The sequence below is a fragment of the Strix uralensis genome, chromosome 9, assembly GCF_047716275.1.
Source record: "Strix uralensis isolate ZFMK-TIS-50842 chromosome 9, bStrUra1, whole genome shotgun sequence".
Taxonomy (NCBI): domain Eukaryota; kingdom Metazoa; phylum Chordata; class Aves; order Strigiformes; family Strigidae; genus Strix; species Strix uralensis.
Window position 1 is genome coordinate 23,667,557 of NC_133980.1, and position 72,089 is coordinate 23,739,645.

General features: G+C 37.2%; 2 protein-coding genes across 7 annotated transcripts; both read left to right on the forward strand.

The window, feature by feature from the left end:
• Positions 1 to 12,304: 12,304 nt before the first annotated feature.
• NMNAT3 (nicotinamide nucleotide adenylyltransferase 3) lies at positions 12,305 to 42,642 on the forward strand. Of its 6 annotated transcripts, XM_074877728.1 has the most exons (7): positions 12,673 to 12,797; positions 16,793 to 16,906; positions 21,848 to 21,965; positions 23,607 to 23,743; positions 33,063 to 33,246; positions 37,399 to 37,508; positions 41,859 to 42,642. In XM_074877728.1, the coding sequence occupies exons 4-7, from the start codon at positions 23,635 to 23,637 to the stop codon at positions 42,266 to 42,268; spliced, it is 813 nt and encodes a 270-aa protein (XP_074733829.1). In that variant the 5' UTR covers positions 12,673 to 12,797; positions 16,793 to 16,906; positions 21,848 to 21,965; positions 23,607 to 23,634; the 3' UTR covers positions 42,269 to 42,642. The 6 variants fall into 6 exon arrangements, with proteins under 6 accessions (XP_074733830.1, XP_074733833.1, XP_074733828.1 ...); XM_074877727.1 differs by lacking the exon at positions 16,793 to 16,906 and having other exon boundaries at positions 12,668 to 12,797; XM_074877729.1 differs by lacking the exons at positions 12,673 to 12,797; positions 16,793 to 16,906; positions 21,848 to 21,965 and adding an exon at positions 12,305 to 12,375.
• Positions 42,643 to 42,903: 261 nt separating this feature from the next.
• Positions 42,904 to 60,199, forward strand: RBP1 (retinol binding protein 1). The gene is made up of 4 exons (XM_074877733.1): positions 42,904 to 43,913; positions 44,518 to 44,696; positions 56,571 to 56,672; positions 59,932 to 60,199. The coding sequence occupies exons 1-4, from the start codon at positions 43,841 to 43,843 to the stop codon at positions 59,983 to 59,985; spliced, it is 408 nt and encodes a 135-aa protein (XP_074733834.1). The 5' UTR covers positions 42,904 to 43,840; the 3' UTR covers positions 59,986 to 60,199.
• Positions 60,200 to 72,089: the final 11,890 nt, after the last annotated feature.

The window sequence follows — 72,089 nt, forward strand, 5'->3', positions numbered from 1 at the left end:
TCCCAAACATCTGAGCTACCTCCGGACTTAATGAATTTGTGAGTGGATCTGTACTTTTTCTTTCAGAGGACATGGTAGAATATCCATGAGAAAGCTTTTGGAACAGTATCTCCCTCCTGAATGGCTTTTAATGTAAGAGACAATCATTACCTGAAGTACAACTAGGCAGATGCAGACTTATTCTGAGGTTTATATCCACTGCTTACAAAAATATGAGCAAAAAAGTCTCATTGACATAAAGGAGCCCCTTCATAACGAGATAGTTTCATATTCCAGACAGTTCTCACCGAATTCTGATCACATTATTAATCAAAAAGGCCCCATAGCTAACAAAATATCCTCTTCTTTGGGAAGAACAAAACAATACTGAAAGGTCAATAGAAGTAACAGCATGAATCATAATAGCAGGCAATTACATCTGCTGTGGTATCAACAAGGTGCTCAAAAAATAGCATCAGAAGTTGCTTGATCAATGACTGGAGCAGAAGGATAAATGAGCTCATCAGTGAAAGCCTAGCTGACTGACAGCTATAGCAAATTCCGTGACTACAGGTGCTTGAAATTCATTACTATTAATGGCAGGTTCCCACTTGGAGGCCTCAGTTACAGAATCCCCAGTGGAATAAATGGCTAGTGACAAAGATATTTCTTCTCAGAGCTTTGTCAGAACATTGATGCGCTGGGGGTCAGGATTTAATGGCGCGTTATATGTTGAGGATTTGGACTGGTAATTTTAACCACACTCATTTGCTAAGTTTTTGTTAAAAACTTTTGTTTAAAGTCTACTCCATTTGAGTTAACTTCAAGAAGTTATCACAAGATATCATGCTATTTCAGATAGCTGTTTGAAACAGTTAAGCATGACTGCTAAGTATTTCATATCATGAACAGAAACATGATACACCATCTTCTACACAACAATGGCACATTCTCTCTGTGTTTTACTGCAGTAAAAGCTCCCACCTGCATTATCCACTCGGAGATGCATTTAAATATCACATACAGAAATGGAGAAATGTTATCCCACCTCTTTTGCAAACTTTCCTTCTGTTCTTACATATCAAGTAACTCAGCTAAGAATTTTTTGTACATAACCATATAAATTATTCTGGTCTTGAGTGTCTTTCACAAAACAATCCTGCAGTGAAGGTCAGCATGTTTATGGAATACGCTAATGGATTACAGATTGCAGAATGAAGAACTAATTTTTGCTTTCAAATTCTAGCAGAAATTTCTGGAAGAAAAGGTATCTCAGAAAGCAATGTATGGACAGTCTCCACTTCTGAACTTCTGCCTCTGAATTCCTCTACTTTCATACAGATAAACTAACTCTAACTTGTAATCTCATTAGCCAAGAAATTCTTGCAATATCTTACAGTTATGCAATTTCTTCTTTTTTCTTTTTGTTGGATATACCAACTTACACATAAAGACCTCCACCATACATTTCCTGTTTAATATACACAAAATGTCAGTAATAACTGAATATCATCTCACATACTGTCCAGGTCTTTTTTGAAAATTAACTAACAGCAACCTGGTGAAGCTCACTAAGGAGGATTTTTGTAATTTTTATTGAAGCATGCAAATAACTATAATCACTTGTACTGAAAAAAATGTTGGTAGAAAGTATTTTTGAAAGCCACAGATCAGAAAATAAATTTTTTTTATAAACCATGAAAATATATATAGTAATATCTCAATTAACTGTACCCATAATTACATTCAATACAACCAAGAATAAAGTTCTACTAAACCCCACTTGAGGTGATACAACCAGCCCGACACACCTCTTTGTTGATTTAAATGGTGCCTTTAAACATACTGCAATAAATCTGCGGCTTGCCTAATGTTAATCAAAAATATGTACTAGACCAGTGATCCAATGCATTAATCATGGCATATAATTGCAGTGAAATAATAAACAGCCACAGCCTGAATAATGTTTATTGTTTGTTGGCAATGTCAACTGTTAACAGTCAATTGTCAAACTTTTTTTTCCTGAATAAAATCTTTACTATAGATTTAGGTGAATGAACAATATTTAAAATCTCATGCAGGTGACATTCATGAGATTCTTCTCATCATTCAGCAATAATTTACTCACTTTTTTTCTTCATTTTATTCAACCAAATTGCTACAAGAAGAGTTGCCAGGACATTTACGTTGTAACATTTACCTTCATGTGTGGTTCTCAAAAATGTTATTTCTCCACAGAATGGAACACTAAAAATTGGATATAGTATTTCTTGAGGGCAATAAAAATCATGTTGATTACTGCTATTTTTCTAGGTTTGTACATATAACAAGATGCTAAAATTAGCTCCTTGGGAGGGTAAATGAAGTAAAGTCCATTCATTGTACAGCAGAAGCAATAATTTATTTTAATCCCATGTTAATATAATTCTGCCTGGATTTTTTAGAAATAAACTGATTCTGTTCCATTCTGGTGCAAATTATGCACCCTAGGCACGTTCTGAGCATGCCTTGATAACCACAGATTCCATTTTGTGTTTAATAATTGACTATTCAATAGAGCATTGATGCATTTTTGTCTGGAACTAATTCACCTTTGTCTGTGTATCAGCATGAATGTACAGTGAATTACAGATATGGTCTTCAAATGTAAAGGCCATATGCTTTATTCATCTCAGGTTTTTTTAAACTACATATTCATGACAGGCACTGCTTGGAAATTAATATCCTAACTTGTATATGCTAGTATATATACGAAATGATTTATTACAGCAATAATTCATTGAAAAGCACCTTGAACCTTTATCTGGAAAACAGCACCTTCTGTAACAGGTCTGACCTCAAAAAAGGAATTATTCATTGTTGTATTTGCAGAGATGTGTGTGACATGTTGTATTAACAAATAAAAACAATGGTTAGAGTATTTAAAACGCCAAGTTAAAAAAAAGCCACAGACTATTGCTATTACTCATACATACGAATACCTCTGTGGCAGAAAAGCCAGCATAAGAAAGTCCCCACTGTTCCATGCGAACCTGTTACCCCATCACTGCCAGCTCAGAAAAAAAAAAAAAAAGTTTGTAACAAAGTGCTTATTCACAAATATGTTCCATCTCACTAAAAAAAATAAGCATCTCCATCACCTCTGTTCTTACTGAGCAATCCTAACCAACATCAATCAGCCTTGATGGTTTTGAGCACAAACTTACTGATTTAGGCCACACAACCCAACTCAATTCAGTCAGTATTAGCAGAGAGTGAAAAATAAGGCCGAAGAAAACAATCTATTAAATTTTCTACAAATTACATTTAATCTCAAGGAGAAAGAGCAGTAATTCTTCTCCATTGGGAAAAATTATCTTTTAGCTGTACAGTAACCAAGCTACTTTTTCATCTTTGGAAGCTGTATGTCTAAAGGTGAAGTTGGTCTACAGTATGATAGTCAAGCCAGCACCTATAAAAGCAATAAATTCGCATAAAAACTATTCACGCCGCTTTGCCATAGCTGCACTATCGGCCCAATGGCACTTTGGGACTTCTTCCAACTATAACCAATGCCTAATGCTTCAGCAGTAAAACAGCAATGCCCCGAAGTAAGGTATCAAGTTACTTTTATTCTGATTTGTAAAATCATAAGTGTTAACATATTAGCCAGTTACCCAGTTCTTGTAAGACCCCCCCCTTCCCCTGTACACAGTGATAGCTCAGTGATATCCTATGGATGATTAGGGACTATAGGAAGTCTTACTGATTTAATTTACTTATTCCAAATTTGCTTGTCTTCACTATCACCTTGGGTTGCTTCTGGTCACCGGGGTAAAGAAAGATTAAGAACTAATTAGTGAACCCTTCATAGTTTTGATTGCATCAGTCAAATCTGGTGAAAGCTTGCTTCTGTATAATAATTCTATCTGTTACACTACAACATGTACATACTGACATAAATCATGTTATAATATATGGTAAACAAATAATAATTTAGCATATTAAGGTATTTCAGTTACAGAATGTACTATTGCTTTATCATTATGATTAACAAGTGTTTATTCTCAGATAACTGCAGAGTATACTACCATTTCAAACATCTCTTGGCAAGCTTACCTTAATTCTTGCTGTCTTCCCAGACATCCATCCCAATTCTTTTTTTTTTTTAACATCAAAGTGTTCACTCCAAACCATAACAAACTTTCTTCCCTTACTCTGCAGTTATTTATTTTCCCTCAGAGGGTTTAAGGAATGCTTTAGACTACAAAGTACCCCTTATTTTGCAAGATGACAAAGAGTACTGCAAACGTTTTTATCCACCAATATGCAGCTGTACCTTGAGAGGCATTTCATTAAACTGGATCACAGTTTTGCCAAAGCTGTGATAGAAGCCACTATGATGATTACTCTCCCAAGTTCCTATCGAAGTGCACTGTTTCAAAAGCCCCATTCAAAGGGCTGTACCATCACAGCAATAATTCACACTTACAAGTTCAAGGTATACCCAACCAGATACATTTGTTAAATTCTATTTTAGGGCTACCTACAGATCTTGTGTATTCTATTGAATAAACGACCTTTCACTACTGCTATCAAACCAACAAAACAAACCTCCTACATTCTGTTAAATAAATGCTGTTTGTCACCCACCTGTGGTTGCTGATGAGTAAGGTAATTCCTTCACTTATATGGAAGGGATTTAAAGTCTTGTCAGGTGTAAAGCTATTGGCTCAGCTGTAGCAGTGGGGTCGCTGCAAGTACCCCATTATCTTTTAGGTCAGGATCCTGTGTAGATTAAAAAAACCCCACTGAAAAGTCCTGACCCAGGATTTTTAGGAATTTATATTCATTGACTTCTAACACATTTGCAGTGTCTAAATTCCATTTCCCTGAGGGCTGCTGGTTTGCCTATGCAGCTATCCAAGCGTTAAACAGCTTCATTCTTGATTGGATGCTTGTCTGTGATTGTGTCTCATCTGTTACTGGTGGAGCCCTCAACAGGAAAAGTCAATTTAGCAATTTTCTGAAGCAAACAATAACTTACAAGATGTGGACTCAATTCACAGTCCGGTTAAAGTGTTGCAAAACTCCCCAATGATTTTTCTAGATGTTTAATGTGGTCCTGTTGCACTTAAGAATATTTCTACTCTTTCACATCTTTCTTTGTTAATAATACCCTTGAGAAGTACCATTGATTCCCAGTGATTTATTTTACTTCATGTTTATTTAACAAGATACGCTCTTTACCTATTTATGTGGTGTGACAGCCCTGGTATGTTGCACTTTCACACCTATATTTCTGTTTTGGTTGGGACTGTGATTACAGATGCATGAGCAAAAAAGACACTGAACATTAAGATCTGAATTACAGAACCTGGTTTTCCTTGATTTTTCTTCAGGACAACTAATATTCATTTAGAACACAGAAAGCTGGGTTTGTACATAACAGTTAAGTTGTCACTGCATTTAGCAAAATGTATCTAGGGAAAACGATAAACGGGAAAATGCTTTCAATTGAAGACTTTGGGAGATAATGCAGGTTCTGCATTAGCTGGAAAATTACTGACATTTCATTGCATGAGGGATGCTGTTTTCTAAGTGGATACTTCACCTTTTAAAGGGCTTATTACAAGGTTGGCTATATGCTGTACCATTACACACAGATTTTGTCTTTCATCAACAAAATGACAAGCAACAACACAGTTCTAGCTCTAGAGACATTTCAGCTGCTGATGGCTTCTAAGTAGTGAAAATAAACCAGCAGTTTCTCATTCCTGAGTTATTTTATGCTCTTCGTAGTTTGGCTCTCTTGGTTCTCTGTATGCAGCCTAAATAACTTGTCAAATGCCCGACTTAGGACTAAAATGAAAATGCACTCCAAAATACGTGGAAAAGGGAGATCAAAACATTCATATCTTTAATGAAAAATAGACCAAGTCCTACTTATCATAGTTTTCTGTCTCTTTTTTAATATGCATATATTGTCAATTTTTAGCACATCATAGTCAGCTACTCTATTTTGCAATAATAACTAACAATGACAGTTACGGAAGATTTTATGGCTCTCCTGAAGGAAAGAATCTTGACACAGCAGTAATGAAAAGAAAAAAAAAACACCTTAGGTCTGCTTTTCACAGAGCTTCATATAAAATATTCTCTGCAAGGGTTTATTTCACCAGTGATCTCTGCAGGAAGAGCAGAGCTACATATAAGTCAGGCACTGCCGTCAGATTCTGATTTGCCTGTGTACGGACAAGCCAATTAGTGACTAGCAATAAGTCATCAGGTGCAATTGAAAGGAATATGCAATCTGGCTTTCCCTTTCTCAAGGGGCACTTATCTTCTCATCTATTGCAGCCATAACTTGAAACTCCTCTGTAGTTGCCATCTGGCACGTAAGTGTGGATCTGGGCCTAAATGAGAAACAATAAAGATGGATGAAAGCCTTGATGCTTTGCACTGCTCAATACTGCTTTGTAAAAGATCCTTTATATTAAATTATACTGAAATCAAGATTTTGAGCATTATATTTATGCTTCATCATATCATTTTAAAGTTTATATAAAACAGATTGAATAATCTTCTAGCCAAGTCATTAAAAACTAGACTGGTGGGGGCTGAGAGAGAAAGAAATTCCCTAGCTGACAAAGATAACAGAAACCAAGAAGGAGAACTATGTTAAAAAGTGGGTAAAATATGATATTTACATCACATTTAATTTTTATATTTTAAAGTACAATATTGCATGTTTTTAAAAAGTGTACAAATATGAACAAAAATTTAATTATTCTTTTTTTTCATTAAAACCATATTGTGCATCAATAGTCCTTGAGGATGGCAGTACCAGCTACACAGGAAAGGCAAGCATCTGACTGACATTAAGGAGCTGCAGCTGGCCATAACGTTTTCCACTGCCTTGTGAAATTATACGGCTTTCTAAAAGCATGAGTACCATCACCATGTGGGCACAGAGGGAATTCTCTTGTGGGAGGAGTGACACTGCAATGCTTCCTCAAAACACAAAACCCACACTACTGACCGCTTGTTTGTCCATAAAAATCCTGGTGTACTAACCCTAAAATCAGTTATGAGCAGGTAAAAACTCCCTCAATTTCCTTCTGACACCAGTAGGAGAGGAGAAGAAAAGGAGATCACATGGGGAGAAAAACCTGTAACTATAGTTTGCTCTCAGAAAATAGCAACCAACTCGAGCGTTTCAGCAAACTTGTGTGGCTATGGCAGCAGGAATCGAAGCCTGGATTACCTCCATTACTTAAGAGTGGGGAAATGATGAGCCTTTACAGCAGATAAGCAATAATGAAATCCACATATTATACCCATTTTTCTAGGTTACACAACTTCTGTGTTATGGAGAAGCTATTTTAAAAATTACAGAGCTCCCCAAGAGATGAGAGCTCTCTTTCACAACAAACCTTCAAGGTTTTGAAATTAGTCTTTGTTCTGCATTGAAAGAACACAAAATCCTCTCAGTATCTTTGTAGAATGGAATTGTGTCAGGTACCCAATTTTATGAAAACCCATATGCTTTCCAGTATTAGACTTGTTTTCTTTTCTCTCTGCCCTATCTGTGCAAAAGATCAGTGAGTACTATGCAGTCTAAACTTTATCAGAATAAATATGCCACCATGATACATTTCAATTTTGACTAGTGCTATATTTTAACTAAAAGTAATTTAATTATAATTATTCCAATCATTACAGGACTGTTCTCTTCACTTTAAACAGAATCTTAATGCCCAAAGCTTTGTTCATCTCACATATATCAGTGTAAAGTTAGAAAGGTTCTGTTCAGGCTATGAAGGCAAAGAGGTAAGTTACTGTCATCTATCAGTATAGAAGCAAATGTTTCTTTTCAATCCAATTTCATTCTTGGCAAACAGTTTACACTTTTCTCACCACACTCTTTTCACTACTGTGGTTTCTGCTCTAGAGACTCCGCTGACTTGGCCCTCCCCGCGTACTGCTCTGCTCACAGGAGTGCTCCTACCGCCTTTCCCTCGCGAGGCCACTGCCCCACTCAGCACAGGGACGCACCAACACACAGAGATCCAGCAAGTGCCAATACTGAATCGCATCACTGAGAGAAGTTTTAACTCTGCTGGTTTGTCCATTTACTACAGTGGGGACATTAGCACTTTGCTGTGCAGTAACTTTGCTGTACAGAAACATGAAAGTACCCGTATTTTTTGTCTTGGCCCATTCTGAATTAGAACAGAGCCATACCAGGAAAACAGGAATGGTTTCCTTTCAATAACAGTATTACTCCCACTTTCAGTTTAGCAGAACTATTACATCTCAAACTTTCAATGATGTAGAGGCTTTAGGTACAGGAAAGCTGACACTCGACAAAAATGATGCCGTGGTTTCCAGTACAGAATAAAATAAAATACATGCAGGTAAAATTCTGTAGGTTACAGAGGAAGAATACAGTAGGATGCTAACATCCATCAACAGATACCCCAAAGAGTTTAAGAATTAAAAGCAAGGTGCCAAATACTTTTATAAAATCCACTTGAAAGAAACATTGCCAAGTTTCTTACATTAAAAATTGATTTTTAAATGATCTTACAAAAATTCTCTAACTGTATATAAGTTGTTGTTCTTACTTCCAGATACAACCCTGCACAATTTTTTGTCACTAAATTACCAAACATAACCGTAATGCTGAGATTTTATCAACCAGTAATACCATTGTGCTGGAAAGGTAATATGGAACGTTATCTGAAACATTGTGCAAACCAAATGAGCTATTTTAACTTCACTGAAATTCAAAACACAAGTAAGTAAAATCAACTACCAAAAGAAAAAGACAAAACAAATGGAAGACAATACCTACCAAGATATAATTGATATATATTGACAGAATTTTACAAACAGTGGAGAATTAAGGAAAAAAAAGATAATAATGCATGGGTGACAGACTCTTTAATAAAAGAGAAAGAAAAAATGAACCAAACATCCCATTCTGTTCACCTGTGACAAAAAACTGCTTTGATCATCACAGGGTCCAAAACAAGCAAGAAATTTTTATTTGTCTGCCTTTCAGTGTATTTTATCTTCTAGATAAGTCTTCCTTGCAGCCAAGTTAAAAAGCTTTATGATTGCTACTTGAGCCCTTTTAATTTGGTTTTTTTTCCTTAGCTTTCAAATAAAGCTTTTTATTCTGCCCTGTCTCTACCTCTACTCATTTATCTTCTGCAGCTTCAGAGGAACATAGCACACTGGAGCCTGCTTTGTTTTGTTTCTGCACTGCATTTTAGCCTTTTGATTTCTACCACTTGCCTCAGTAATAATGGATTTGCTAATGTTTGCCTTTAATTCTCATAGCAATCAAGTAACTGAATGATTTTCATTTGCAGGAAGTTAATATTTTCTTCTCCACCCGTATTTGTAATATTTGATTTAATGTTCAAACTAACCGTAACTGCAGCGTTTATGTAATTTAAAAATAAAAGCTTGTGTATTTACTTCATAGATTAAGCTGAGTGAATGATTGCTTCGTTGTCCAAGCCAAGACTTCAAGCTAATGCCTTCCAATTCTGTTATGGAGGGTACAGGTTAATGAACACTTCCTTCATGTTTGTCTTCTCCACCTCCTCCCAACAGAATTTTTCAGATCTGAACTACACATCAGTAAAGGCCAGATGCCAAGAACTAAAAGATTACGCCAACTTGCAGTGCTACCGTTTTGGCAGATTTTACAATTACAAGGCCTAATTCTACAGCCTTGATGTGCATAACTTATGTAAGATGCAGGGAGCTGTGTGTCTCAAGAACTGCCGCAAATGCTAAATTTTCATACAGCTTCCGATTCATAGCATCTGGAACAACTTTGGCTTGGAATTTATACTTGTAATTTTATACCTTGACATGGGTATTCTAACTTATGTTTTACTTAACAGTAATAGAAGAGTAACAGAATAGTATTGTTGCTCCAAACTCCTACTGGAACTAGTCCAGAATTGAAACCCATGAAAATAAGACTACTGCAATAAAGAGCAGAGGCTAGTCCAGTGATTGCCATTCTCTTTAGGTAATTGTCAGAATGTTACATGATTTTGTAGTGGTAACTTTGTCTTAATTTAATTGCTGGAAGACAGGTTTTAATTAGTTCATCTTTCATAATCATCTAGGAACTTTCCATGGTCGTTTGTTCTCCCCTTTGTAGTACAGCATCTTGGTGCTTCAGCTCTTGAACACTTTCTTGTCCGATACTCATTTCTTCCCATATCATCTCTTTTACATCACTGTACTTCAGATACAATTTACAATTTCATCCACTTCAAGAGGGCTCACTGGAGAACAGTTTAGTATCAGACCTACTGCTCCGTTTGTTTACCATTAGCAAATTATTCTAGATACAACTCAGTTCAAAAAGCATTTTATTTATTAAACAGTTTCTTAAAAACTCTAATTTGAAATTGAAAGCTTATATTTAAAGGCAAAAAGCAATAAATGCTTATTACTACAACTATGATTCAGTTTACAACAAAAATGGTGAACAACAGAACCTTGGCTAGCATAGAACAGTTCCCCTGGAGATTATTGGAGCCACATCAATTTGTGCCAACTCCAATGTTCACCCTTAGTTTCCAAGCTTGATGCACAAGATTTAATCTCTGAAATGGTCTTCTTTTTTGTAAATGAAGCACATTTTTCCTTTTATAGGGAATCTTATTTATTCCCAAAACACATAGTAATTTAAAATCTACAAATAAGAGGTTTTAATTCTAGCTACTCCATTTCAGAATAAGCTTTATATGTTTAGTAAACCTGGTCAGCAAAAATAAATAATCCATTACGCATTAGGATGTCAGCTTCATAAAGTTTTTTGAAATGGACTTTTCTCTAAGGGAGTTGGGGGAATTATTGTTTCTGTAACGTTGTAGATCTCTTAAGGAAGATTACTCATACGTACACATTAGTTAATTTCAAAACTGCCTATCTGGCTTTTCACCATTATCTAATCCCATAGAATTTTAAAACTTGAGCACCTATAGTCTAGGTTGCTTATATGTAAGGAATTGTTTGTGTAGTCTTTTTGTCCAATATTTTTCCTGTATTAAATGATGAAAAAAATCACTCCACCACTAACAACAGTATTTCCCTAACATCTTAAATTATAAATTGTATTCTAAAATACAACTTCATGGGAACAGGGTGGGACCAGAGAAGAGCAAGGAAATGTCATGGAGAAATACATAGCCACACAGAGGCAAACAACAATTTCAGCACTGCCCACACTGCCACCTTTATCATCCTGAAGTATCAGCTGCAGGGATCATCTGGTTGTGTGAGAAATTTAGCATTAGGAAGACCCAAAATCACATCTATACATGCTTAAAAGCAAAAGTCATGATACGTTATACACTTACCTTGATATTTTCTTTTTTTTTAAGCTTGTGCTTTGTTTTGGGAGTCTAATTTATGATTTCAGAGTTATGCCTGAAAAGTATATATACCCTGCTCCCTGTCACAAGCCTAAGACCTAAATGCTGGAACCATCCCTTGGCCAGCCTTCGGCAAGGCCAACCAAAGGTCTGAAGCACAGCTAGTGGTCTCTCACATAGCAGTGAAGTTTTATCATTTGCATGTGTATTTCACACAGTAAAGGCGAAAAATACAATCCACGGTCCTTTTATTTTTTTACCACAATGTTAGACAAGAGGAATAGTTGTGCTTCCATTTAACATTATAAAAACCAGGAGATTTTGGGTAGATTCTACAACTAACCGGTCACATTCTGACATTTCAAGAAACTGAATTTTACATGCCTAAGAATTAAAGAGAATAAGCAAATCACTTAACTCTCTGGACTTCACTTTTTGCTAGAATGTACTTAACGTTTTATGACATTTGTGTATTTTGCAAAATGAGTTCAATAGCTGATGGAAAAGAAGGTGACTCTACAAGGCTATTCATCAGAGAAAGCCGAGCTTCGTTATTCCAAGCCTCTGAGAAAGCCACAAGAACTCACCAACTCTTTTCGGCGGCAAATGGCTCTCGCCACCCTGAAAGCGCAACCCTGCAGCCGCAGAGCCCATCCTTAACAACAGAAATAACAGCAGGAAGCCAAAACTTTGGAACGTCACCTCAGGCAAATAAAGGAGCTCAACCGCCACCTTCCCTGCTCTCTGACAAGAGGAGGGCGCCTGACAGCGCTTGCCAAAGGGCAAGTGGCGATGCCCCAGGCGCGGCGCTGGCCGGAGCGGGTGGCGGTGCGGAGCCAGCCCGAGGGCGAGCGGCACTGGAGCGGGCAAGGGGGAGGCAGAGGCAGCAGCCGCCGCGGCAGCGCCGCCCCCGCCTGTCCTGCACTGCCGCAGCGGGCCCGGCAGAGGCCGACCCGACCCGACTCGACCCTGGCCGCCCCAGCCCCGGCGCCCCACGGCCGCGGTGAGGAAGGAGGGACGGGACAGGAGGGAGGGTGGGGGCGGCGGGAAGGAGGCACGGGGCCGCGCGTCCCTGCGGGGAGGCCGGGGGAGGCCTCCGGTAACCGCCTGCGCTCGGGCCTCGGCCCTCCGCAGGCAGCTGGGGCTCCCCGCAAGGGCCTGGGCCTGGGCCTGGGCCTGAGCCTGAGCCTGGGTCTGCCAGCGCCCCGCAGGGCGAGTGCCGGCCGCGGGCGGCTGTGCCTGGCCCGGGTACCCGGAGGAGGGGGCGAGCGGCTCCGGGGGCGGGGGTGTTTCCTCACAGCCCGGGGCGGAGCCGGGGAGTTCCTGTCAGGTTGAGCCTGTTTGTGCCCGGAGCGCTGTGAGAAGACGTGTAGGCCTTTCAGCTCAGGGGCTGAAGTCTGGTGTACTCTCTACGTCAAATACACGGTAAACCTATCTCCAGGACTATATATATATATATATATATTTAAAATAATAAATTAAAGCTTCCCCCCCCCCCCCCCCCCCCCAGAACACCTACTCAAGTGCCAGTGAGATTTAAAGAAGATGAGAGGATATATGGGGGTTTTATTGGGTTTTTTTAATCTGTCTGGCTTTCATTGTGTAACTTACTCATCCTTCTCCTCTACCTCACTTTAAGAGGTTGTTTACCCCCTTGTGCAACAGCTGTTGTTTGGTTTTATAAATGATCCCTGATGTTTGTTTTCATTAAGCTTTGTAGCAATACAATATACCAGAGTAGTTCCTTTTTCAGGCATTATTATTTGCTACTTAAGTCTAGTTACATTGTGTGATTCTAGCAGTAAATTAGCTTCATGCCTTTAACTTCAGAAATGCAAATTTTAGAATTTAGTGTAGGTATGATAAGCTAATTAGTGCTCAGATGATCTAAAAGACCTTTGAGCAGCCCAGAGATATGGGGGGGCACTAAGGACACAATAGGTGACAGTTCTGTCAAAGGGGAAGTTGAGCTGTTTGAGGTCTTGCCTTTTAAAATAGCTTAATGAGACAAATGGGATTCCATTGCAGTGATGATTTCTAAAGTCTTAATTCATAAAATGTTTTAAGTAGCTACTGCTGCATCTGGCATAGCCGATTAAATAGGCTGGGTGAAGCTGTTAACCCCAGCTGTCTGCCCTGTCCCTGGCAGGGCCCTATTGCCCTGAAGGAGGGCTGCCTGAATCTCAAGAGCCAACTTCACAACTGTATTTTTTTCCCCCATATTGTTGGTTTAGTGCAAGGCACCACTCAAAATGCTGTAGAAGCCCCACTACCCACTAAGCATTAGAAGAAACTAAGAAATTAGCCATATAGGCTTACAAAGCATAGTGGAGATCTTCAAAACCATAAGAAATGCCATACTGTGTTGGACTAATGGCCTGTCCAGCCCAGCGATCGGTCTCAGGCAGTGGAGAGAGGAGATGCAATTTAGGGAAACTAACCTGGCCGCTTGCTTCCCCTTGTATTCCCAGCCACAGCTCCTTCCCTAGGGACACTGTACATGCGTGTATCCTCCTAGTGTATTCTTTTGGCATAAAAAAACCCCAATTTTTTGTTGCTTTCACTGACTGCTCCCTAGGTCTAGTATTGCAGGGAAAAGCTTTGCATTCACTTTATCTAATGCCTTCATCATTTTATAACACTCAGCTGTAGCCTCCCCCAAGCTCCTCCCCTCCAAACCATCCCAGACACTTTTTTTGCCTCTCTTGAACAGTGGCAGCTCCATTCACTTGACCCTTTGAACTGCCCTTTCTGAGCTGAGACCAGCACTGCTCACAGTAGTCAAAACATGGGCCTATCCACATTTTCTGTAGTGCTAAAAAAATACTCTGTGTGATGGGCTCAGTACTTTTCCTTGTGATGCCCAGCATTTTATTGGCTTTTTGGCTGCCACCAAAAAACAGAGGAGGTGCAGTCAAAGTTTCTGAAGATGGTATAACTGTATGGTTATTAATGTTTATTTTCATTATTATAAGAACTTAAAAACATTTAGGGTGATAGTTGCAATGTGATTGCAGCTACAATTAGGTACGTAATTTCAGTGTAGTTGTTTCAGAATCTCACTTCTTTTTCTTGGGATAGATACAAATCCCTGTGCAGGTGAGATATTCTTAGAGCAAACAAAACATCTTGGACAATAGGCAGGGCACATGCATTTTTGTATCATTTCCTTGAATTGTTTGGTTGTACAAGATGAAGCAAGTAGAATTCTAAATTAATCATTTAATTAAAATATAAAGATAACAAGCAATGTGAACTCTTGAGCCTAGGAGCCATTTACTTAAACTACCTCATTGCTATGCAAAATCCTCAGTGTTAATAGGCAAATTCATATACTAGTGTAAGAAATGCACATAATGCTTTTCATTTTGATCGCTAAAAAATATAATTGCAAATAGCTTTCTCACTGTCAAGTATGCAACACTTAGGGATACTGGCATGCTACTGAATTGGTGCAGGAGGGCACATGGTTTCAAACAGCAGCTTTATATATTCATTATTAACATCAACTGTTGGGTTGGGTTTGTTGCTTCTGGCAGTAACTAATAGGTTGAATTTTAGAGGAAAATGAGAAGACCTATCATGCACTTAAACTGAGGAGTTCTATATAGTGCGGAAGAATTCCTTCTTGCTTCCTGGAGGTGGTCAGGTAAACCTTGAAGCATAGAAATATAGCCTTAGTCAAGTTTTTCATTTTACCTTAATTCTTTTCTTTGCTAGAAGACCTCTTCCATGTAACTGTAGAGCTAGTGAGATGTTCTTTCCTAGGTACACAAACAGTGTCAGGAGTTAGTTGCTCCTAACATAGGTAGATAGCAAATAGTTATCCCTTTTTTGAAACAGAAAAGTAAGCAGTGGGATTATGGATGTTGATGTTTTAACTTTGGTCTTGCTGGATGTTCTGGAAATCCTGCATTACCCTGTGGTTGCTATATATGGTTATTTTGCATTTCAGTGTTCTTCTGTGTCCAGTAGTACTTTCAGGGGTTTCATTAGTTTGCTACCTTTTAAAACCAGCTGTATAAGAACAGATTTTAGTAACTGAAGATGCCTTCTTTACCACATCGATATCTACCATCTGTGTGCAAACCGTATTTCTGTTACTAGATTTGCATCAGGTTCTGCTAAATGTATTTTGCTAATTATAAAAAAATTGCAGAAGATGTTGATAGGAAAATCACTCTAAATGACTTCTCAAAAGGAACTCTTGAAGTTTTAGTAAGAGTTTGTTTTGACAGACAAGTTGGTGCTTTCACTAAATCAGCAGTTTGCTTAAAAATAGCTCCTCTAGGTTGCAGTTCTGCATGTATTCTCTTTTTCTGGAAATCTGTGGATAACTGACTCATAAATGCAAATAGAAGGATGACTATTGGCTACTTAGTTTATCAACTGTAGAAGACAAAAAAGCTTATTCATTAGTGTGATAAGGACACAAGGAGTAGGAAAGGAGTTGAGTGTTAGATGTTGAGAGATCACTAGGGATTATTGGATAAGTAATTATAAAGATCATACTGCAGTGAATACAAGATGTCAGGATCTGGTTGTATTCTCTTGACCTTGTTGAAATGCTACAAAAAGGTGCAGGGGCTGCTGTTGTGTAATGCATGCTGAGATCCTGCACTGCCCAGCAAACACTGAATGTGTGTAGTTTGCCAAGCTGGTCTTTTTTTACTTATATCCTGCATAGGTCTGGGTTAGTGTAGTATCATCGGCTTTGTAACCAGATGAAACTGCTACAGACCTATGTGTCTAAGCATCGCTGAATGTCTTACGGGCAGTTGGAATGAAATGCCTTTTTTACAAAATGGGGCTTATTCCATGATTTTCCCAGAGAATACAGAGAAGGAATGTAAGAGCGTTCTGCTGTGGTTTGTCTTTATATTTTTACTGTTTAAAGACAACAGATAAATCCGACAATGTCAAAATGTTTAGTAAACACACATATATATGCATGTTAACAGTATGGGAGTTTACTGTTGATGTGCATGAATGGTGGTGGTTTTCATGTTGCTGAGTTGTTGATTATTTTGTAGGATGAGGGTCCAAATTAAGAATATTAAGAAAAAGGTATTTTACAGAATATTACCATGGAAGCATCTCTCTGTCCCACTGTGTAATTCTAGTTATAAACCTGCAAAAACTCACAGGCTTAAAAAATTGTTGTCATTGACTTGAATTCACTGATACTGTTTTGAGTGTGTTGAGAATGCATTTTTTTTTTTTAAGGTTGTGCTAAGGAATTACTCTGTTCAAATTTTTTGCACTTGAAAATCATTTAAGGTGATACCATGTTCATTATTAACTGGAAATTAAATTTTAGCATGTATTTCAAACTGAGTCCTGTGGTCATTTGATTATTTTTATTTTTCATGTTTTGTCCATGTGCACTTTTTTATGGTGAATTTTTTTTTTTTGTTTAGTGCCTTTTGACTGTGGTTTCTTTTTATGAAGCAGAAACAGTGGGGAACGGAAATTAAAACCAGAGAACTAGTTTTTATTTGGAAGAAAAAAAACCATAAAAGGACAAAACAAGTGTAAGTCATGTTTAAGTTGGTTTCAGAGATGTAAATAATGAAGAGGTCTTGTTGGCTTTTCTGTGAACGGGGATTTCCCCACTGATATATCCTGAAATAAAGAAATTGCCGAAGTATCATACTGTGATTTGGAGGATTCTAATCTCAGGAGAGGGAGACAATTCTGCTGAGGCTGCCTTCTCTGTTAGCTGCCAAGGCACTTGGAATTTGGGCCACAGACATATTGCAGTTTTCTGTGAGGTAACTTGTCCGTGAGTAGCTTTGTGCTCACTACCATTGGCTGGGAAAATTGCTGCCTGGACAAAGCTGAAGAAAAAATGGCAAGTACCCCAAAATTAAGCCAATCTTCTATCTTAAGCAAAAGAACCCTATGCATTACTAAAGACAATATTTGTTGTGCTTTGGGCCATTTTCACAGATACATATACAAAAGCCCAGGTGATTTTTATAAGGTTGTAGAAGCTGCTGCTGTAGTGAGGACTGCAGTGAACTTGGAGGTGATTAGATTTGGGGGTGTCTTTGAAGCTGATTCAGAAACTGTTATGGAACTTGCATTTTCTGACTAAAAGTCTGGTGTGGGGATTGGAAGGGGCAACTTCATACTTTTGATGTGCTGAATCTGATGGAAAATCATGTATCCTATCATACACTTTGTTTATGGCTTTCCAATGAAAGTCAAAGAAATGAAGTGCACCTGAGTCACTGGAATTTAACAATAATATGATCCATCATGTGGCCCTGAAAAAGCTATTTTAGAGGATTAGAGTGTCATATTAGGCTATGTGTAATATTTATGTGCACCTTGTAAAATTCTTCTTGGCTGGGGTGAGTAACTTTTTGATAAGCAAATAAAATATCACCCTAGATTATACATTTTTCATTTTTTCTCTCACCCAGATACTTATGTTCATTATTAAAGTGGAAGGTGGGGATATACAGGTAAATATTTGTCACTTGTGGAAGATTGATTTCAGTGATAGCACATGCTGGGAACTTACTGACTGGAGTAACTTTTGTTATCACAATGACTCTCATTAGTAACTGCATGAGAAAATCTGATATCTCGTCATATTTTTAAGGGATATTTGTGTACTGTGGTTTGCTATGATTTGGGTCAGCTGCTAAAATGTACTTTTTATTTTCTGACTTTGAAAATGTGTCTTGCAACCATAACATCTTTAATGTCACCAGGTGTAACTCAGCTGGGCTCAGTGCAGCTACATGAATTTATATGAGGTAATGATGTGGCCCAGTAAAAGAATGGATGTGGGCAGCTTTGAACTTGTTCAAATCTAAATTTCATCTAAATTAGTCTAGATCCACCCTCACAGGAGGAGATAACACTTTTATCCTGTGCTAGGATTCAGTTTATTTCTGCTCTTTGCAGAAATTTTACCTGGAGGGTGAGTCTGCCTCATAGTGTGCACGTATCAGCGTCTTGTCCTCCAGTTTACTAATTTAACAGCTGATGAATCAGACTGCACAGCTCAGCACTCCATTGTGCTTCTGATAATTAATCAGATATGGCTGTAATTACTGACTTTCAGCAGAACTTAACTGTGGTCATCTGTAACGCCATCTATTATTGACATATTGCAGGAATATAGGCAACAGAAAAAGAACTTGCAGGAATTTTATAATGACTTTTCCATCATAAAGTATTTTATATAGCTTAAGTGTGGCCTCCTCATTTGAAGGAATCTATCTGCCCTTTTATGTACCACGCAAAATGCGGTACATATGTGCCACATGATGTACCATACTGTTGCAAGCTTTCTAAACTGCACTCACGTGTAAGGTAAGTGGTGTTTATGAGACACACCTGCTTGGCCAGGGCTGTTGGTACATGTGCCCAGGACAGAGCACACAGACTCAGAAGCACTCACCAGAAGCCATACACAGTTATTGCATGAAATGGGAACACACTGCAACTTGTCTTCTTTGAACCTTATTCTTATATAAAGGGATCTCTTTCATCATTAAAAACAATACTTATAATGTTCCAAAGCAGAAAAACTTCACAGTCTCTGGTCAGAGCTGTGATTTCTCTTGCTTCCGTTATTTATGAATTTTGAAGACAGAAAAGATGACAAAAGATGTGTTATCTTTTAAGATTAGAAGTACAATAAAAGGCAGTGTCTCTCATGTCAGGAGGAAAGCTGAACTAATAGGAGATGTATTTACAGAGCTTACTGACTTTGTGCAAAAATCAAACGCGGTTGTTTCCTTTTAAAACCAGAATTACATTTAAAAAATTAAGTCCATTATTATACTCTTAAAATAAACATACAAATCTTGCTAATACTGCTCAATGATAGTGATGTTAACTGACTTATTCCCAAGGTTTCTGTCAAATGCTTTTAAAATAGTTGAAAGTAGAAGGTGCAATCTTGCTGTAGAAATATCATAGGCAATTATTAAAAATATTAATCATCTCAATCAAAAAATGCTTTCATAGCTCAGTCTGGTATCTGTGTCTCTTGCTTTAACACACTTTTTTCACTGAATATTTTCTTTAGAATTCTGAAATACAGTTGTGTTTTTTTCTCCAGTGGGATTTCAGGTGCTTGGAATTTGATTTCATCCTTTGAGGTGCACACATAGACATGGTACTGATGCAGCAAACACTTGAATAGCAGAGCAAACTCTGCTAAAATCTTGCCATTTTTAAGCAAGGCAGCAGCAAATTACTTCAATCACATGAAGATAGTTCAGAGGTACAGGAGTTATGGCGGGGTGGGAGAGCCTCAGTACAAATGGAACTTTTCAATGATTTTCTGCCCCTTCTCTCAAGAAACTGAGGATTTGAAAGTGGTTTGCCTAGTGAATACCTGATCAATATAAAATGTTACCATACAATTTACTACTTCTGCTTCTTGAATAAGAATTTGGCAGTTGCAGTAAATGAAGAATTGTGGGAGGTTGTCTCTTTTAACACCGACATCTAAAAATTACTGATTAGTACCAACAAGAGAGAGAGACTGTAAAAGAATAAGGTTGGGTTTTTTTCATATAACAAATTTGATTTGTTAACAATACCACTTTATAAACTCAATAAGAGAATGCTTAGAAAATTATATGAAACAAAGTGCCTGTTCTTGCAAGTTTTGGTTGCATTCCTTTTCTGGAGCCTGTGCTTAATGTCTAAATACCCTGGGAAGGTACACAATGCTGTTGGGCAGGACAGAAGAAGTCCTAAAATTCCACGTGCAGAACAATGCATTGTTCTTTGCAATGCATATAGTATGTTTATTAAAATAGGGGTGATACCAGTATTGGAATTTCTTCAAAACAAATACTGCCTGTTTACATCTAGATTTTTCTCTTCCTTTCAGTTCCTGGGTAGGTAGAGTATTTTGATGCAAGAGTGATTGTAAGTACAAAAGTGATTCCTTTATAGAATTAGTCACCCTCAGAGGCTTCTTGAGATGATCATTTAATGATTATGGAGCACTTGCATGTATGTAGCTTATACATAAAAGCAGTAGTTTGTCACAGATGTTATAGGGAGAATTAGGAAGAAGACGTAAAGAAGGTGGTATTTACAGGTCTGGTCACTTCAGTTAAGGTATGTGTGAAGCCAGGTCCAGCCTCTGAAATAGTTGAACATTAGTTCTGATTTCACAGTTATGGAAGTGGAAGCACAGAGATAAGGACCTGAATTCTAGAAGTACTGAATAATTGCCATTTCTGCTGATTGATAACATCATTACATTGCAGCACTCCTAAAAGTTGGGTACCAAGGAAATCCCAGGAGAAAGTTTGCTTTCTTGGTTGCAGCCCTCTTTTAGATGTGACACTCTGTCCTTTCTTCCTGTGCCAAGCTACATGCATCCTGCATTTTTAATTCTCCTTTCCTGTTAGAGATCAAGATACATGTTTGCTTTAATTGGAATTTCTTTTTGCAGCCTTGCAACAAGACTGGATTAACAGTTGAATTATCCATGCACAACTTCTTCCAAAGTACTTCGTATTTTAGCTAGACTTGAGAGCAGGAATAGGAGGAAACACTTCTATGTTTTACGGGGCGCCAGTAATGGAATTGTAGGGACAATTGCTAGGGAACAAATTAATCCCTGATTATTTATTTAACAAAGTACATTACTGATGTTACACTTGGGTGACTTTTTTGCAAACATAGAGCAACTAATAGGTGCAAATTGGTATTACCATATTTAAAATGGTGAAGAAACTACTGCTTTCTTGGTCTGTAGGCCATCTGGCAAGAGAGCTTATTGAAGTATTCAGGACTGGCTTAATGGCTTATTTTTATGGAACACATGAAATAGAAATTTATTCCTCTGGCACAAGGTGCGCACTCAGTAAATGCATGATAACAGCATGGTCACCTACTTGTTTGTAGCTTATATTCAGTTGGTGAAACTAGTTAAGGACAGTCTGCTTCATGCATGTAGGTAGAATGCATATGACTGAACTGAATGTTCACAGCAGCCTGTAACTGTAGGAACACTGGTATGCTGTAGCACTTTAAGGAAGTGTGGCTGCCACTGCATCACATAAGACGAACAGGTGAAGAGGCTTTCTCTTCTGCTTAAAGCTTTGTATTTAAACTTTTCGCCTCTGATTTCTCAAGAGAGCTTAGCTGAAAAATCAGTTATGTCTCTTTTTTTTTTTTTCCTGTTATTTTGGGGGGTGTTCTAATGATTTTAAACCCTTAGTTAATACCAGCCAAGATGGCAACTGAATTGAATAAGTTTAGGATACACTACATCAGGGATAGTAGGAATAAAAACACTGCTGTTTTAATTTTTATTTACATGTATAGACATTTTATATATATGGGGGGTATGGGGGGTGTACATATGTATAAAAACACCTTTTCAAACGCCTCTTTACTACATGTTTACTATTAGTACATTCTTGGTTTGAAATTTTTTTTCTTTTTGTCTTTTTTGTCGTTGGTTTGATTTGGTTTTTCAGTTTCCATGAGCAGTACTGTCTGGTTGTCATTAAGAATTACAGGTTGAAGTCTTTCACTAGTCTCAGAGGTATAAATGAGTAAGAGCTGCAATCAAACCATCCAACACATCTCCTTCAGGTGAGAAATAGAGAAGTCTATAGAATTAAAAGCTTCTTTAAAAAAAAAAAATCACTTTATAACTTTCAAGATGGCGAAGAAAAGAACAGCAAAGGAAATGTAAACTACACATCATCAGAACAGAAGACAACGTATCAGAGCTAGAGCTGCTATTGCTATGTGTAATAGGGGAGAATGGGTCTGTGCTTTTCCCCCTGAACACGCATTTGTTTACGTGAAGTGCTGACTGACACTGCTTGGCAATTGGGTAAAGTTATATGACTGTGTCATTTGTTTTAGGTTGTCATATAAGATTGTATAAGCCTGTTTGCAGGGCTGGATGCTGAACAACATCATTGCAGTTATGATTGCAAAAAGTTCCTACTTCTAGAAAATTCTTAGTCTGGAATTAATTGATTTATCATTTAGAGTTCAGCACTGACTAATCTATGGCAACAGAATTTATCTAGCAAGAAGTTGGGACTATAGGAGAACACTTTGATGTTCTAGTAATGATTTATTTTCCAGCTAATCATAGCTACTGATGTTTTGCTACCTGTTTCAAGGCAAAAAGACCTTTCCTTATACAATGAAGATACATTTACAGAACGGCTGATATTGAACAAAAGAACACTTTGAGTTTGATTTTTCTGAATAAAGAACCTGTAAAGTTTGCATAGTTTTTACATACGAGTTTGTTAGTGTCTACACAGGGATAGTAAATCAGAGGAGAGAGTGCTGTGAAATGTGCTTCCTACAGCTGCTTCAACTGTAGATCATAAAATCATTGCTAACTTTCAATGGCTCTACAGCCAGTGAGTCTTTTCTCCCCCAGTATATCTCCCTTAGTATGATGGGAGATACGAGAAATGAGAAAAGTAAAATGAAAATATTACAAAAGAATCTTTATATGTATATTCAGTACTAGATGCTCAAGGTACAGATAGCATGTATGCTTCAAAGAATTTTCTCTGTAAAAAGTTTGCAAACTACCAACGTCACAAGTGAAGATATTAAAACTTGTTGCCAGGTGCACTGAATGCTGTTAAATGGGACAGTCTTCGGAGTTATAAATCCTCTGTAAGGAACTGACAGAGCTGGCAGCTATAAAACACCAACTTGACATTGCTTCAACCATTATCGTTATATTTTTCTAAGTTAGAAAAGGGGAAAAAAATAAGGGAATATAAGGACTGGGAACAGTGAGAGGTAGGCTCTGAGCTACAGTGCTTTGGTACAGTGCAGATGGAGAACAGGATTTGGCTAAACAGAACACAGAATCCATACCAGATTCAGTCTGTTAACCCAAGACTGACTTCTGAAATTTGGGATGCAAGTGTCTTCTGCAGGAAGACTGTTACACTTGATGGAGAGAGCTGGAGGCCAGGTCACAATATGAATTTCTAGAAATACTTTCTAGCCATCTCTGTATGTGAGGAAACAGAACTTGTTGATGGTCTCCGAATTAATAGCAAAAACACGTGTTTCTGAGCTAGTACTTCCTGTGTGCTGTGATGATACAGAGGACTGATCTTCTGATACTTTATTAGCGTTCCAGGAATGCAAGGGTCTGAAAACAGTGCTCCTTTAGATTGAGGAACAATGGGCAGACTGCTCTTCGCCAAGTTTGTCTTTTAATTATTTTTTAATTTTTTTTTTTAGGGTGGAGTTTTAATGTTCTGGTGTCAGAATGAAGAGCAGGATACCTCTCATTCTTCTAGCCTGTGGCTCCTTTAACCCCATCACAAACATGCATATGCGTTTATTTGAGGTGGCTAGAGATCACCTGCATCAAACAGGTCAGTAAGGTGTGTTAGGACCACGCACACACATGTTTTACTGTGAAAAGGAGGAAAGATTTTTAACACTCACTATAGATAAGCTGTCACTTTACAGCTGGCTTGGTTTTAGTATTGTTTATTGATCATTCAGGATGAAGCTTTCATGACATACTCAGTATAGAAAGTTCTAGTATTACCTTTTCTTTTGACTTGGTACATAAACAAGTATCATAATGACCATTCATGCAAATAAACTGAAAGTTTTATCAACGGTTTTAGGATCATATTCATGGAACAGGCTGAGCCTTGTGAAAGAGTACACTTAACAATTTTGAAACTGAGAAGAAATATTTATGTTCAGATTTGATGCTTTTGTGATACATTGTGTTTTAATATGAAGAAGTGTTACAGTTAGCAGTTTTGACAGCTGGCTGAACCTGGAGAAAAGATGAAACATTAATTATTCATTATCCATCTTCACTAAGAGGTACAAGTTATCTCCCCTAGCAGAATAATTTCCTCATAAAGGAGATCAGAAAAGCAAGATGTCAGCAGGCTAGAAGGTTTCGGCAACAAAGGAGAAAGGTGGGTAACATCAGGAACTTAAAGAAGGATCAGAAAAGCTACTGAGAAGCATTGAACTCTAAGCTTGATCAGCTACTTAATTGCTGAGACTTTTATTTTTTTTCCATCTGGCAGCTAAAATATACACATATGTTTCTGGAAGAGATTGGAAGGAAATGATAGTTTACTGGAACCTGGCAGAGAAGTTCTGAGGGAGGGAGGGAGGGAGGGAGGGAGGAACCTGAACAGAAAATAATAGTAAAAGGAGTTTAGTTGTCAGATTGTGGGGAGGAGAGAGAATCTAGTGACCCACTGATACCACTGTGCAGTAAACGCAGCAACTACATGCTTGCCATACATATACTGTGAGAATACTTTGACTTTAATGAGGAAGAATTACACAACTGGCTCTGAGGACTGCCTCTATGGATCTCTGTTGTAACTGTAAAATGATTTTGTTGTTCCTGCAGAATGAGAAATAAAGGGTTAAAAAGGGATTTGAATTGGCTTTTCTCACTGTAATTTTATAACTGTTTTTACTGCGTGGGTGTGCATGAAGTAGAAAAGCAATGTGAGACCAATTGGTACTTCTGTTTAAGTCATGTTATTGTCCAGTAACTTAATTCTTTACCTTGAAAGAAGGATTGAACTGGGAAATGAATTATGCTTCTTTCTGAATCACAATTCATTGTCTGGTCTGCTCTAGGGTCTGTGTGATAAGACTCCAACCCTTACTCAGAGCAGTTTACCTAAACAAGTCTAGTGAAAATCATATTAAAAATGACATTTTGAAAGGTTGAAATGAAAGTTGTGCATTACATTGCACCTCTCTAACATTAGTGTTTAGTTCTGGATGGGATGTGACTTGAGTTTTGACTTCTTAGTTTAATGTGTGGAGTCTTTCTAGTCAAACTACTTCATGCATTAAAGAAGGGGACTTCATTTGTGTCTGGGTTGCCTACACTGTCATCATTGTGCTTTCTGAATGCTTAACCCAGGATGTGTGGAAACCAAGAATCCTCAGTGAGCCTGTGGAAGCTTTACCAATCCCAAGTAGAGATAGCTTTATTTGAAGTAACTATAAATGTAGATGTGTGTTTTATATGTATGGATACATACAAATCTGGTATATGGTCTTTCATGCTATGGTTCAGACAGAAGGGGTTGGCAACATGCTATAAAAATGATCGATTTTGGATGCCTGTTTTATGGCAGAACCATTCCCACCCAGATCCTGTTTCTGCTTCTGCAGTTAGCCAGGGAAGGAGAGGAAAAATGAGAGCTTATTAGCTAAGAAGAAGCACTAGTTGCAGACTGGGAGCTGATGGTGGGGCTAGACGACAATGGTTATACATGACTAAACCTTGTTTGAAGTGAGGTAGTGGTCTGCCATATTCAAATTGATTCCCTTCTCAGTGAGAACAGTGCACTTCGGAGCTAACGTACACACTGAATGCCTGAAAATGTAACTAGCATGAGTGAAAAAATAACTATCATGAGGGGTGATGTTTCCTACCTGTAAGAATGAATGACTTCTGGTGCTACTTCAGTATTTCTGCTCAATCAGAAATCGGGCAGAAATGAGGAGTTGTACAATAGCTTGGCCGGAGTTGACTTCACAGTCAGGTTTTACTGCTATGAATGACATGACTATCCCTGATGTGCATCCTGACTGACATCTCCAGTAATTTTGTCTGCCAGCTTTTTGCACATCACTTCAGTTTCAGATGCTGTCTAATCTTATTTTTCATACATCCCTATTTTAAGTAGGGAATTTTATTGAGTTTCTAATACTTCAAGCTATATCAGCAGTTTCATTGCCACATGTCAGTTCATCCTTTTTCTGTTAATATCGGTTGACAAATCTTGTTGTGCTGCTTTTTAAATACAACAGACGTAGCTACATGTGACTGAAAAACTCTAATGATTCTCTTTATCTGAATTTTGTGTCTACTCATGTGAATTTGACTGTTTACAGGTCTTCACGCGTAGCTAGAATCTTGTTTTAAAAATGTTTCTTGAAACTTGCACTGACTGTGGTAAATGCCTTTCCAGTCTGTTGATATCTGCTGCCAGATGCTTTTATTTCTCTTTGACTGCATTTCTCATTTGACTGTAAGATCCAAAGAAATAGAATCAACCTATGTAAGATGTTTGAAACTTTGTTTCCCAGGTATTGCCAGTGGAGGATGCTTACATCACCAAGTCTCCAGATAAGACCAAAAGGGATAGAGGGCAAAGGAGGGAAGTATGAAATGCAAGATGTTTCTATCTGTGACAAGACAGGTGCAAGGGAGAGGTGAAGGACAATGAGTTACTATCTTACGAAGACTTGGGAAAATGTGACACAATCAGTGTGTTGTGTCAGATGCAGCACTGGGCAGCAGAGCTGAGAAGTTCAAGGAGTACTTAGCCACTAACCAGCCTTGGGAATTTAGAAGTTTATGTTGTTCAAGGGCTGCATCTGATTAATATGGACTGGTATTTTCAAAAAAGGGATGGGAACAGATTGTAACAGCAGCAAGTCAGCATAAATGCAAAGACTTTGAGTTGTTTTCCTCCAACAGTTCTGATAAGCAGCATTTGAAACCAACACAAAATAACCCTGGTTTGATCCTACTGTTTTGGTAGTGTGTCTAGCAATACAGATACATGATTGGAATAGGATCAGATCATCAGTAGTTACTCACTACCTATACAATATACAATAAATATACATATACAATAAATATTGAGAGACATTAGTTAAAATTAACTGAACTTAAAAATTGAAAATGAAACAATTTTTTTTTTTTTTTACAAGATTTGCAGCAGTGCTTGCTGAAATAGAGCAGTACTTGGTTATTTCTATTAGGCTCTACCCTTGAAAGACACATGAAGAGGAGAGGGATGCATGTGTGGCTTAGCATTCAGAAAGAATTAAAGCTATAGAGTGCACTTTGCGGAGGTGCAAATTTAAGCAGCAAAACCATAAGTCTTAAGATATCTCAAGATATACCACATCCCTAAAGAAAATGCTTTTGTTACATAAAATTCAGTTTTCTGAATACTGTTACCAGTGCATACAGTTCAAGTCCTAGCTTTTTTCTGAATTTAAGGAATGCTTTTCGAAATGGAAGAAGTGTAGGCGTCTTTCTGTTTCACAAGTTTTGTTGTCTTACTCTGAAACCCAGCGGAATAAGGGGTGGGCGTCCCCTGCTTGCAGTGGTATTCGGGTTATGCCCATATATTTGACTTTGGAATCCTAGCCATCTGGTTTGTAGCATCTCTGAAGAGAACCATTGCATTGCAGTCATGTTACATGGCAAAAGTCAGCTTGGATGAGAGCATTTCAGAGTCGGGTGTCCTGTGAGTAGAGCTACAATCCCTTATTATTCACATTTTTGCTCTCAAGATAGCAGTTTTAGCCTTCCTTTCTGGAGGAAATACTCATTTTCATAGCTGTCAAAAAACTGCCTTTCCTTCTTTTTGTCCAAATCAAATGAACTCTATAGAAGTGAAGCTGTATTTGGAGGTCTTGATACAAAATGTTTATTATAGATGTGATGTGTGGAGATCGTTCAGCATTTATTTGAGGACTGATCGTTGTGTACGCTCAGTTACTCAGCTGCTGGAGGAGAGTTCCTGAAGTTGCAGTGTATTTGCGTGGCTGTCTGACTACAGAGGTAAATCTGCACCTTCAGGCCCTGTAGTTCACTCAACCAGGTGGATATGATTTATGTTTGTCTAGGTACTCATATGACATCTGTCACTACAATTTTTGCACACCTCATCTAATTTAGTGAATACATCTTTCAAGCACTCTGAAGCAGTGAAGGTAAAGTCATCCATCCTATGGGAGCTATCCTAAAAGATTGTCCCTTACTGCTTTGATGTATTTTATGTTTATGTTGACTTTCAGTGCAATGATTGCTGAACTGTTTACCCCTTTGATTTTCCTTCTGTTGAATTCCCCTCAGAGAAGGTGACTGAACATGAAGTTAAAAAAGTCTTGCCTATTTTCTGTTCCTTTTTCATGCTTAGGAATCTCTACATACATGTCATGGGAAGGTAAGCATAGGATCTTTTTGATATTTAGTTTGTAAATTGTTTTGAACAACTCAAATTTGGGGATTACTTGTATCTAGTCATATGTGGTGGTTTTGTTTTCATTTTCTTCCCTACATGTCATCTGAACAAAGATGTTAGATACCCCTCACTCCACCCCAGTTAATTATAACCTATAAATAAAATTAACATTTTGGTTTAAATGGAAAAATGAAAAATCCTTGTATTTGTTTTCCTAGCATCAGTAGGCTGAGAGTTCTGAGAGGAGAACTGCTGATTTCTCGTGAGTTCAAGGGAAACCATTACTGTTACTTCAATACAGAATTTTATCATGTGATTTTAATGTATGTGTAGTCACACACAGAAGGCTGATAAAAGAAATTAAATAATCCAGTTCACTAACCATATTCGTAAAAGCAAGTGTACCAGTGGTTATTTCAGTGAAGAAATGAAAACTTACGTTAATGTAAGCTCTTGTTGCATCATAGATGGTTAGAACATGAGATTGTATTGTAACTATTTTCCAACATCATTCACTTCTGATAGGAAGTTTTACATCATTTTGCATTTTGAAATAGCTGCCACTTTCCTCATGAAGGAGGACTGACTCCTCAGCAATCAAAGTGATTTTTGTTATTTATGTATTTGATGTTGCATACATACTATGCAGTAAAATTTAAACTGTTCATCAGCCTCATTTTGTTAAATCTTAGATATGTGCTTAACTTTATGCCCTTACAACAGGCTTAATGAACAAACCAAAACTTTGTAATCCTGTGCCCTGCAATTGTTCACGTTAATGCACTAATATACAGAAGTTAGTCTCTTGTCCAGTGCTAAAATGGAAACTGGGGCAGTATCCAGAAAAAAACCATGAAGGCCAAGGAATTTTCTTTGGCTCATGCTTACAGCCTTTAGACACATAGGACAGAAACCTTAGGCAATGAGTTAAAAACTGTAATTTTTATTAAGGTGTGTGCAGTTTGCAGAGAGGTTTTTTCTGGTGTTTGGTTTTCAGTGTTTTGTGGGGGGTTTTGGGGGGTGTTTGCATTGGTGGGTGTGGTTTTTGGGTTTGTAGGGGTTTTTTTGGTGTTTGGGCTTTGGAGGAATTTTGGTGGTTTTTTCATGTTTGGGGTTTTTTGGTTTGGTGGTTTTGGGGTTGTTTGGGTGTGTTTTTGGGAGCGGGTGTTGGGTTTTGGTGGGTTTTTTCTCCCTGTCGATGACAGCTATATGGTCTTTAAACTAATGTCCATATCCTCAGGAAGGGAAAATTTGCATGTTTGGGTTGGTGTCACATTTAATTGATGTCACCAGTGAGTCTAACTCTGTTTTTTTTCTATTATAAAGTATAAGTTGAGAGCTGAATACTGAATGATAAGGAGTTTCATTGTAACCTAGAGATGAGATTGGCATTCATCCGTAATATTTTTATGTAAGCCTACAGCAGTGAAACTTTTAAAGCTTTGGAGTTTTAACAGGAAGGTACCAAACTGCATGAAAGTAAGTGTGTTGGCTCATCCGCTGGTTTCAGTCATATGAAACCATAAAAATCTTCCACATAGTAAACTTAGCATGAAACATTCATCTTTTGACATGGTCATTGCTTATGACTAACGTACATTGGTACTGTGTGTTTGAAGTGACGTGCCGTAAATCTAAACTTTTATCTAGAAGATACTACTTAGGGTAGTTATTTTGGTATAAGGAATCAGACTCGATAAACGGATGTGCCTAAATCTCAATTGTCACAGAAGCACAGAAGAGGCTTTTGTTTTGTCGGCAGTGTTCAACAGGGAGTAAAGTTTCTAGAAACTCTGTTTATCCTGAAACACTACTGTTCCATAATACCTATTTAATAGCATCTTGGAAAAGCAGTGAAGTAAAGCAGCACTCAGGCGGAAAGCCCTACTGCAGCCTGCTCTGGAGATGACCCAAGGAAGAACAGCGATGGGGTCATTCCTGCTCGCTCGGTAGGATAACACCATAAAGCTGCAGAGCTTCCCAGTCTGTTGTGGATTTTCCTATGACACTGAGAGGAAGAAGAGTAGTGGGCAAGAGTTAAATGTATAGAAGTATTTCTTTTATTTGGTTTTCTGTAGTGGTTATTCCCTTAGGTTTGTGTAGTTTCTAATAGTAAATCAGACTTAATACTAGACTAAATTATATCTTTAAAAGGCCTGCCAAAGCACACATATAATTTTTTATTAAATTGGCATGTGATAAATTTGATTTAGTATTAATAAACTAATTCAGCATTACAATTTGTGTTAGTGTTTGTGACAATTTACAGTGACCTTTATAACAGAACACTAAATACATGTTTGCATTAATAATACTACTTGAGGGACATTTTTTGTTTCATCACTCTTGTTATATTTAGTTTTTTAACCAGTTATATTCTCTAAGAACTGCTTAGGAAAAGTTCATAGCAAGAGGAAATTTTCTGCTGCTTTTGATAGGTATGTTTTGAAAAACAAAGCCATGTAAGGGCCTGGAGAATTTTTACACATACTTAGGACAAGCAACAATAACATACTGATGATGAAAACAAATAACATTCCAAAGAAATAGAATTTGAAGATAATTCTGGATCAAGGAAGGTTTGAAACTACCTGTAATAATTTATGGGACAGAGAAGAGAATTGTAGTGGAAATTAAAAAAAAAAAAAAAAAAAACAAAAACATGGCAGAATTTAATTATTTCTTCTTTGCATGCCTGACAAAATTGAGGGACATATTTGAATAGGTGAAATTAATGAAGTGAATTTGTATAGGTGAAATTACTGAAGAAGACACGAGTTAGAGCCAGTAATAAAATTTTCTCCTATATTTTGAGCGGTAAAGCTTGTATTTTTAGGTGGAAGGTTCTCATGTGCATAGTTCAGGGTTACTCAGTTGTTGTGAATCATCTCAAACAGTTATTGTATTTGACTTTTGGTGCCTTAGGTATTAGCAACCTTGATTTTTCTCTTCCATTTGGTTTCATTTATGCTTTGGAACAAGTTGATGTGGCATCAGAAATTCTTATCTCATCCAATTTGTGCAGTTCTAGGCCAGACTAGAGACTGCAATCTTTATAGCTCACAAGGATATGGCAGAGTTGCAGTCATTCTTGGCTAGCATGTTCTCACACAGTTTTAAGTTTTATATTTAATGTATTCATTTGTAATATAAGGGAACAATTTGTATCTGTAGAAACTGAAAAGAAAGGAACTGAAATGTTGAAAAGAAAATTACTGTGTAAGAAAAACCTTCTAATAAGGGCAACATATTAATGAATTCAAACTGTAATTTCCCTTTAAATGAGAATTTGTTATAGCATTGTATATTATCAAAGTATCAGAGAACAATTGTTGTTCATAAGTCAAGTGAAAATATTTCCAGTTTCAGGTCAAGAGATGGACTTAATTTTATGCATATCTTTGCATGTTTCTGCAAAATTTTATCTTGCTCTGTTGACCATTTTGCCTATAATGAGAATTTTTTGAAACAGCATAGTTTGGACTGACATTTTAACAGGAGACAGGCCTGTAAATCTCACTGAGTTCTGATGCTGTTTTTTAAGTCCAACTTAAGTTCTTTTGAAACTTTTACCTTATTACATCAAAATAAATGTGTAATTAGTAAATTGTCATTTTACAATATTAAATTGTCATGTGCCAGTATCAGAAATTATGAATCCAGGGTATCATTTTTGTTACAAAGCAGCAGAGGGAACTTGCTACCTTCTTTAAGTTTCTTTGTTGAAATAATTGAATTAGGAAAAAGGAAGATATTTTTTTTTTCCTTCTTCAGGATCATATTTATCATAGTTATTTAAAATGCATGTGTTGCATTACAAATAATTTTGTTTCATTTCTGTTTATTTGAAATACCCTTTCTCTCCTCTCTGTTTCTTGAGGGATGCAGCTCATATCAGTGCTTTATTTCCCTGCTGATTCATTAAAATGAGAGCTACATTTTTGCTTCCTGATTTGAGGCCAGAACTGCAAAGTCTAACAAAAAGGGCTTGTTGTTTTAATGATTACATTATGTTACAGGAGTAGAAAAATATGGGCATATTTTCAAATTTAATTAACATGATCAGCCAGATAGAAAGGGTCTTTAATGGCTGCTAAGCTGATGTTTGGAGCATAGTGCTGTAAGTCTCATTTTAGACTCCATTAGCCCCATCTTTGTTCTTGAATCTTCTGATTTGTCTGAATTGCATTAATCACAGCTGCAGTAATATGCTGTAATTCTTGCTTTAACACAATGAAAAGACACAATGATTTTGATAAATAACAAGCATCAGATGATTAAGAGCAAAGCAGTGGTCAGTTAAGTCATCCATTGCTCTGGCTATATAAAAGCTGTACTTATTGGAATATAAAACTTTAATTATATCTAGCATTTTTGATAGTTTGCATCATAAATCATAAACATTTCTACTTGTTTGAAAATTGTATGTTCATCCAGCTATCCTTTTTGAAACATCTAATAGGGTAAACATATTGATAATAATTGTGAGTAGTTCACAGAGGAACAAGAAGGCTGCTTTTTAACTTTTTAAATTGCTGTTTCTGTATTAAAAATAATACCTAGATCAGGTTGTTCATAGCTGCTTATAACTTTTAAGTTAACCACGCTTTGAAGAGGTTGAATGAGATGAACTCCCAAGGTCCTGTCTAAAATTTTCAAGATTCTGTGAAGATTACTTATTTTTCTTCTTTTCTTTTTTCAAAAGGAAGGTATCGGGTGATTGAAGGCATAATGTCTCCTGTTAATGATGACTATAGAAAGAAAGGCTTGGTTTCAGCAAGGCACCGGATAGCAATGGCTAAACTAGCACTGGAGACGTCTGACTGGATTCGAGCTGATCCATGGGAGAGTGAGCAGGAGACATGGACAGAGACAGTAAAAGTATTAAGGTAATCACTTTTTCCCTTTCTTAATGAAGTTACTGATTGCCAAAAATCTCTCAGGCTACCAGATCAGTGCACAGAACTCATTCTGCTTTGCTTGGGTGTTTTACAAGGACATGTTTGTTTATAGCATCATCTGCTATGAGATAAAGTATTAGATCTGTGAGCAATGAAAATTCACATCACTTTCCTTCAGAAAGGCTGCTCAGTCAGTATGGTACTCCTCCTCTGGAGTCTTTCCTTTCCTAGTACAAAGCAGGTAGGCTTTCCCCACACCTATGCAGTACACCACAGTATTGCGCTTGTGCCATTTAAGTAGTTAGATGCATGTGGAAAGCCTCTGCCAAGAAAGGGTCTTGCAAAATTATAGTCACTGAAAAGTTCCACAGCAAAGTTCTTAGCTCATGTTATTTCTCTTGTTTTTAAGTCTCTAAGCAGGTAATATAGAGATCTTAATCAGAAAGTAAGAGAGTTTATAAACAAACCTATTCTTCAGGAGCACCCCTATTCCAGATTAGCTATCTTGGCATTATTATGCCTGCAGGTTTACCTATTCATGCATCCTTGAAAAGTTTTCTTATTAACTCTAATGGCAAGTTAAACCCAAGCCCATAACTGCTGATGTTTTCTTTAAAATCACTGACTTTGCTGTGGTTTTGTGCTGGAAAGAAAAACAAAACAATTTGTCCAAAACCTGTTAACTTGATGTAAGGACCGTGAAATGTGTCTTTCCCCCATATGGTTGGTCTTGGTAATAAATGCATTATGGGGCAAGGTATGAAAACACAAACTTCATGTGCTAACTTTTTGGAAACATAGATGCTACAGAAGTCAACAGGTACTGTTAAAAGTGAAAAACTTCATGAATGTCTTTCAAGAAGGCAAGTGTGCTGTAGGAACTATCAATGATTCTTCATTTCTATCCACATTTTCTAGGTTACTTTCTAATTGGAAACAGTTGTGTGTATAGCTTAAGGCTCTAAAATGTGCCTTCCAGCAACTGCCCAGAAAGCTCTTATGGCTCTATTTGAAAGCAGTTAAAAAACAGACCTGTTACTTTACAAAAACATACATAAGAATACCCTGTGTACTTTCAAAAAAACCCCAACTAGTAGAGCCTTTTAGTTCTGCTTTATTTGCTTTGCTGACTGAACATAGACATCCAGTTGCTTCTTTTGCCCCTTCTCTCCAGCCAGCAGAATAGGATCAGAGTGGCAGGAAGACTAGGCAACACTACCCTGTCTGCAGAAAACATCTCTTCTCTTTTCTCTAATCACACTTGTATATTCCAGTGTGAGAAATCACAGAAAGGTCTGTCCTGCAGTATTGGTTGGGCATGGGATTTTTCACTTAAACTTCAGTTTTGTAAAACTGTTTTTCTCCAGAGAAGCAGCCACAAATCTTACAGATCAGGTGATCCTACTTAGAAAGGCTTTGATCTTGCACAGTTCCAGCTGAAGTGAGTACCACTTGCAAGACTGGGTTTGTAAATTGTAAATCCACTTCAGAGTCCTTTAGTATAAGAGGTACAATAAATAAAACCTGTATGTATAAATTTCTGCTCAGAGAAAGCAGTATCAATCTGGTATGAACTGCCCAACTTCCTGCCACTCTAGAAAGTGAACCCCTAGTTTTATAAGTAAATTCACAAAACATTAAAATGGATATCTGTTAAGGAGAGAAATGAGCTTAAAGCATTTTTTTCTCAAATGAGCTGAACCAGTGCCATAATCTAGTGCTGAAACCTGTCCCCTGAATGGGGAAGCAGCATCCTGATGAAATAGCATGTGCAGATACTTAGGCTTTATCTTGTATTTTAACTGTCACATGTGAGTATTAAAAAAAGAGGTGGCTACATCCTGACCAAGTATAAATAGGCAATAGTTTATTGTGAAGTTGTGCTTCTTCACAGGTGTTGAAGGTTAATCTGTAGATTCTTCCCTGGTCAGAGAACTAAGGACCAATTGCTGCCTTCACCATAAGCTCCTTCAGGTAGAAAACTTTAGTACCAATAGAAAGAGATTTTTCTATTGCGAGGCAAAGGCAGAAGATATTATTGTACCTAAATGTCTCTTCTTATCAGTATTTTGAATTATACACTTAACTGCAGGAGAACATTGTGTCCTGAGACACTGAATGGCCTTTTCCTACAGTACTTGTTTTACCTGAGTGCAGTGAAATTGTCACATTTCATCAAAATCTGTGGATTTTGCAGAGGCTTCCAAATAGTTATGACATAAAAGAATTTTAAGCAGCAAAGCTCATATCCCACTTGTGGTGGTGCTGTTAGTTGCCTGTTACATTGAGTATGGAAATTTTGGGAGACTATCTCAAGGCTTTTTTTAGAGAGGAGTAGAGAACATGATAGAGCTATTTCCCACTTAGCTTCTGTTCCTGAATATTCTTTCTAGACAAGAAAACAGTATTGTCAGTAACCAAAGAACTACATTCATTCCTCTGGTAATTAGATTTGATTGTGGTGCAGAGATAATATGAATTAATGTAGAATTGTCAAAGATCTATCTTACCCAACTTTTGTTGAATTGTGCTTGTGATTTAATTAAATAGTTACTCAAAACTTCATACAGAGTTCAGAAAATGCTTGATAAACTGACAGATTGTTTTGTCCCTTTTGGTGTATCTTTAAAATAACGTAACCCTCCCTGCCCCAGCACTTGAAACGCCTGCTGAACAGACCTTTTGGCAGTTAAGATTTTGCAGTACTTGTAACATTAGTCCTGCAGTGAGCTCTTTGCCAAGAGTTCTTATTTTTGAATCGTGGCCCAAGAATGTCAGTCCATGATACGAAGTTAGTGTACTTGACTATACATAGCGTCAGCCTGTTTACAACAAGGCAGGATTAAAAATAGAAGGCCAAGCTACTGCTACCTACTCTCTACTACCATATGTCCCTCACCTCTTGTCTATGTAGTTTCTTTAGCCAATGGCTGAGCATCAAAAATTGCTGGAGATAGTTATGCAGCCTGTCTAGGTGTATGATCTTGACACTTGTGCAACTTATTCCTGTGGCTAAAAGTATTTGCATGATTTGAAGAGTGTACATTTAAATCGCTAAACTATGAATTCATTCCTTAGGGCAGTCGTTCAAAGGGTTATTATCTATGGCTTTATACGCATACTGAATTTGGACTGTACAACTCATAATCTTTGCTTTGATACAGTTATATAAGACCTGATGGTCACTTTGGCTATATATGCACTAGACAGAGATGAGACACTGGCTTGAGTCTGTGTCTACCTATCCTGTTTAACCATGAGCTTGTGTCCTGAAACAATTACGGCTCATGCCCAGATGAGCAATGCCTAAGCATGGCTCAGGGTAGTGCAAGTCACGGACTATTCTAAACAGGCAAGGCCATGCTGATTTGGAAGGAAAGGAGTTTAGGTGTTTGGATCTGAGATTGGCACTTGCACTCTTGATTAAAGAAGGGGCCACTACCATGAGGTAATAGTACACTATTGCAGTGGGGCAGCAGTGATCAGGAGCAGCGAAAGAATAAATTAATAAAAACCTGGAAAAACTGACAAAAGGATCCTTGCCTGCCTTCATGGATCTGAACTCAGTAAAATTAGAAGCATAGTGGATGTCAAAAATCTTATGACAATTGTATATTTTGAGTTTCTCAGGATTGTGATTCTTTTAATTAAAATGAAAGGGAAAAACCACAAGGTGAAAACTCAGGGAACATGTCTTCGTGGAGAAGAGGATGTGAGAGAACAAGAATGTCTCCTCCTGAAAACTTCTGAGCACATATTATAGAAACATCATCATGAGGGGTTGTATTTAATCAAGAAATTAAATGTAGTGATTGAAGTGTGACTTAATCCTTTTTCAAGCAAAAACCTCCACAATGTTTCAAACGTAATGTTGCTACCAGAATTGCCATAATGGTAGAATTTTAAAAAGGAATTGAAAACCAGAATGCCATTACACAGGTTTCTTGTGAATTCTGCAAAATGTTAACCACATTGATACTAATCTCATGGTAGAATGCATATGCTAAATTCTTAACAAATTATGTTTAAATCCAAAGTGCATAAAAGCAGACTGTGTTCTTGAATCTGAAAGTGCCAGGTAATCGCTTTGTGCATCTCTGAGAGGATTACCTCACACAGAAGCCTTTATTTTAAATGCAGGCACCATTACAATGAATCACTCAGATTGCTCCAGTCCAGGAAGGAATTCATGAAAAACAAACAGCCCATAGAAAGATCTACAGAGGATTCCCTTTCTTACCAGCACTCAGGTTGGTTCATAACTATAAAGACAATTTTTTCTTTAGCATTAAAGACAATACAGTTTTACCAGACTAGACTAATTGATGAAAAAGTCAAACATAGTAGCTGGTAAGTTTTGAGGGTTGGAGCTGCCTGCTAAAAACAAGCCATGCCAAATGCCAGCATGACTGCTGGTGCAGTTATTTTGTAGTAACTCCCACATAGATAAGAGACTTATTTTGGGGTTGTATTAATTCTTGGTTTTATAAGCATCTCTTTAGCTGTGTCAGAGATGTATGTTTTGGCCCTGCTGGATTTGCAAAGTATAGAATATATGAATAAAAAATATCAAAAAGTACAGGGATTACTTAAAATTGTAATTCTAGTGTTAGACAATGGCCAAAGTATGTGGATACCACACCAGCAATGCTGATGCATTGTTGTTTACTGCATTTCTGGACATAAAAGTTTCTATTGACATTAGAAGTACATCAGGTTCTGGAAACACTGTCAGTTTTAGGTTTCCTATTTTATCATATTCCCTAGCCCTGTGACTTGCTAGAATACTGCTAGACTTTTGATACATTTTTCATGTAGTATTGCAGCACTTCTTGGACGTGAAGTTTAAGTTGTTTGTGGTTGTACAAAAGTGTGCAAAAGATGAGTTGTCAGATCTTTATAGATGGTAGAAGAAAATAAGTCTCAAGGCATTTGGACTGTAGTGGAATCTTGTGTCTGATGGGTTTAATGGTTGTTGGCAAGTGATAAATCAGATACTCGACATTGCTACACTGAGGAAAATTAGTGTAAAAGTAGTAAAGATTATTTTAATTTTCCATTACAAAAAAATATTTTACTATTATTCTCTATAGTTATTTCAAGCTTTATAGCATTTTGTGTAAAAATTATCAAGAAAACAAATGTTTAAACTAGTCTGTCTTTCCCAATAAAGTCTAGAATTAATCAGTTATCATGGGTTTCCTCTAAAGTCAAAAACAGAAGGCATAGCAAAAACTGGGTGAGAAGGACAGCAAGAAACAGGTTTCTCTGTCTAGTACATAGTGGCTGGATTATTTTTTTTTAATACAACCTGGCAGCTATCCACAAAGAGCAATCAGTTTCTTTGAAGAGAGAAAGGCTAGTATCCTCTTGTTACTTACTTTTTCTGCCTTCAGTACTTTGACTGACTGGGCAGTGATACGGATTTGGCTATATTAAACATGTCACTCACCAAGAAGGAGTGGAGTGGTTTCTCCCCACTTTGGTCACTAACAGAATGGCGTGGGGAATGACCAAGAGCTACCAAGACCTCCAGTGCAAACTTTCTAACGGCAGGCAACTGTTACCCACCCAACCCTGAAAAAAAAAAAAAAAACCCAAAAAAAAACCCAAACCCCAAACCTCCCAACAATGAAATCTGTTAAATTGGGGTCTTCTGTGAAGTTTATAGAAAGGCTGTCACCTAATGGAATCTTTCACAAAGATCAGCTTGATGGCTGAATTTAGCAGTGGCAAAATTCCATAATATACTATTTTTCTACTAAATGTATGCCCACTAAGGCTTCTTTGCATGCTGCTGAACCTCGTGATTTTGTTCCATATGTTTTGTTCCACAGTCAGGTCACTTTAATATATATACTGCAAATAAAAAGGTTCACTGAGGACAGGTATAGACAAATGATTGCAGTTTTAATAAACTTAGAATAGCTTATTGGTGCTAGTCATTCAGGACGAAGATGAAAATGACAAGATTACAGAGTTCTTTTTCTCTGTTTTTCAGTGTCCAGGGATTTGCCGTCCCTCTTTGATTCACCCAGTATAGCTTCACGTGCAGTATTTCTTCTCCTGCTTACAAGAGATGGTTGATTGTCTTCATTTCATTTTTAATTGAATTCCCTGCACTTCAAGTCTCTCAGTTGCCTTACATGAACAACTTTGTTGTCACTTCTTGAATGCTTTTCCCTGGCATAATCCAACAGCAGTCTCCCTTAATTAGACCTTAAATCCAGCTGCTTCCTTTGTGTTAATAGTTATTTCTCCTTTAGCTTACCCTCTCCTTTTCCCATGAATGACACTTCAAAGAATTGCAATTCATTTCTGTCTACCATCATTGACTGAGTTAAGCCAATCAAAAACAAGCAAAAATTTCCCTGAACCAGAAACACCATGGCCTGAAATAAAGGCTATTGTACTTATCAAAAAATGAAGCACTGCAGCAGCCATTTGGGTTTTATATCGTTCTCTATAGTGGAAGCTGCAGATCATCATTTAGTAAAGTGCCCTTGAAAGGCCAAAGACATTTTTCTCATTGGCACAAATGTGGGGATATGCAGAGATGTATTTGTAAAATTGACAGCCTTTTTGTAAAGCCTACAATCTGTTAATTTAGCTTCCAGTAACCTAGAACTGCAATGCATGTACATTCAGAGAAAAACCATCAACACTATAAAAGGTCTGGTGTAATATTAGCTCCAGTACAGCTTGGGACAGAGTACTGTTTTATTGTGGAGGTTGCTGTTAAGTAAAAAGCAAGCTGTGACATAAAAGCCACGTAAGGCCCTGGAAAGCAGGGGACAAGGAACTGGAAAGGAAGAGTAGAATCTCTGGGTAAAAAGACAAGAAGATTAGAACTGGCATGAGGAAAGAGATAGGCAGAGGACAGCTTGAAAGGGATGAAGCAGCAAAGATCAGCTTTATCATGATAGAGCTTTCAGGGTTGTGGGAATCCTAAGGTGTCTCATTGTGCATCAGCTGTCAGAAGTATCTGGGACATTCATTCAGAGTTTCATACTCTCGTAGCCCTGGTCCACACAGGGGTCACAGACAACTTTTGCAGGTACTTCTGCACTAGCTCAAGTGTCAGAGCTGAGAGCATTGAATCTAAAGGTTCCAACCTTGCAGATGTGGGTATCAAAATAAAATTTACTGGGTGGTTTGTGGGGGAGGAGGCTATTACAAAAATTTCACATTCCTACCAAATACACTAATTATAAACTCTCAGGAAAAAACAGAATTATATTTTTAAGTATGTGGACAGTCTATGGTGATTCTGTCAGGCATTAATGTTTCAGGGAAGCCTTGTCCCTCCTTCTGTAGTAATGCTGCATTCAGAGCACAGGAAGGTGCAGCACAGTACCCCTGCCACCATTGTTGTACGGGTTGGAAGGTATGTAGTGAGGGGTGTAAGAGAAGTGCTTGCTGTAGTTAACTCAATGGTATATACTAAACCTCTGCAGAACTGAGTGTATCTTAAGGCACTTAAGGTGTGCTTCTTGTGCATCATCACTGGTATGTTTCTTACTTTTCAAATGGCTGATTTAAGGTGTTTGTATAAGACTTGCAGATGTGCTGACTGTCTGCAACCACAAATAAATGTAAAATGGAGACAATATCTCCATCTTTCCCCTTCATTTCTCATGAATTCAAGGCTGTGAAGATACCTAGTCAATGTTTGTAAAATACTTGGATGGTATAATGATGAGTGCTGTAGAATAGACTTTGAGGAAAGAGATAGTTCTGTACTGGGGCTTAGGCAGTGGGCAGCAAGTAAAAAATGGAGAGAAAACAATAAATAATGTACTAGTGAAGTATCATTGTTGGTCATTATTCAAGGTATGGCAAATTTGGCTTTAGATCTCTTTATACTGGAATGAAAATGCCATGGCCATATGACACAAAATATTATCTGTATAATACTCTACTGGTTCATATTTCTCTAAAAATAAAAATTAATAGGTCAATTAACTAGCTTATGGTACCAGTAAGGGTTGTTAAATTAGATACCATCCGTCATGTTTTAGATGATACATGTGCACAAAGCCAAGTGAAATTCTAGGTTGTTCTCTGCCTAATGTGACAGTATGCAAACATAGTGTCTGTGTGCCAGAGTGCAGCAGGGCAGCCGCTCCCGACGGGCTGGGGAGCCATCTGCGGTGACACCGCCGCTGGCAGGGGCCTCGCTAGCAGGGGTTGCTCCCACAGTACCCAAGCAAAGCAAGCAGGGAAGGCTGGACTGTAGTAGCCAGGTTCAACCAAGTCTAGTCTTCGTGCTAAAATAATTCTCTTCTTTATTTGCTTCTTCCCCTTTTTGGCTTGCTTGAGTGGAGGAATAATGCTCCTTTAACATTGTACAGATAATATTTGGTATGCTGTGCATGAAGATGAAGTAGGTGATAAAGTAAGTGTGACCAGACATATAAAATCCAAGCTGAATTTTTCTTGCAACCTTTTGAAAGTAAACTGGAGTAAAGGTAAATGATGTTATAATAGAAAAAAACACAAAAAGGAACAAAAATTGATGAGTTAAAACCAATTTAAGTATAAACTTCCTAGAAAACTGAGCAAGTATAGAAATCTCTCCCTTCCTTTTGTCTTTCCAGTTCTACCAGAATTAAAGCTGCTCTGTGGGGCTGATTTTCTACAGACATTTAAGACACCCAATCTCTGGAAGGAAGAACACATCAAAGAAATAGTGGAAAAGTTTGGTTTGGTCTGTATTAGCCGTGCTGGCTCTGATCCTTCTCAGTATATCAATGAATCAGACCTTTTAACTAAATTTCAGCACAATATCTTTCTGGTGAAAGAATGGATTCAGAATGAAATCAGTGCAACACAGATACGCTATGCCTTGTGCAGAGGATTAAGCGTAAAATATCTCGTACCAGATTCTGTTATATCCTACATTGCACAGCATAATATCTACACAGAAGAGAGTGAGCGGAAGAACGAAGGTGATTTGCTTCAGCCTCTTAAGTTGCATAACACAACAGTAAACCCACTAAATGACTGATGTCTGTAGTGTGTGAAGTGGAAGGACCTGGCACTTTTCCATGTAAAGTTCTTGAGAAAGTTGTTTCTTGTTAATGAGGGGAACATACATCAGTCCAGAATTTCTTGAATTCATGTGGTGTTTTAAATTCATGGGTTTGTGTGTGGTAATGCTTAAACAAATCGGGATGCTCAGCTACGTAGCTTAAAATATATAAAGAATAGTTTCCTTGTGAAAATAAAAGATCTAACAATAAATATTAATCTCCAGTAATACTTAAGGGTCAAACATAGTACTTTCCTGAATTGTAATTCTGTAATCCTACAGACAGTTTTAGCATGAAGATGCCTTACTATTCTGAAGCAGCAAAATAAAATGAACCATAACTTTTTTTAATATGTATGTATATCTTTAAATATATATTACTGCTAAACTTTGACTTTTTAGGGCCCTGAATAACTTTTTGTGTTTTGACAGTTTGAACAAGAGATGGAAATAAACCTTTCTTTCATGCAAGCACTTAGAACTGCATGCACCGTTCATATCACTTTTAAGCCTCCAGATTCACAAATGACAGACAGTCGTCATCCCCAGAGTTAAAGTGGGTTTCTTTGCTTCTCTGATCCAGTCTTCTATAAGAGTAAGTAATTGCTAAAGCCCTGGAGTAGATAACATATCCAAGAGGAACTTCAGCTGTACCATTTGAAGATACACAGTGGAAAATAAATTAAAATAGCTAAGAGGCTGTCTTGGTATTTGAGCCCTAATGTTAGCCAGAAAAATCCATTCTCTTATATGTTGTTGCCTATTCTGCCGATTCAGTCTATCTCATTTTTGACAGAAGACACCTTCAGAGAATATAGAATCTCTATAAAGTGCTACTTCTCTGTTTCAATGTTGCTTAAATTAACTGAAAGCATGCATTCAATAGTGATGTAGCATTTATCAATATACAGAATTAACTACTGCTTCTTAATACAAGTTTCCACTTTACTGGCCCTTTTTGAGCCCTCAGTTGGCCTAACAGCTTCCACTCTAGTTCTCTAGAAATAAGGAGCTTGTGGAACAAGTTAAAGTAATGCCAGACACAAATTGCTTTCACTAAAAGAGTCTGTCTGATGATTTTCTGAAAAGAAGGTGGCATAAAGTAGCTGGAACATATGCAAGGAAGAAGGATTCACCTCAAAAAGCATACAAGATAAGCACTTGTATAGCTTTGGCTAATATCCTAAACTAAAGCTATTTAAAAGGGTTTTTCTGAGTGACATGAAAAATGAAGAGTAATATGGTTAAAATGGATCTCCAGACAATCAGTACCCTTCCAGAAGTGTTATGGAAGGTGAATGTTTCATTCTGTTTAAATCAAGTCATCCTGCTGTCATTAGAAGTCTCAGAGGTTCAGCCTTGTGGAGGGATTTAAAGGCAACACTTCAACAGTAATCGGATTAGAAGGACTTGCATAGCTACATGGTCTAAAAAAGAGATAAAAGAAACTAGAGTTCAAACTCACCACAAAGAAGGGCAGTGAGCTGTGTGGTGCAGAATCAACACACTGTTCTGAGACTTTGATTTTGACAATTACCTAAAGTAGGGATGCCTGCAGATTTCAATGGTTACTGGAAAATGGTCAGCAATGATAATTTTGAGGAGTATCTGAAAGCACTGGGTAAGGTTCCCTTCATGTTTCTTTAATAAATAATCAATAAATGCAACCTGTCGTAGTCTTTACATAGATCTATTTTTTTTGTACAGTCATAAATCATTTCTGTGAGAAACATTTTTTTCAGGAATGCACTCTAAGAATTGCCTTATGCAAAATTGTTTTGTCTTAAGCAGCCTCTACTTTTTATGATCTTGAAGTTTACATTAACAGAGATTAAACTACATAGCTTAAAGAGGTAAGTGGCAGACTTCAAACTTTAAAAAAAAAAACATAATTTGAAAATTTTTTATGCATAATAAGGAGACAATAATGTATCTAATGCAATTTTGTGTGTTTGCATTTGATGTAAAGTGATAGTATTTCGATAGAAATATCGAAGGCCTTATTAACTGTCAAATACAAATGGTATTTTTTAGGATTCCATATAATCATAAAATATTAACTTATTAAAGTTAAAATAATTAGGTTATGGACTCTTTCCTGATGTGAAAGCTGACTGGAAAGATCTGGACATTTATTTATTTGTTCGTTTTAGTTCTCCCAAGAGCTACAAGCTTCTTTTTGCAGTAGACTTTTCTAGATTAAAATAATTCTTTTTCTTTTTCAGATGTAAATGTTGCTGTAAGAAAAATAGCAAACTTGCTAAAGCCTGACAAAGAAATCCTTCAGAATGGGGATCATATGATCATTAAAACGCTAAGCACTTTTAGAAACTACATCATGGAATTTGATGTAGGAAAGGAGTTTGAGGAGGATTTAGCTGGGGTGGATGATCGCAAATGCATGGTAAGAATTAGAACTGTAACAATGGACAAAAAAAAAATAATAATCTGAGGCCTTTCACAGACCACATCTGTTAACCATTTTGTGTGGCTATTTCTAAAATTATTTCTGTACTTCTCAGTTTGCCAAGAAGTGCACACAGTTTTTACAATGCGTTTACATTACAGGAATGCTAATTTTAATCAGGAGCACCGAACAGTTTTATCAATGAATGAATAGTAACTTTGGTGAAACATTACTCAATTATATTGGGATATTTGTTGGTCAAAAAGACATTTAGGTTCAGACTTTCAGAATCTCTTCACTGAGTAATGTTTCCCAGTAAAGGAAATCCATTGATTGCAAGGTCAGGCACTATTCCCCATGTATTAGAATGGCTAAGTGCTTAGAAATTGCAGCTTTTCTTTCTTGTGCTTGTTCCTGTGCTCTTTTCCTTCCTGGGTGTATTCATTAGAGCAGATGCATTAATTAGCCTACTGGAACAAATCTTACAGCAGTCAATAAGCAAACACTGAGGACTCTGCCTTATGAGCTCTTTTTGCTTGCCAGAGAGACAATATTTTCTAACTTATGGCTGATAAATACCAATTAACAGGGGAAAAACTTGAGAATACCAAGTTCTTTCCTGTTAGTTTGAGAGCATGACACCTGCAATATCCTACAGTGAAGAAGTTGTTAACGCAAAAGAAAATTATCTTGGGAGGGACTGTAAAGGAGAAATTAATAGGCCATTTAAATAGGGCCATTTAAAACCAATACTATTCTCTTACACTAGGATATGCAGAATTGCTTTTGCTGGGGTGATGGCAGGAAAGGGAAGGATCATGAAGATGAGAAAAAAAGAATGGTGAACTAGTGAGTGCCTCAACTAATCCTTCTGTACTCCTTGATAGAGAGGGTAGAAGCATGATAGAGTACAGAATGCAAAATTCATGGAGGCAGTGTGTATTTCTGTATAGAAAAGTGCCCCAATGTCATAATGCATTTTTGACTGCTGGAAGGCTCTTAATCAGGATGATGAGATCCAAGTCCACTGAACAGTTATGAGCCCAAAGCAAGACTTAGACTTAGGTGGCTAAATCACTATCAAAGATAGGAGTGTTCAAAACATCTGCTCAAGTGCTAAAAATGTCTGAAGTTCTCAGTGTTTGAGTCGGTGAAGTACTATTTTGTGTGTATACAGAACTGTCTCCATCTAAGCTTTATCTACTTAAATACCATTAAACTCCATCTAAAGGAGGACTAACACATTCTCTACATGGCAGAAAGAAGTAATTGTGCTCTGAGGCTGTCTAGCATGTGCCTGCAATGAGTTCAGACAACCACTGCACTAAAAAATCAGATTCAGAGGACCTGGAAATGTGGCCCTTGCATAGTCCTGCATTTGAAATGCTGAACAGATTTAACACACAACTCTTAATTACCGGACAAATACTCTAAATATTTTATTGTCTGTAACAGGCCAAAATTCTCAATGCTATTTTGCTAAATTGAGTGATAGGGAAGAATTCAAATTGTTGAACCAGAAAGAAGAAATTAGAGAAAGATTATTCTAGTCACTACAACAGCTATTTGATTTGGAGTGGAACCTAGTTCACCCTACTTCCAAGGGTTGCTTTTATCTATTGGCTGTTTAGTGCAAAATGCTCACTCAGCATTGGAAGCAGAAAGTACCAGTATCTTCTTGCCTTTTCCAAAAGAACCCAAGGAGTAGTCACTAACCCTGTTAGTTTTGTTAAGAATCACTTGGGCACATAAAACTCCACAAAAACGTTCAGAAATCATCCATGTCCCTTTATGGCCTCCAACAACAGATACCAACTGCAGCTGTACAGTTGGTCACTGATCACTGGTTCTCTATTTGCCTGTAGCAATGTATCATACTTTATAGTTTAATTTTCTTATTAAAGATTTCTTTTTGACTTGAGACCTCAGTTTTCCCAAAGGCAAAACAGTACAAGAAGCTGTCTTTCTGAAGCCACTGCAGCCCAAACCTGATAACCACGTCAGGCAACACTTGCAGTTGTTAAGCAGCAAAATAACTCCAATGGTCCAGAAAGACTCTTGTCAGAGAAGGGTCATGGAGTGATAGAAGAGATACTGGACCACTCCCTGAGTGGTGTTATGAAAAAAAATATCATAAAAGCAAAGGTTGGATATCATTCTTGGTGTTTCCTTTTCTCATCTATAGCTTATGAGACTGCATGCCATAAATGGCTTAATCGTTAATAGTCAACCTGTCTAATGGGAGAGATTGTGAATCAATTATTGTTATTTATGTTGTGGACTGAGCAGACCACTGGGCAAGTTTTATCCAAGTAGCTCAATGTATCAGAAGTACAAAGTAACATGGATAAGACAAATTACTCATTAAACATTAATCTGTATAGCAGAGCAATCATCAGGAGACTAGCAAACATAACCTTAGAAATAAGTCATCCAATAGGTATAGATCACTTTTTTCTTTTAATGAAGAATATATCATCTAAATAGAGTTAACATATCAGTAAAAATAATATTAGAACAGTGAATAGGTTAGATGTTGTGTATAATTCACTGAAATTGTGCTCACCTTTCAGTTGCAGAACATGTCTTTGAGTCAGTCAGGGTAGAGTGTAACTACAGTAATTCCAAATCGATACTGTCTGTGATGAGTAAAGGCTAAAAAGTTTTGCTGATACTTATTTTAGAAGTCGAAGGTTTGACAGTAGGAATTGATACTCCTGTGATAGTATAGGCCCCCTCATTCATTTCAGTTAGGATTTTTTTCATTTTTATAGTTGGTCACTCCTGGAAGCCTATCTGAACTTTCTGGAACAGTGAGTTAATTGAGCTGGATAAAACTTAGCAGTCTGTCCAAAACAGTCACTTTTTTGTATGCAACACGTTTTTAGGTGATTCTGTTTTCTTAAGGGATATAGGTAACAGCAGTTCATAACATCAGTTCCTTTAAGGCTTTGTTTCTGATGGGAAGTGAAAATTTGCTACTTTGAAATCTCAAGAAACTCAAAAGTCCTGCTAGTTTAGTTAAAGATGCAATTTCTCTGTTGTGTAGAACCAAAGATTAGGACAGCTGACAACACGGGAGAGATCACTAATCACAGTGCAAGGCAGTTCCAAGAAGACAGTAGATACTCAATGCATTCTAAGCATTGCTGAAACCATGTATGGAGTAACCTGCAGCACAACCTGGTCTCTTAAGAAATGCAGACAAGACATCTGCATTCACTTAGTTCCCATAATGCTGTTGTGCTTCTCCTGGAGCTTTTCCCCAGAGATTTTATCTCCTAGATAATAGTTAAATAAGAGTTTCTCTATTTGTTTGTAAATTTTGTGAAAGATGTGTCTCTACAAGTTTAATCATACTTAATATTTAGGGTTGTTAAAAACCCTAAATGGCAGTGTGAACTATAAAGGTAAAATAAAAGTTTACATATTCAAGAGCATCTTTTATTCTTTGCAAATGTTACAGGGTGCACATTAGATGGTGTAGAAAGACATCCCTTAAGACATTATTAAATTATTTCTTATATGATGTGAAGTTTGAATCAGACCATGTGATAAAGTTTCTACTACTTCAAAGAGTTTGTTCATGGTTTTAATTGGCAACATCTATCAGATATATAGTGTACAAGATAGAAATTAGTTAAGTGGATAACTATGGCTTTGGTATTTCCTGAACCGAGTATTTGATCCTGATATCTTCATTCTCAGTGAAGCTCCAGTCTCATCATGAACTTTCCTCAGTTTAAAGATAAATTCTATAGCCTCTAGTTGAGATTAATTTAATTAACATCTCAGGTGTTCCACTAAGTATAAAACCTTGTTTCATGCAAATAAACTTTACTGTGGAAAAAATTTACTGTGCACAAAAGCGGCAAGACCTGATTGAAAAGCATCTCCAAAAGTACATTCATCACCAGATAATTTTGCCTCCCTTTTCACCATCAGTAATAAACAGCGAAGCCGAGGAAACCTCTGCAATGCAAAATATGTACCAGTATACATAAGAACAGGGCAGAATCTGACACTAAGAAGAAGAGTTAGCCTTATGTACCTTCACAGTGTATTTGCTCAGTACATCAGTCAAAAGTTTGTAAAAAAGTTAAATGAAAAAACTTAAAGGCTGAAACGAAGGCTGAAGTTTCATGTTCCAAGTCATTGCACCCAATGAATCAAAGCAGATTGATAATGGGATACCTCTGATGCAAAAATTACTTCCCTAGAATTTTTACTTTTCTAATAATTTTGCTGCTAAAGTCAGAGAGTTTTTGCATTATAATTTTTCTCTGCTGCTCAAGCATTTGAATGAGACTGAATTGCTTTAGCTCACACTCTCCAGAATGAATCTCTCTTTTGACAGAGACTAAGGGCAAGTGATCTGCTTAAAAAATCAAGGAAGATTCTATGTTCTAAATATAGAACAGCAGAATTTCTTGTATAACTGAAAACAGCCTTAGTTGTGTTAGAATTGAATATTTGGCTAAGCAAGTGAAGGATGCTTCAGTAATTCAGAGCCTTGTTGTGCTCTTTGGCGTAGTACTTTCCTTCTTACATTGAAGCAGATAAGGAAATTACAATGACCGGGGACTGGTAAATAGATAAAACAGCAAGAATTTGAAATTGAAGTGGGAAATCATACATATTAACCATTTAGTTAACCAAAACAGAATACAAGCAGAATATAACCATGGATAAGTTATCAAATGGGTGTTTACGGTTCTATCACTGGAAGACTTGCTGGGATGGGTTAGGGGGAGGGGGATTTGGGAGTTGTAGAATTCACTCATCAGATCTATCATACATCTTACCATATGAAATATCTTCCTGAAAATATATAGTCATTTAACGTTTAAGACAGCCACATAAGGATTGTTCATAGGCACCTGACCAAGCCTGTCACACAAACCAGTGCAAGTTACATGTCCTGTATCCTAGTGAAAGGAGGGAAATTGTTCGAAACTGATCATGGCTCTGTTTTAAATAAAAAACATGTCTAATGTGAAACTGATTTCTCTCTAGTTTTGTATTCAGGAAAAATGCAATGAAGTTTAGTTGTTCTGGACATAATTTGGTTTATACTGCTGCAAGGTCAGAATAAAGCCCTGTTATAAAATCACATGGCTCATGAAGCTTATTTAACTATTTAGGCAGGGTTCCTCTCTTCCACAAATGGAATTCACAGCTGTTAATCTAGTTTAGAGTAGGTACTGGAATGAAGACTTGCTACCAGAACAACAACCAACAAACAATATTCCAATACTTGGAATTTCAGTAGGGATCCCCCACAGGGTGAGAAGACTCCATATCAATTGCCTGTCTAGTAAGACGCAAGATCAGCAGTATGTCTTTACTTGATCCCTCTAATTCAGCTATTTTGTTTCTTTACCTCTTCAAATGCTGTCCTTTTCTTTTAGACTTGGAAGTATTTTCTCATATACTTTGTTGGAACAAGCTTTGTTCTAGAATGACTGTTGCTGGGAGGTGTTTGTATGTCATTGCCTGTGTGTATGTAGTAGTCTTTTCTCAAATGTAGTGCCCTCTCTTCTTGCAGTACTGTGAATTCCCCAGCTCCTCATTGGAATAATCTCTGAATTTTGAGGGGGTTTAATTGAAAGGAGGTAGTCTTTATGTAGTTTTCTGTTGCTACTTCTGACCTTTTACAAACTGCTGTCCACAAGTGAGGAAGAGCGGTCCTCCAGTCAACCCCTCTGAAGCTCCAGAGAACAGAGGTCCACTCTTGGGTCTGTCTCAGCCTCTCTAAAACTCTGGTTCATTCAGTCTCTGTGCCTCAGTAAAGTGGAAGTTTCCTTTTTTCTGCCTTGTTTCACACCGCATGCTCTTTTGGCATTACTGCTTATTACATGTAAGTGATACGCTCAGCACATTTGCAGAGTGATATCAAATGAGATCTCTAGAATCTTTCGCCATATAATTTAAGATGTCATTAACTTCAAATTTTGCAGTGCTGGATTCACATCTAAAACCTGAGACTAATCAGAAGCTTTGAGCTAGTTATTCACAAAACCACTGCTAACATACTGAAGCTTTGTAGTGGAGGTGGTTTTGGATGGCCTTAGCATTTCAGCTTTTTGTGAATCCTAAAAAGCTCAGAGATTTATGAATGCAGAAAGTGAAATCATAAAGAATCAGCTATAAACCTGAGAACCAGACTTGCCAAATCCAATTTTAAATGACAAATCATTAGTGTTATGTACAATTGCATCTTGCTAAAATTACACAGAGGATAAATCAATTATACACATTAATTTAAACAGTAAGTGTCAGAATCAATTCTCATTCTTGCACAAAGTGAATTGGATGTGCTGTTTTCTACTTTTTTTCTGGCATAGGATATACACGAGTCTATTTTTGTATTATTTGTATACAATTTTATTTCAGTAAGAAATAAAAAATCCACCATTCCTAAGAAATAAAACAGTATGCACTGTCAGAAATATTGATTCTACTACTCCTCCCACATATTGTCACCTGCATAGCCTGGAGCTTTGACACATTTACTTTCCTACTCCCTGGAGCATGTCTCTAGTCATTGCTTTCCTTCATTGCTCTTATGAGCAAGCATTCAAAATAAGGAATTTGAACATTTAAGATCTGATCCTATCTGACAGCAGCTTACCCTTTGATCTAAAATTTGTCAATCCAATCCTAAGCTCCTTTGGTAGCAATGGAGATGCTGACAATCACAGAAGCAAAATACTGCTTTTGGAAGTGTCTCATCTTTTGACTACAGTGAACTTCAGTAAGCTTATCAGTCAGGTACAGAATGCCCGCGTTATAACCAGCTTGTCTTTCAATAACAACCTGAGCAAGTCTGTAATGTCATGAATATGTTTCAGAGTCCTGTAGCTATAGATGCCTATTATGAGACATCACATCTGCAGCCCCACAAGCAGCTGAGAAATTAATTGTATTGTTCTACCAACCATTTCCTATGAGTTAACTTTGGGAGTTTGTTGATGCACAGCTAAAAACAGGAATGATGAAATGGGAGGTTAGATTTATAAGTGCTTCTACAGGGTTAACTGAAATTAGTAAGGGAAGGACAGGTTGGTACAGACTTTATCATTCAACTTAGCTACAGGGTGGCTAAATATGTATAGCCTTTGTCCAGCAACAGTATCTTGAGATAAAGTCCAAGAATCCTACCACTAATTTTTCTGTTGAGTTTCTTGTTTTTTTCTCAGTAGTTTATCTGTCTGTCATCAACCTGCCAGATGCCAATTTGATGAGATAAAAGGAGTTAGAGGATGGAGAGATGGAAAACTCTGAACATGGTTGTAGCCCTCCTGTTAGCAGTGTGCAGCATGCCTCCTACACAGAAGGTCATAGGTAGTGACTACATTGCACAATGCCCCTTCACAGTTACATTAGATTTTGTCAGTGATATCAACATTCATTTATTCCATTAACACCTCATTTGATGAAAATTTCCCCTGCAGACTGCTTACCAGAGATTTTTATGTCACTTTGATACTTAGTACAGATGAAAATGCTTTATCTTGAGAAGCTGTTAAATACCTTGTTGGATATATTACTATGTTTGACCAAAAATTCTAGGATATTTTCTTCAATGTTATTTGTAAACACAATAGAGGACACAGCTCAAATTGGGTTCTCCTGTGTCATCTGACCTAAACAATTACTTTCCATTGTTTAATCCTTCTTAAATCATAATTACAGTTGTAAAATGACTGGTCATTCTCATAAGCAGAGAGTTACTGGACTGAGATGGAGCACAGAGCGTGTCATGCAGTTTTAGAGCATTGCAGTCATTTGCTGCACCATAATATAGAGACAACACTCTGAAGGGAAGTAGAAGAAAAATAGAACTGGTACTGCTGTGTTTCTCCTACAGATGAGAAATTAATATCACATTTTTGATGAAAGATGGTAGCTGCAATTCATATTTGTAAATGCAATGTGTTAAAAATCTATGTAGCATTAACAAAAAATGTTCATGGACTACTTCAAAAAAAATGTTATATTCATTCATTCATGTGTAAAATGCATTATGTATCTTCAACTGCAGAGCATATGACACAAGCAAGCACTCTAGGAATAGCCAACGTTGGAATGAGAAACATTGTGCAAAGCCAGCATGAAACGTTTTTGCATTTAGACATCACTGGGAAATGCAAAGTTCTCTGATAAAATAGTTTGATGACTGTTTCAGTAAATTACAAAAGTCAGTATCTCTGGCTGTGTGTCAGTATGACTTGCCACTAGAAGGTGGAAGTAGTATCTGTTGTAATTCTACAATACTTCACTACTGTTGTTGCTACTAGAGAAAATGCAAATACATAGTCATTTAAATCTACCTTGTCTCATAACTGAAAACAGTAACGAGAATACTTTAATTATCATTTCTTCTAGCTTTAATTTTCAGGAAGATGGTGTTGCTATGCACATGTATTTAAATCTTCGTAACACAGAGATTAAATCACTAACAAAAGTATGTGAATGGCCAAGTAATAAAAGGAAAATATCTAAGTACACCAAAAAAGTGTAGGACTACAGAAATCACATCACACAACTAAAGAAAATTTGAACATTTTTGTGTTCTCAGGCTTCAAAGACTTCTTCACCTCCCAGAGGAGCTCCATTCTGTATTTATTACACCTCAAGAACAAAAGAGTATATAATCCAAAAGATGTGCAATACTGCTCGTTAGAATTTTTGAGAAAAGTTAAATTGAGGGAAGACTCACTCTTATTTATCTCACTCCATTAACTTTTCTTGTGCTCTTTCAGTATTTTTAATCACACTATTGACTAATCGCATTAATCTGTTTTCTATTGAAGTTTCCTACAGAATTATACGCATTTGATCTAAGAAGTATTTGTCTTAGGTTTAAGTATGATCATGTAAATAAGCAAAACTTAAGCTTGCTTATGTTATGTACTATGTAGTTGAAAGGAATAAATGAAGTCTTTTATTTATCCTACAAGTAGTACAAGATGCTCAAAAAGGCAGAAGTCCAGTTTTAGAGAAATACTATATTTTCATTTAGTTCATTTTGTTACCATCAGGAGACTGCTGCTTTCCAGTGTCCTCTAAGTTTATCTACTTCTCTTGCTTGTGGAGCAAGATGAAGAATAGGAACTGTCTGCCCAGGGATGCAGTGCTCCCCAAACCCTGGCAAAGATTTTCAGTCATTGCAGATAGGAGACAGTAGCTCCATCTCTGTAATCAGGCAAACCTTAGGTCATGCTATAATCAAAATAGTGGCAAACATGGTTAATTATAAAAGCCTATTTTTCTAAGAAAAGTGGCTTTACATAGAAAGTAAAGCATTTCTTTATCTTGCCTATTAGCAACACCACTGCTTATATAACAGCCATGGCAACTCCAACCTCAGCTAATACTCAGTGTGTGTCTCAATAGAGATATTTGGAATGGAAGAGCTTCAATCTGTGTTGAGTTTTGTCCTTTATTATATGAGACATTACAGTTTAACCTAAAGAAAGAAAAGATAAAAATGCTACTGATTAATCTTACTGTCATGAAGTGGTTGATCCTGCTAGCAAAGAAGAGGACATTATGTTCTCCTGCAATATATTCTGTGCTTTATAACCTTCATAGCAAAATAGCTACATACAAAAAGCAGTAACTGTATGGTTTACTCATATCCTTTCAGTATTTATATTTCTCAAAGGGAAGGCAGAGGATGATAACCGAGAATATTGGCTGATAAAACAGCTTGGTTAACTGTATGTGGTACTATAATCTTTTTGGTTATTACCAAATTGCCAAAAGCAGTATCTAATCTTGACTGGAAAAACAAGAGAGGCAGAGAAAAAAATGCGTTGCTTTCTAAAATGAAACTATTTCAATCTCCCTTAGAGACTGAAAAAGATGTTTCCTTGTGCTGCTACAAACATTCTCAGTTGCCCCCAAGTGTCCTAAACTAGTGAATATTATCAAGACTAGTAACTTTCACAATTGACATTGAACATTAGTAGTACTAATAAAGTTGGATCTTACATGGTATATTGCCTTTGAATTCACATATAAACCCACAAAATTTAACTGTTAAGCTAGTCTAATGATTAAACTATGCTGAGCTAATACTCAATGGACAAAAATAAGTGCGGTTACTAAGCAAAGTGGCTTCATTCCACAGTATCCCTCCTATCTACAAGTCATCAGTAGAAATAATGTTCATTTTCTAATATATTCATTTTTTAGAATCATCAGAAAATCTTAATTTGTTAACTTATAAATTAAACTTTTTTCACTTTTACTAGTAGTATTTGTTATCTTCTGTCTCCAACTGCATGTCTGCTGATTAAAAACAGATATGGAAGAGGATTTAAACTATGATGACCACATTTACTATGGCTCTACCCAAATGTGCTGTTCCTTCCTGCATTAGCATTTTATACATTAAAAGGATATGGCTTTTTTTAAATGTGATCTACTACTTGGTTTAAATACATCATTTTACAAGAGTGAACAGAATAATTTGTGAATGCATTTTCCAAATTCAAGAGATTTTTAGCAAGGACACATGAGTTTCTCTTTCAGAGACCCCATATGGTGCAAACAGACTATATGGGATCAATAACAATGCCTTGCCCAGGATTAGCTATGCTGGCACTCTTTCTAGTGATTCATTTTCCATGCTTGTTTAGTCTAAAGCTCCCCAGGGGTGGAGACTGCTGGCTGTACTCATTTAAAGATAGTGGCTATCATGGTTATCATTTAAGAATTAATTGTTTGTGACATACACAAATTAAATAAATAGGGCTGCGTAGTTCTTGAATGTTGAACTGCTTTTAGTTCCCAGAATGACAAATGTAGGCTGACTTCTTTTCTTAGAAACTACACAGGATGGATGCAGTAAGTTTTCCTTTAATGATAGATCAGAATTCATCTTCTCTCCACATTTGACAACTCATACAGGCAGTGACTGAAGACTTTTACAAGGTAGACAGTAATCCCATATTTAGTCCTCAGATTCACTTCAAACAAGCTGGTTTAAAAGCCATATGCTAATATTGATGTTAAAGTATCCTCACGGAGCACAAATTGTCACTGCTCTTCCGCTTCCCTCATTAAATATTTTACAGAGTATTGCTTCTCTTTATCTTAGGGAGACGTGAAAGGCAAATTGTCAGTAAAGGCTAACCATAGTAACAAGCTGTAGGATGCACCCTCATACATTTAAGTAGTTTTTGAATCAAGTTCTGCTGAACTACTGAGGACAGCATCAATATTCACAAAAGTGATATGCTGAATCCTGCAACACCTTACCCTTATTCTGCCAGTCCTGGCTCAAGTAGTTCTCCAGCTACAGTTATACAAAGTGGGATGCTGGCAAAGATACCAATTTGCCGATACTTCAAAACCACTCTGCTCGATGACGGAAGCTAGATTAAGACATGGGGAAAAAACAGCTCAGGATTTAAAAGCTTTGTTCATCCATAGATGCCAGTAGATGTGTACTTTTTTCAGGTAGAACAGCTGAGGAATCCTTCCATGGTGGAAAAACAAACTGAATCTCAAGTTTTCAGCTCCTTTTACAAATACAGTGTTAGGCTGCACATCCATTCTGCTGCTCTATTTGTCCACAGGGAGAGAGAAGTGCACTCTTACACAATTATTTTTATGATATTTTTTCTTGCATTTAAACAGCTTTATCTCATCCTTCCAGGTTTTGACAGGCAATTGGGCAGCAACTTTCTATTTAAGCTCATTTCTTTTGTAATTATCCTGTTACAACACTCTACAATTATTCCTCTTATGAGATACATTAATCATTTATTATATTAGAGAGAAGTTTTAATTTAAGAAAACTAATCATATTATCAGAGAATACTACAGTAACACTGAACATGTCTATTTTGTTAGACCACTGTATCTTGGGATGGAGATAAGCTTCTTTGTGTGCAGAATGGAGAAAAAGAAGGTCGTGGTTGGACTCAGTGGATTGAAGGAGATGAAATGCACCTGGTAAGATCATGTAACCGGTTTTAAATGCCACTCTATTAAAATGGTTAGATGTAACACAGCAGGCTGTGTGCTATGTTATCTTGGCTTACTTTGACATAATTATGTATTGGTGTGGCATTTGACTTTTTTCTAAAGCAACAATTTCATTTGGAGCCATTATGCTTTTATGTCCCTTACAAAGACTGCCTGATTTCAAAGCAGTACTCTTTCTGTGTTAGCTATCTGTCCAGACATACCAGTTTGAAATGTTTACACTGAGGAAGACATTTAACAATGTCCTTCATACAGTCTGTGATATACACAGTATGGGAGCTAGTGAAATTATGCATCCAACAATAAGCCATAAGGGGAAAATAGACCATTGTTCTTTTAAAATAATTACAGGCCAGACTGCATTATAGCCTAGAGAATTAAAACAGCAATTAAGTTTTTGAAATTTCATGTTCTTTCAGACCATCATTTTTATCTTTCTAAGTTAACAGGACCTGAAAGAAGATGCCTATTCTTTTCTCACATATCTCTTTATAGCATCCTTACTCTCTCATCAACGTGAGTAAAAGGCAGTCTTTCTGCTGAGATAATAAAATCCAACCTCCATTTCTGTTCACTGTTCAGTACTATTAGCATTCAGCAGTCTAAACTGATGTTCTCTAAATATTCAAATCAGTAGCAGAGCTATGAAATCTTTGCAAAAGTACCCCAAATCCCTTATTACTAAACACGATTTTCAGGAAGTACTGGAAGTCCCAAAAACCACTTCAGGAAAGGAATGTATATGACAGATCTTACCATCTGGACTACATACTTGATATAACACAGGTAGAAAGTTACTGTGTAAGTGGTCACTTTATAGCTGAGGTCGTGGGCTCACTGAAGGTAGGGGGGAAGCAATAAAAAGGAGACTCCAGAATTTTCTGTATATACATATTCCCTCTATCTATACACAGACACACTACAGTATTTGCACACTATCTCCCAGCTTCACAACAGTTGGTGCCATGACACCAATCATCAGCCCTCTCAGATTCTATGCTAGCAAACAGGTTGCAATTAGCCATACATTGTCCGGCCTAGAAGTTCAACTTACACCTTGCTGCACTCATCTGCACACATATGAAGCCATAGCACTAGTTACTCTTAGATTTCTCTGTGTTGGCATCCTGGTTTCTGTCCCTTGCTAGCTCTGCAGTCATTCTCTCTTCCCATGTCCTGTCTGCAACACCAATTTCTTCAGCCCCAATTTCTGCTATCCTTACTCTGGTTCATGCTCTAGCCATACAACCTAGCCATGGACCTCTAGGCCAGACCACTTTCTATACTTGACCCTGTCAAGAGTTTGATTTTAGAAGTCAAATTCAGACTCAGTCGCTCAAACATATGTGTTTAGTGCCACTTTAGGTACCCCAAGGTAAACTGACTGATCTGAGGCTGCTTTTTCAGAAGGCTGTGAAGAGTTCTGTATCATACCTGCCAGCTCATGCAGGCATCCATGCATTGATTGGCACGTGTACAATTTATCACAATCTGTCTCTCATGTACACAACAGTCAGTACAAAATCACTTCATGCAAAGGAAGTAATGAAGTATTTTAGAGGCCAGTCCCCAATATTTCAATTTTATCACTCTTCATGTTTCATGAACTTCAAAAGATGTCCTCTTTATTTCTCTGAATCCTTGTTAATGTAACTCTCTCCATTAAACATACAGTAAAACAGTCCCATTTAGTATCTTATTTTTGACCATCTGAGATTACTGGGTCCTGTACTCTTGAGAGTCCTTTGATTCAATGGGAAGTTACCTCTAAAAAATTGATACTTCGATAGCTTTATGATCCTACTGAACTTTACACAATGAGCCAAGTGTTAATTTAATTCTTTCCACAGTTCTGTAGAGAGTAGTACCACATCCTTTAGTAGTTTATTGCCTCCTATTTTCTCCATTTCATTCTATGTTCTGTACTTCATAGTTCTTTTTCCTCCTTAGATTCTGTTTTATGTGAGTGACTTATTTGACCATTCTCCGTTTCCTTTTGAGTTTTATTGTCCTTTTCTATTGTATTGATTGCCTCTGCTCTGTAGGTTTTTGTCACTGTCAGCAGATCTCTTAGCCCTTATTGCACAGTCCTGCGTCGGGGTTACCTATACAGAAGTGAACAAAACACGTCCTAACTAAAATCACTGTATCTGTCTGCTTGTTTCATCAATTCATCATGAAGAACCTTCTCTTACTAGGGACTAGCAACATATACCAATACGTTATTTACTCAGTGTAAGGTTTTCTAAGTATGTCATTTTATCAAAGTCCCCTATAAGAAAATATGCATAACTTCCCAGGATACTCTGCCTCCTGTTTCCTCAGAATATTCTGACAGCTTTATTAAAACTCTTATTTTGAAATAGAAAGTACATCCCATCTGCCAGGTCATACATAACCTTTGTCTTTATGTCCCTTAAGAAGTTCCACCCCTTTTTACTTCTTCCACTAAAACCAGTCAGCACTTCTGCACATCCCCACACATACTGTGTGAACTTCTCAGGTCTAACTTAAATAGTTTCAGTAATGGAGAAGATTAAACTGCATCTTCAGTGAGATGGTAAACAACTGTAGGCCTCACAAATCAGTGCCAAAGATGTAAGCATCATTGCACCTGCTTATGCACCTTTCACGATGATCCAATGACTAGCACGTAGGGATTTTTGAAAAGCTCTTATGGAATGCAAAGGAACAGCAGACAGCATTAGGCATCCAGTGTGGTCAAGTTCAGTCAAAACTCACTGCTGTGCTGTGATTTATAGACCTAGATCAAATCTTTTGTACACAACTATCTGTCCTTTTCTAGCCATGACCATTGTGTTGCTAGAGTGGGTTTTTGTAGGTTTGAACTACTAGTCATCCACAGATTCAGAACCAGTTATTCAAATCCATCCCCAAATAACTTAGGTGCCCAAAACAGAGAATGCCCATTTCAAAGACCTAAGCAGTTGCACGCACTGCAAATAGAGAATAATGCACCAGGAACATATTTGGCCCGTTAAGATCTGAGATCCCAAAATAGCTTCTCTTACTCCACCTTTCACCAGAAAACAAACCCAGACCAGCTGGTTTCTTTAAGGATTAAAAATAGGCTAAAATATGTATAAGCCACACAATCTAATTTGATAGAAACTTGTGGATTCAAATTAAACTGAACATACACATGAATGTATAATGCATGTGTCCTATGTAAAAGTTGGGTTTTTTAATTATTTTCTCTTCCTAGGAAATAAGAGTGTGTGGAGTCAAGTGTAAGCAGATCTTTAAGAAGGTACAGTGAGCCTACTGCTGATACAGAAGTGAAGAACAGTAGAATTTTCAGACTTACCGCCAAATCTCTGAATGCTAGTAACGAACATCATCAGTGACAAGAGCAAACACAGAAATGAAGATCACATTATAACTGTAAAATTAGAATTTTTTAACAAATCATTTTAAAGAAATAACTGCAAATAAAACTTTTTAGAAATGCCAATTAAAGATACTAAACACTATACATGTATGTGTACCAGAATTCTTGACTATGCCAAAACAGCACTGTTAAGTGCAAAACAAGATAGTGGACCTTATTGTAAGCTCCACTATTGTAAGCTTATTGTATTAGCTTGTAAGCTAATTTTTTTACTTACAATGGAAATCACCCTTCCATAGCCTTAGCAAGAGGCCTCCAGGCAGTCTTGTTTTCAGCTGTTGAATTGTAGTTGTAGGGAAGCGATTGAAAGCTGTAGCATGTGGCTTACACCTAAATCCTGATTTCACTGAAGCCAGTGAGAATTTTACCATCAGCTCCAAAGGAGCAGTACTTCACTGAAAGTATTCCACCAAAACTAAAAATCTGATTTCTCAAAATAAATAAACGTATGGATCAATAGTCTGGAAAAACAGCACTTACGGAAGCATGGCCAAGGGGCAGTTCTTTTGCTTTAGCCAATATGTGCTCATTCATTTTGGTTTTTTATTCTGGAGAAACTAATAGATCATTACTAGAAACTGTATATAACTGTACACACACCACATAGAATATATGACTAGCATTGCTTTGTACAATATCATTTGCAGATTCTTCTAGGACCCATCATAGTCCTCATGTAACAAAGCATTGGCCTAGCAGTTTCCAATGCTTATTTAATCACTAGTTATAGTAATACTAATTTGCAAACCAAATTGTCATATTTTCAGCCTATCAATATGCAATTAGCACCACCGCTTCACATCAAGTTCAAAAGGACACAAGGATACAGGGTGCCTGGTTGGATCAGACCTCTAGCACGTGACACAGTGTTACAAGCATTTCCTGAAACAACTGTTATTAGCCATTTTCAGGGAAGTGGGGCAGTTGCTATGGCAGAGTCTGAGGTGTTCTAAAGTAGGAACATACCTTTCCCTACTCTGCTGCAACTCCTGTGCATGGCTTTGATTTTGACTTCTTTGGGAACCCAGTGCTGAGACTGAGAGAAATTTTAGAGATGTAAATGGGAACAAATGTCTCTATTCTCTACTAACCAGAGATATTTTTAAAATATGCACTATTATTAAGCCTGTTTAAAAAAGCTAGCAACCTGATCTAACATGAAGAAATGGAGGTTCAGAAACAGTCATTGTAAACTATAAAGTTAGTATATCAGGGATGACAAATTTCCTGAGCCATGGTATTTCAACTGTACTATATATATTGTGAGTGTAGCACCAGATGTGCTGTAATGGACATCTAATTCAATTTTGTAAAATTTTGGTTTTTACTTTACATCAGAAAGTACACAGAAATTATTATCCATGAAGACTTAAGCATCCCCATGTGATAAACAGGTGAAAAATACTCCCTCTCCGTGTAAATCCTTGTGTTACTATTGCAACAGCTGTGGCTCATACTACTAAGAATTACAGACATATGGAATGCAATTGTTTAACTTAAATTCCCTTGTAAATTTTTTCCTTGGCAATATGTAATACTCATTCCTAAGGAAGAGTCTGGGAATTATACTTGAACCTAGTCAACCAGATACATGCAGAACCTGTTTTTCCTTCACATGTTAGCCGTCTAGCTATGTTTCCACAGCTAAATGGATATCCCTCTTGGCCGATATACAGACCAGTAGTTAATGCTGATTAAGTTTTCTTGTATTTGGAGCGGGACAGGTCAAAACTGATTAAGAGTTAAGTAAGATAGAAAGGGTGTGGAGGAGGGAAAAGAATACGAAACCTGTGTATCTCAGGTTAAAAATACTGCTCTGCTTAAGTGAAATTCCAAATAGCTGTCTACTTAAAATTTTATCTATGACCTTGTACAAGGTTGGGGATATCCCAGTTGCCAAATTTCCATGCATCAGTCATTTGTTTTTCTTGAAAGATTACTGGATGCAGAAACACCTTTCCTTCAAGTTTCTAAATTATTGATTTCATAACCATGCACACCCTCCAGATATCTCTCCACTCTTCAGCCCCAAGGAAAGCAAGAGAACAATGGAAAATAAGGAATGAACTCCAACTTCTCATTTATAACAGATTTTAATTTTTTCAGACCACCTATGTTTTCCTTCACATGTGAAAACTGAAACTACACAATAAGGAGATGATTCACACCACTATCCACAGTTAAACTTTGCATAATTCTTTTTAATGTTCAGCACTGACCGAGACTCTTTTTGAAATGTGATTTTCCTTCAACAGAACTTGGCAGTTCATGACCCTTAATTCACCAGATGTCTTCTAATTTTTGCCTGCAGCTCCCTGCAGTCTTGTGTAACATTCACAAACTCTTCTTGCAGAAGGTTGTAAGTGGATCAATTAACATCTAGCTAAGTAAATCCAATTGTTAAAAGCTATTATTATTGTAATCAAACAGACAGCTTTTCCCCTTTGGGTCATTTGGTACAAGGGCAAATTTAGCACCATACTAGTAACTAATGGCTTATCAACCAGAAACAATGTAACTTGTTTCTAATTATGCAGAAGAGGCAAGCTCAGGAAGTACTTCCACAGTTCACACACATAAAATACAGAAACTTCAGAAATATTTAACTTTGAATACATTCTCTTCAAATCATCTCAATTACTTGTCATTATAATTGCAACCTCTTATCTCTACTGCAGCAACCATTTCCCTTGGAAAAGGAAATTATGTTCGTTCATTGCTTCCATGATGATGCTCTCCAAATAACGCGTATAAAATTAGCCATGCTGTTTCCATAAACCTTTAACAACTTGTTATCATAAAATTTAATTTAAAACTTCCTCCATAAAATAGCTGCTTACTGAATGCATAACATCCAAAAATTCCTTGACAAAAATCAGCCTCCCTGACTACTTTCAAAGCTACTTAGTAGCCAATACCTTCACAGTGAATTCATATCCAGATTTGCTTACTACTCAGGAATCAAACTTCATTTTATTGATCTTCCACAGAATTTCAGCTACAGTTTCCCAATACCAACCCTGTATTTCTGCACAACTGCATTAGTTCCAGATAATGGACATTTTTAATTTTGTAAGGAAAGACTGAGGTGTAAATTAAGGCCAGTGCGTTCCATGAGCATGATTGTTCTAGTACTTCAGTTCGGGCTTTACTTTGGGCTTTTGTGTTCATTTTCTAGGTGGGTATGATCTTCTGAAGATGATTGAGGAACTCACTGCCACATTTTATAGTTTTGTGGCTTTTCAGTGAAGGGCACACATGGAAAGAATACATACTTGTTGTCTTTATAGCACATGGAGGTATGTTGTGCATATGAAGTTTCAGCTTTATGGAAGAAGTAAAAGAGAGAACCATGTTTTTAGCAAGCATGGTACCACAGAGCAAAACAGAGCCTGAAAGTTCAGGGTGGCCAAACTTACTGTGAAAACAGAAGCAGCAATGTATAATACAGCTATGAGCAACCTGCTTACCTTTGCTGAAGCTACAGAGAATTAAACATGAGGGATAAACCAAACTTAATCTACCTGAGGTATGTAACAGTACTATAGCTATAAGGTCATCCAAAATGTCTCAGATATTCACCTGATTCCAGGAAAAAAATTAATTTTGGTTTGATAATGTCAACTTCAACCTTCTGCAACATGGTTGAAATATTTTGTGCAGATCTGTTCATTATAAACCCCGTACACTTAAGATATATCTACTTCTGAAATGAATCCACAAATTTGGATTTGCATCCCTCTCTTATCCTGCTATTTTATTCCTTCCCCATAAATTCAGTCTTTTCTTTGGAGATCAGAGTGAGTACAGCTTCAATGTTGACATTTTTTCCAGTCCTGGGTATTCAACCTACTGTTAACTTACTGCTCTTCTAACTTCCTCCTGTTTCTCTTCCCTCTTTCTCTTCAACTCACTCACTATCCAACAATGTTGCATAGTCTGAGTAAGAAGGTCTGGAATACAGCTAGTTTTCTACTGGCTTTCTTATCGTTCCTTCCCCCCACCCAAATTTCACGATTGCACTATGTGTTTCTATAATTGTTTTCTCTGGAAACTTCCTTCCTGTACACAAGACTTACTTTTCCCCAGGGAATGCTCCCAGTAATTAGATTATATCCTTTCCTGGATAATGCACAAATGGACAATGCACAAATTTGGGGATCATCCCCACCATGAATTCCCACATGCCTTCCAAGAGGAGCAGAGCATACCACATTAGTGGCACTCTCCATAGCACCAAGTTCTAGTGCCAGAACTGGGCCAAGTACCCTAACAGCTCTACCAAAAGCCTACAACTCTAGGCTGGAGGCCACTTGGACCTCAGAAAGCCCCCAAACAGGGAGCTCCATGGAGGTACTTGCTTAGAAGTCCTAACCTCATTTGATTTTACAAAAGTCTTTCCTATAGAGCTGAATCAAGGCACATGGAGGTGTTAAAAAGTAAATCCATGGTTTTGGTATAAATTTGCAAAAAGGGACTTCCTGGCTTATGGCTAGTGCAGTAGCTATTAAGCACAAGTTTTGTACCTTTAGTTGTAGTTAAAAACAACATCGTTGCAAAAGATGGCTTGCTTGATCTCAGATCCTTGGTTATACACATTTATAATTGGCCTCTGGGCAGAACAGAGGACAGTTGGAAATTAAAATGAAATATCTCAAGCACTGATCTCTCAAAAATTATATTTGCTAAAGTTTCACTTTTGTGAGTATAGTTGCAGTATTACATTACTTATTTCCACCTCTTGCTGCAAGACCTTGTTTGTTTAGCTAAAACTCTGGTTTCAGTGTTCAGACCACAGAGGACAGATAAGTTGGTTGACAATTTTCTACTATCCAAATCTTAGGATGGTTTCACTGATACAAATAGTAGGAGTCCTTAAGCAGCGTGTCTCTTAGCAAGTATTCACAGTATACTGTGAATTCACAGAGGCACAGACATACACCCAGGATAGTTTTCATCAAACAGAGACCAAGTTTGGGAAAAAAAGGCTGGTGGCACAAACATAAATGTACTGAATTTGTGGCTTAGTTTAATCTGCTATTCATTAGAAATATTCTTAAAGCATGAGGCATAGCAAACAGCTAGTTTCCATTCTGAACGTAACACTTAGTGTAAAATATATTAAGCACCAAGCCTAATTACTGATTTACTATTAATTATTATTTTACAGTACTCCAAGTTACTTAAAGTTACAGTTCCAAGATCCCAGACAATTTAGAAGTTAAAGTGTTACTGCTCTAGAATACTCATGGAAAAGTGCAGTCCATCACTGTGCATATGTTACCCTCTCTGGCAGATCAGATTCAAAATGTAAGTAAGATTAGAGGAACTGCCCAACCTTGAAGTCAACAATCTTAACGCACTGTGGCAACACACTGCCCTCTGTTCTAGTACTTAAGGTAGCAGATGGTAGCCAATATCATCCAACAAGGTATTTAAAGCCTAATGAGGACAAGTCCAAAGAGAATACTTTTTGAGAAACCAGCAGAAACAACTGGAATATACTGGAGGACCTAGGAAATGAACCGAGTTTATTAAAATCTTTGTTAGCTTTGCAGGGGGGACAAGATAATGCTGAGATGAGTCTCTTGAGATCCACTTCACATTTTCAGATTACACATCCATCTCCTACTTCACAGATATAAGTGAAAGATTTCATTCACATATTGTGAAGACAATTCTTACTTTTTTAGAGGTAAGAAAACTAAGACCCTTTTTATAGCATGAAAGTTAGAAAATATCAAATTCCCTACTTGCCAGAATTATACAAACATTTACGTTAAACTTCATTGTGCTAATCCAAGGTTCCAATCACTTTAGTAAGTTCTAAACATACTTTATTAGCAGTACTATACACTCTTACAGGTTTAAGCAGTAAAATGTCCACTGTCTCACAGTGGATAGCAGATTAGGCAGATGAATAGCAGTTTAAGAGGCTCCTCACAGAGAGGACACTTCTGAGTCCTCTACTTCCTCTTCTCTTCACCTGTTTTTCAACCTATTTTAGCAATAAAAATTAAACATTTAGTGTGACCCTCAGCTGCCTTTTTCATGGTATTTGTGATTGTTCACCACCTGATCTACCCAAGTCACTACATAACAAAAACAGGAAAAGGATTAATTCAGGTTGTGTGCTTAGAACATGTAATGATTAAGAAATAAGGTTTTCACAGAGTAGAACATGAAGGAAGGATTTGAAAAGCATAAAGTATCTGCAAATGCAAAGGACCAGGTACAGAACCAAAACCCTTTGTAGTGTCATGACCTGTAAAGAAAACAGGATGGTTTCTGGAGACAGAAGGGTGAGCAAGAGAGAAGCAAAATCAGCAGCACTAATATTTCAGATGATACAGATGATTCAGATGATACAGATTAGTCTAGAGAAGAGGAGGCTGAGGGGAGACCTCATCGCCCTCTACAACTACCTGAAAGGAAGTTGCAGAGAGCTGGGGATGAGTCTCTTTAACGGAGTAACAAGCGATAGGACAAGAGGTAATGGCCTCAAGTTGCACCAGGGAAGGTTTAAACTGGATATTAGGAAGCATTTCTTTACAGAACAGGTTGTTAGGCGTTGGAATGGGCTGCCCAGGGCAGTGGTGGAGTCCCCATCCCTGGAGGTGTTTAAGAGTCGGGTTGACATAGTGCTGAGGGATATGGTGGAGCTGAGAACTGTCAGTGTTGGGTTAATGGTTGGACTAGATGATCTTCAAGGTCTTTTCCAACCTGGATGATTCTGTGATTCTGTGATGATCTTTTCATTTGAAAAATTACTTGTTTACTGGTTTATATGAATAATTCAAAATATACATATTAATTTTAGTGGGGCAAATAAGGGTATAAAACATTTATCTCAGTACTTGAAGACTGAATATTTGCTATAAGTGCAAATCTACTCTAATCTATACAAAATACACATATGTCTAAGGACTCTTAATTCTTTGTTTCTGTATTCTAGAAATCCATGATTTCTTAATAGATACCAAAATATTTTGCTGGCACAAAAGAACACAAAGTAAATCAGATTCCATTACCTAAAGAGATATGGTGTATATATAATTAATATTATGAAATGAATGGTATTAATTAATCTTGTGAAATGCCTTTAATGTTGCTAGAACATTTCATCTTTGGATATATTCTGTAGTACCATGTATGCAGAACAGCACCCTTTGTGATTTCCATGTAATATGACTAACATCATACCACAATATTCTCCCAGCCTTTACTGATCTGTAGCTCAAAGCCAAAAGATGTTATCTTTGTATTTAATAGCCTTCACCATATTTTTCTTTCATAAAACTCTCCAGTCACTTTTCGGATCAATGTAAACTTTTCACAACACAACAGCCTCTGTCAGTTGTTGAGAAAATAACTTTTTGCTTGCTTGAACCTGCCACCTGCTATTATAATGTAATTCCTCCTAATTCTTGTACTGCAAGAGATACCAAAGAGCCATTCCCTATTTCGACCATGCAACTCAGATTTTCTTTACCCCTAGTATCTCAGTAAGATAAGTGTTCTAACAGAATCAGAGTCACTAGGCTTATTCCAGTGTATAAACTTGACTGTTTTCATTCCTAGAGGCTTTTGTTTAAAACACCAGAAGATCACAGTGTCCCCATTTCAGTCCACACCACTGAAATACTCCATGGAAACACATGGACTAAGAGCAACTCTTACAATCTAATCCATGGAAACCAGAACTGAAATAAGAGTTAGGGTTGCAGTCTACATTTATACAACAGTCTAATGATGAAAGACGGGAAAGAATTGCTTAGTGTAATCTATCTAACAGTTTTATTGTAAAATAAGCATGAGCAGGCTGAATGGCAAATACCTTATAACAAGAAGGTGCATTAGATTCCTAAAGAGCTCTCATGGGACTGAACAGTAGAGGCTCATAAGTCTACTGGCATGGCATGAATGATGTGCTCCACTAGCTACATCCACTTTCATCAATGTCTATCATTTGGTTGACTCTACTATATTAAATTTAAGTGAACAGTAACAGGAAGAGTTCTCCAGTACAACATTAATAAAACCTCCTAGTATGTATCATATTGTATTATATTCTTTTTTGGACAGTCTCATCTGTAATCACATAACAGATTCATGGCTATTCATCCTTTCATCCTCTATTATTAACACATCTGTCTTGGAATACTACCTGTGTGGTACTGCTATTTCAATTTTAAGGAGTTTTTTTAACCTCAAAGCAAATGTTTATTTAAATAATTTACTCCTGTCTAGCAAAAGTGCACACAAAAGTAGAGTCCCCTCAGTACCCTGTGTTTTATTATCAGAGCAAGCTCTTTCTCTATATTAATAGCTAATAATAAGTATCCACACTGAACACTTAAGCAGACTGGCATTTCAGTTCTTCACAAATCCCTTCAATAGGACTGCCTGAAGATTAAGTTTCTACACCACGGAGGCACAATGAAATTCCATCTTTCAAGGGCCACATTCTTGTTAAAGGAGGGGAGAAAACAGAGATGGGAACACAGTCTGTGGTTATTGACTCTACAGTTATATAGAGAACAAGAGACCATTTATCTCATGGTACAACAGTATTCTAATGCTGAGCAAATTGAAAAGGTCCATATTGTGACAAGAGCATTTCAAATTTAGAATATTTTATTTAAATGTTCAGCTATTTGACAGTTCAAGAGTGGAGCAGAAACATGAGCTGTTAGTTATGGGTGCATAGCATTATAGAGTAGCTAACATTTTAAACTTTTTTTGCATGTGCAGAAATATACAGAGCATGATTATCAGCAGTAAACTGCAAAGATGTGCAGTTCTTAAAAATGCTTTTATCAACATTGTGGAATCACTTTAAGAGCTTTCCTGTAACTGTTTGGCTGGCCTTTCTTTCCCCTCCCCTTTCAGCTATACAAACCAACAGTACAGAAGTGCAGAGATGAAATACAAGAGAAAAGGTGAGGGAAGAGCTAATGCAAAATTGTACTGGAATTTGAAGTTATACTTAAACTGAAAGGTCCCTCTCCATCCTCATGTTCCCACCAAATTTTTCTCAAGTACTAGTCAGTGCACTTACTACAAAATGAGGTATAATGCAATGCAGTCACCATTATAATTTGTTAGGGCTTAGAACCATAGCATATGGGGCGAGCCCACTGAAATGTAACATTCAATCAAGTGCAACAAGACTCACAGTAGTTCATTGCTCCCCTTCTCTAATTCTAAATCAGCATGATTCAATTTATCTTTTCTTATCAAGACACTGATGCTGATTATCCGTAACCATTACAATTTCCAACACTTCTCTCCAGCTGGGCATGTTAAGGGCATGCAGAAGAAGTTAACACATTTCAGTAGTACTTCTGTGAAATGACTGTGTGATCTTTCACTCATCCTGTCAAGAAACATGCTGTCATTCTTGATGCTGACATTTCCAAGTTTATTTTTGGAGAAGAAAAGGGGAGAAAAGCACCATTTTATACATGTTACAGCAACACAGCAAAGAACTTACTCAAGCACACTACCAAGCAGCTCCTCCAAATACTCATTTTTAGATACAGCAATGTAGTTCCCTGTAATGCAGTCAATCCTCTTCACTGTATCACTGATACCGGTGCTCATCAGAGACACTTAGTTACTCAGGACAATCCTTAACGGCAACATATGGTCTAAAATACCACTAGTGAGAAAGCTAGTCATCCCCACTCCTTTATTCCAACACATATGTTCCATTATTTCAGATATAAACACAGATACGTTCTCAGTTCCTAAGAGCTGCTCACAGATTACTCTGAAAGAATTCTGAGAGAATTACTTGTGAGTTTTAGACCTAGGATACCTAAGAAACAGCAGAAAGCACAGAACAAACTTTCACAATGCTCTGCAGAAGTAGCACATCATACCAACTTCATCTGAGATCAGCTTCAACCAATCTCAGACACGGGGGCTGACTTAGGAGCTAGACAAACAAGAACTGCAAACTAGATTTCACACTGTCCTAAAAGATGCAGAAACAGATGACTCATTCCCTATCAAGTGAAACAGAGAATAAGTAGAGTTCCATAGCAAAATAGTCTCTGAACAGTCTGGTTTCAGCTCTGTAAGGACCAAAACACACCAAATTTCCATTAGAAACTTTCTTTGTAATCTTTTGTGCAATGGAACACAAGGCAAGTATTTCCCAAAAAACATACGCATGATTATTTCAGAGAATGCTTCTTGCAACATATGTCTTTAGAATGTATTTTTCTCACACAGTAAGTCTGCCTTGTAGACATTTTAAGTATCACATTACACAAAATTTCATTTCTGTTTCCAACTCCCAGCATGACGGCATATATTTTTGACTATATTTCCAAATGTATTTTGGTGACCAAAGAAACAGATAGGCACTTAAACTGCTGAAGGTCACTCAAAAACCTTACCAGGTGCTTAATTGTTAGGTAAAATTAACAGGTAATAATTACTTAATTTGCTTGAACATCATGTAGATTTTTTTAGGAGAGCCTTTTTTCCTCTTCAGCCACATAAATGCTTTGAAAAGCTGGCCCAGTGTCATGCAGCACTTCCCACTCCAGCTTGTGTAACTTCAGGAATATCTAGTTGCCTTCTCAGTCACATATTCCCCTGAGGTAATGAATGGTTTTCAGTACAAAAAGACAGACCAATTCAAATTAATCAGATTCTTTCATCAGACACTACAGATTTGAAGCAGGAATGCCTAAATCTTAGTGAAGCTGAGGCAAATGTAGAGTACATCCCCAATTAAAACAAATAACATTTTTCTTCTTTTCAGTTCCCCCTGCACAATGACAATAAAAAAGCCCCACCACAACAAAATCATCAATAGCAAAATAAATACAGATTTCAGTAACAGAGCTGACCAACAGTTCCCTGCAGTTCTTCTCTGAACCATAAAACCTCAAGACACTGGATCATGTGCCTAAATACAGGATGGCAGGTTTCTTATCTTGCCTGGTAATTCATCCTCCTAAAAATGTTTGTATAAGTCAAGAGAAAAAATAAAGGTAATAAGTATCCACAGAAAAGAGCACTTATCGTAAGAGGTATTTCTTTGTGAAGTAAAGCTCTTCCTGGACTCCCTAGAACTTTTCTGCAGCACATTATGTGCTATTGTGCAACATGTGCATTCCATAGGGCAAAAAAAGTGTTCACGAAACAGCTTGGGCAAAACAAGATTTCCCTTTCTTCATATTCCTCTCCTTTCTGGTACAAATGCTCCTTATTTTCAGAAGATTCAGCCTTGTAAAGCTGTTCCGTGGGTCATTTCAGTGCTTATTTGCTGATAATTTGATCTCTTCGCAATGAAAGTATTTGCTGAAATAACACTTTTTTTGTTGTTTTTTTTTTTCCCTTGAAAGGATAGCAAAACTACCTGTAATTGCACCAAGGATTTCAAAAGTAGGTATTTCCATGTTTAAGATTAATGCAAATATTGTTACTTGTTGTAATGAGAAATCTAAATTCAATCTACTGTCTGCATTGCAAACGTGCTTGAATGAGATTCTGCAAGGTACTGAGATCTCCCCCTTGATATGAAAACTATTAAAACACAATGCTATCCACTGACAGAAAGTAAAAGTTATGTACATGTGCTGGCTAGATAAAAGGCAGATTGCTCAGCAGCCTGCATGGTCAGACACTAATGAAAAATGTATTAATAGGGGGAAGAGGAACAGTTTTGGGCTGCTTTTGATAAATCTCAACTTTCAAAGCATCCCATTAGAGACTCAGTCTAATGACTGTTCATTTAATAGACACTATATAAAAGGTTATAATAATGATATGATGTCGTCTTTGAAACTTCAGATATCTTTGATTGCCACGCAGTAATATAACCTTTACTCACAAGTAAAGACTATGTTGTTGAACAGAGATAGCAAATAAGCCTTCAAAGGCAATGAGCGTATTCCAGGCAGGCATAAAGCAATTCCACAGCTGTCCATTACTAGGGCTCATACACCTTA

Excerpts from the sequence above, each read along its gene's own strand:
- NMNAT3 (XM_074877729.1), top strand. The coding sequence starts at position 23,635 with ATGAAGAGCAGGATACCTCTCATTCTTCTAGCCTGTGGCTCCTTTAAC. Across the intron at positions 23,744-33,062 it reads AGATCACCTGCATCAAACAG|GAAGGTATCGGGTGATTGAA; the intron begins GTCAGTAAGGTG and ends TTTTTTCAAAAG. Across the intron at positions 37,509-41,858 it reads CCTTTCTTACCAGCACTCAG|TTCTACCAGAATTAAAGCTG; the intron begins GTTGGTTCATAA and ends TTGTCTTTCCAG.
- RBP1 (XM_074877733.1), top strand. The coding sequence starts at position 43,841 with ATGCCTGCAGATTTCAATGGTTACTGGAAAATGGTCAGCAATGATAAT. Across the intron at positions 44,697-56,570 it reads TGGATGATCGCAAATGCATG|ACCACTGTATCTTGGGATGG; the intron begins GTAAGAATTAGA and ends CTATTTTGTTAG. Across the intron at positions 56,673-59,931 it reads AAGGAGATGAAATGCACCTG|GAAATAAGAGTGTGTGGAGT; the intron begins GTAAGATCATGT and ends TTCTCTTCCTAG.